Raw genomic sequence first — 55722 nt, 5'->3', positions numbered from 1 at the left:
TGGTGACGGTACTATGGTGCATTAATAAAAGCATAACAAGTAGAATAAAAGGTAGATATGTGCCATATAGGGCCTCACTGTACCAAAGGCAATGATCTAGTATGACCATTATCTGATGTGATCCAACAACCATCCATCCCTCCATTTCCTGCCGCTTATCCTGTGATTTTTATCCGCTGATTTTTAAATGTCACCCCATTCCTACTGCACCCTCTTCTTCTCACCCCCGTCCGTAAGGGTGCACTCCGTCACCCTGTGGAGGAAACTCATTTCCGCCGCTTCAATCTGCCATCTCATTCTTTCGGTCACTACCCAGAGCTGCTTGTGACCGTGGGCGAGGGCTGGAGGTTGCAGATCAGCTGGTAAATCAAGAACTGTGCCTCCTGGCTCAGCTCCTTCTTCACCGCGACGGACCAGGATGGTGACCGCATGACTGCCGCCGCCACCCGAGTCCACCTGTCCCGCTCTCACTCCATTTTACCCACCATGCAACACAACCCGAAGATACTTGAACTCCTCCACTCCTGTATGTAACAAGTACCACAATTATACTGTGTGTGGTAATGTTATATTGTAAACTCATCATCATCATCTTTTAGCAAAAATGGCTATAATGAATTATTATTGTCCACAGAATCCTATTAAGACACTGTAATACTGTATACAACTCTTGTTTGTTTACATTGAGTAACAAAATGGCATTTCAAGCTTTGCATAAATTGTTTTTTCTTAATGTAACAGGATGATGAAGTTACCATATGAGTGGATCCCACAAAAGCCTGCAAGTAAAAGTGTCTTTTTCAGGGCTTCAAGGCAGCACAGAGTGAGTACTTCATACAGATGCCATGCATTATGGGTAGCATCACTCTAATGTGCCTTAGTGACAGTCTTACAGTCACAAAAGACCTTTTTCCACATTGCCTGTGGTGTCTCTCTGTTCTCAAGGTTTTGTTTAAAAAGCAGCGTAACACTAAATGTAACTTCCATCATCCTTGTTGCTCATTCGCACATATGCCAGATGTCTTCGTCTTGGGACTTTACAGTTTTAGCTATGCCAGTCTTTGTGGAGGAAATATCAGACAACATCTTGGGATCTTTTTCCTTAAAAACAGATCAGAGGAGAAAAAGTCATCCAGATGAAATCTGTCGAATGCGCAAACAAGTGATGTGGAGTGATATGAAAGAGAGGGAAGCTGAAGGAGAGGACAAAGCTCATTGCTTGCTACAGTATTTTTTCACTTTTCAGCCACTCACTCGTTTTCACACCCTCATGTGTTTGTCATATTTACAGCAGACCTGTGATGGTACCACCATTCAGGACATGTATGTTTCCTGGTTCACATCTCATGCTTCCCTGCATCGCTCTCACAAGCATTTCCTTCCTGAGCTCGTTCCTAATTCAGTTCAGCATGTCACCCTCTTAAATCCACCCTAATCTCATTTTCAAGCATTTGTGCAAAAGGTCATGAAAAAACAGTCTGACATTTATTTATGTGCATCAAATATAGAATAGAACTAAAAAAAGATTCCTGGCCACATTTACCCAGTAACTTGGCAATAAGGTTGTTGTAATCTGACGTGATGTCATTCGGGCTGAAATAGTCGTATTCTGAGGGGAAAAAAAAAAAAAAAAAGAAATCTCATTCCATTCAATCAACCTAAGCTTGTTTTACTTCTCTCCTCCCACAACCTATGTGAAACAGTCCTGTTTGAACATGCAAATCTAATTAAAAGTATCAGCTCAGTGTAAATCAGCTCAGCATTTCCTTTATGGAGACAAAGGCACACAAACTTGATCACTTTACCAGGCGGGTTGTCATTTCTGCAGTGCTGCAGCCCCGACATTCACATCATCGCCGGCTGCATGTTTGCGTTTGGTTTTAGCGCCTGCTAAGATACTATTGACGGCCAGTCAAGTAATGTCACCAGACCCTTTTTGGTCTGGCCACACTGGTACTCAGACAGTGAAAGCGGGTGCTCAGAGTCCCCCATCCGGCTACAAGTGCCGCCCCCCCGCCGCCGCGGCTCTGCAGGGGAAGGGAGATCAGCCTGACTGACGTGACGAGTGTGGATAGATACACTTTCAGCCTGGCAACACAGCCAGGATCTGGCAACCCTTCTCTCTGTTTACCTAAAGGCTGAGGCAGCTGAGCACAGGCCTCACCTGCTGGCCTCATGGGCCACCATGAATGCAGCCGTAATCCCCCTAAGTCCATGCAAACGCAGGGCCGCTTCTGCTGCTAAAAGCTGCGAGGCCCTCCCGCTCGCCGAGACCCAGGCTCCACTAAGAAACAGTTTGGGCGACGATCGCTTTTTCCATGGCAACCTTGTCTATCTCCTTTCTCCAAATGAAAGTCTTCACCCCTCCCTTTCCCTTTTCCTGCGCACACATGCATCTCTTTCATTTCTTTACCAACTCTTTCAGTGCTCTTCACCACTCAGTTGTTGTTTGTAAAACTGAATCCCAAAGAGTAAGTGTTGGCATTCTTTACGGCTGCATTCATATTGCACGCCTTTATTCTGAATTGATGCCCATTTTTCTTTTTTTTTTTTTGGATGGCTATTCATATATACACTAGGATGTGACCCATATCCCGCACCATGTCCCATGAGATGATAGAGAATGATGCTGAAATCGGACTCTTCATTGGGCCTAAAGATTTGGTGTTTGCAGGGAACACATGAGGCCTGAACTTCTCCAAGCCTGAACATTTTTCAAACCAAAATACAAAACCCCTCACGATTCCTCGCGATTTTTAAAATATGCACTAGATAGGCTTTTAACCAGTTGAATCCATAGCCAGCATCGAAAGATATTTCTCTAAATAATCTCCAAGTTTTTTTTTTTTTATATATTATTTGTGTAGTTGATAACTGACGTACAATACATTTTAACGCACAGATCCTTGAAAAGGCCATGGAAATAGTACATTTTATTTCATGCACATAAAATTTTGCCCATGGAAAACTAAGTGGAGGTCATGAAATTCTATGTTGCGTGCACAATTTACCTTTTTTTGTGACGTGACGTGAGGGGAAGAGAATCCGCAGGCTTGTGCGGCACCGAGAGCGACTCCGCTTTTGTTTTTTGTGCGCCAGGGCGAGCCCACGTGTGAGCGGAGACACTCTGCCTCTGCAGGGATTAGCAGGAAAAATATAGATCGGGCATCAGGAAGCTATTAAAGGAGGCCGCTCTCCCTCCACAATGGCTTGATTCATTTATGACGTCCCACGCCGGGAGATGGTGAGGTCACTTTATGGATTCTTTCGGGGTGGACGTCAGAATAAATGGTGAGAACTTGCAGTGCTGCTCTGCCCTGCCACCCCTGTGGTAACAGTGGCTGAGTCACTCACACACACACACACACACACACACACACACATATACAGGACCACCACAGGATTCACACGGTCAAGCCTCCCTCCGTTGCTAAAACTTAAGCACTGAGTAGCACCATAATTTATAGCTCACACAGCATAAGAACAGGGTTCTGTGTGTGTGTGTTGGGGGTGTGATAGAGAAGGTCACTGACCTCTGTGACTTGGCCAAAATCCCCATGGGCCTAATTCAGCATTGGAATGGACCCCACAGTGCAATGGGAAGATGCCTCCAACATAATGAACACAAAGGGCAATTGTGACGGCCTTTCTGTGCGGGGCAGAAAGCAGCGGGCCCCGGGGACAGTACAGCCTTTTGTTGACGGCGAACGGAGAAGGAAGCCTGTTGCTTCAACAAGCCTCTGATAAGATTTAACAGTGGCGACTTAACAGGGGCAGTTAGTCTTCCCAGGGCGCTGCGCGTTTGATTTACATCCAATGTATTTATCTGAACTTGTTGACTGGAGTGGCACCGAGAGCCTTGCACACATCACCTCTTTTGTTGAACGTGCCTCGATGGACACTGAAGATTTTTATTTCCTGCAGGATACTCAAGCGAGTATTTTATTCTCTTTTTGACAATATTATAATTCAATATTAGATTTGCATGATAAGAAAAGAGTCTTGGACTTCTTCCCAAGGTGATGACAGCTGTCAAAACCAAGATCAGCTTGTTTATGTATTAAACTCAGTTCAGTCTTCCTAAATGCATTATTTACAGATAATATGCATCCTAGAGCAAAGACACCATAAGCCAATCCTGTTATTATGGGATGTTTTACCATTGTAGCTCCATGGATTGTGTATATGTTTCAGGGACGTGGCATTTTGTTGCAGATAGAATGGATCTTTGCCGATTACGGACTGGCACGCCGCCTTCTGAGCTTGGGGGATTGGACTTTTGAAAAAGCCAATTAGAGAAAACTTTACACACCACAAAAGAGCACTCTTCAACGCGAGGTCAGCTCGGTCAGTCTCCACCTGAGGCTCGGTAACTTTAAAACTGTTGTTGCTCGGTCAGCGTGAGCCAGGATGCCACCGTTTGAAAGCCGCGAGCGTTGCCAGAGTCTCTTTCTCCGTCTCTGTCCCACAGCCTCCATCAACCCTCCATCACTGAGGAGACAGAGGGCGGGAAAACAAAGCCGGCCTCCCCGACAAGCCGGCAAACAAACGCCAACACCGCTGCAACTGCCAAAAAACGCCCAACCCCACAATTTATTGCCCTTTTCTAAGACTTATTCAATGTTTTTATCATATACCCACCTGCCACACCCCCTAGCCGCCCCCCCCCCCCGCTCCCACCCCTCCAGAAAAAGACAGCCAGAATGGGTATGTGTGATGAGGCGGGGGATTAAAAAAAAAAAAAAAAGAAAAAAAAAAAAGAAACAACAAGACCAGCCTTTTCTTGTTCTTGGGGGAAGACTAGAAATGAAGCTTTGTGCGCGTCCGCTGCTGTGGCACATTTGACAGGTCTTTACCGGCGGCCCGGCTGCCTTTGTGTCACCAGCATAATGGGGTTTGAAGGAAAACACAAACTGAGCCACTGTGCCGTTGTGGTGCTGGCTATTAGTCAACGTGACGGTCTTTGCAGATGCTAATGGCCGTATAGTGTGTCCCGGCCGGCCTCCCTCCTCCCAGAACGTGGCGATCTGATAGCACAAAGGCGTTCTGCTGGAGCTTGACTTTCCCCCCATTCTTTTCACGGCTGCTACAAAGTCATTAGGGCTTTTTTTTTCCCCCCCCACTTGTTTTCCCTGCTTCTCTTTAAAAACAGGGGGATATATTAGCCGGTTTGAAAACAGCGAGCTGACGTGAGGCCGCTGTCTCCAAGTGCGGAGCCTCAGGTGACGGCTGCATGGAGGGTCCCCCCATGCACCCCCATCCATCCCTCCGCTGCGCTGCCCTGCGAGCCCCCTGGCAATGTGGAGATGTGGTAACAGCCAGGCTCTTGTGTAACAAGAGAGGCTGCCCAGGAGTGGAGGACCTCTAGACCCTGACTTATTAATCAGCCTGGCCCTCGGCCGCCTGCCTCTCCCCTGCCGCCGCCCTGGGGCGCAGCGATTCCTCAGCCCGGTTGGGGGGAGATAACAGGCTGCAGAGAGCTAAATGCTCAGGCTGTTAGCTCAGACCTGGAGCAGAGGCCTGGGCACACCACCGCAGAGGTCACTACACCCAGCAGCAACAGTGTACATGCATACACTCAGCACGGCTCCCCTGGGATATGAGATATGAATTAAAGATTATTCCCTTTCATGGCCAGTTTTCTTTCACTGTGTTCCTTGCATGCTATCAAGGTTGAGGTAAACTTGCAACTCCAGCCCTCAACATCAGCATTTATTTTGAAAGTTGAAAAAAAAAAAAAAAAAAAAAGTTTTTTTTTTTTTTTTTTTAATATATAGGGGTTTTAATATATAGGGTTTTTTGTAATTGTAATATTGTTTTCTTGTGATTTTTTGGTAACTTCCAATTAGTTTTTTTTTTTTTTTTTATTTTATTTTTTGATATTCTGGTTATTTTCTTGTATTTTTTAGTTTAATTTTTCAATAGTATTCTCAGATTTTTTTTTTTACTTTAATTTTTTAAATTAAAAAAAAAAAAACCACTAAATTTGCAACAATTTTACAGCAATCTTCATGCATTTTTTTTTTTTTTTTTAAACTTTTGGTTAATTTTGTGGTAATTTCATTTAAATACGTACTGCTTTTGAGAGAAATTGAGTGAATTTATTCAGGTTTCAAAAGTTGAATCAACCTGCTCCAACCGCAGCTCAAATAAAAGCAGACAAGGACTGAAATGAACGAACAGACAGATAGATGTAATGTTTTTGGAGCTGGAAATTGCCATTGACAGCAGAAGGTTTCCATCTCTGGGGGATCTGTGTTGAAAGACGGGGATAATATCAACTAGACAGGATGACACTGCGTGGAAAAGGTCTTAATTTTTATTTTCCTCTCAAACACAATCATTTAATAAATAAAGCACATCTGATGGGGTACACCATGCAAACAGTACATTCTACAACATAAGAGAAATACGTTTATTTTATTTTTTTTGAACCAACCCACTGATATCCTGTGACACAAGTGTCCCACTCCTCATAGGACAGCTTCAAGATTTCTCATTAACTTTCCCTGTACACAAAGCACGGTATATTATATTTATTGATTAGGGCTGAAGCAGTCGCTCTGCCCTCAATCAGTCAATTAACAGATACTTTTTCAAGAGTGAGTGGACAGCGGGACAGGTGATGAGAAGCGAGGGAGTTATAGAGGTGGAAAGAGAGAGTTCATAGTGGCTTAAGCGGAGGATAAAAATGAGAACAGCACAATATAAGGAGAGGTGCGGAGACAGCAGCGCCAGGACGGAGACGGGTAGCGGAGACGAGTGAGTTGCCAAAAGCAAAGACAGAAATTTTCAGTTTGAAATCTCCCCCGACAATTTTCCTGGGCATACAACTCCTTTTCAATAACACAGTGAGATTACCTTTTTCCAGAGTTTATTATTATGTTTTTTTTTTGTGTGTGTGTTTCTGATCTCATCCCTGAAAGAGGCGTATGAGCTTGATGTCGATTCAGAGGAGAGAGGAAGGAGAGGGCAGGTACCAGAGACGGCCCGTGTCGTGTCACCACAAGAGAACAAAGTGCGAGAGCAGCTGAGCTTGATGCCGTGTGGAGACGCATCGAGGTGAGCCGTCCACCCTGTGCCGACTGGACCAATAAAAACTAAAACCTTGGCCCAAAGTCCATTAAGAACTGAAGTGTAGCAACTGAGGGAGAATGTAACCGCTTGTCAAAAAGTAATATAAAGGCCCTATGAAGGGACCGAAAATGCAAATTCAACCTGCTGATATAATAAATTGCTGAATATGAATATGGCAAATGTGACTTCATAAGGGGTGTAACATTTTAACCTGATGATGTAATAATAATGCTGACTAACAATGTCGTATCTTGTAAGGATGCTATAAAACAACTTATTATGAAGCGTTATTAAATCAGTTAAAAATCTGTTGCTCCCCTTATTGCAAGGCCATTTTAATGTTCTGATATTTTCATCACATACAGAGGGGCATTTTGTTGTTTTCTGACAAATTACTACATTATTCCTCAGCTGTTACATTTTCAGTTGCTATGCAATGCTACATGGAGGTTGCCGATGAAACATGAACGTGAAGACCCCTGGCGTGATGGATGTGCACACACAGACAAGTGTGGAGAGAGTGGGGCGGGGTTAGAGGTATGACGTTCTATATGTGCATTTGGCAGACACATATCTATCAAATAAAATCCACTACAGCAATAAATCAGATTTATATCTATACATTACTTTGTTTCCAACACCTATGGTACAGAGATGCTTACCCATCAGAGATACAACAGTGCTAAAGTTGTGGAAATTGAAGTTAAGTGTCTTTTAAGAGTTGCGTAAAGTCCGTCCGCTGGCGCTAAACACTCTTTCACTGAGGATTACATGTAGAGTTGGGATACAGCTAGCTTGGTAGGCCAACCAAAGTGCTTTGGATCCTAAGAGCAGCCGGAAAAGGTCTGGTGAAGGTTGGGTTTAAGGAAATGTCATTAATTAAAGAGTACCAGGAAAGGGAACATGGCATATTTTAGGGGCACAGCGCCAGGCAAACATATGAAATTCAAGGCTATTTTACCTATCAAGAACCACGCCGACAGTGTTCCTCTGTATATACACACACACACGCGCAATGTACATCAGTGAACACACACCCTGCACGCACACATACACACGGCTACCGCTGGAGTAAAGACATTGGGGAGAAAAACATGTACAACATCCTCATTTATTCAAAAACGAGGGAGAGGGAGAGTCGAGGAGGCAGGGAGTGGTCAGGTGTCTGACTGGGGAAGCTTGTCTCTTTTGCTTCCTTCTTCTGCCAGTGTTTGGGCTGCGGTGCACAGAGGAGACGTCCCCCTCTAGTCCCTGGGCAGCTTGCAAGGAAAGGAAAAAAAAAAAAAAAAACCCAAAAAAACATAAAAAATAAAAATAGAAAAATAAAGAGAAAGCCTGAAAACTGTTGCTCAGTTTTATCCTTCTCTTCAGGTCCTTCTTTCCGTCAGCGTAGAGGGGGCACTAAGCGAAGCGGTGGACGTTAAAATCAGATGAGTGGCGGGGCAGGGCGGGGCGGGGCGGGGCCTGGGGACGATGACAGCCATTTACAGAGGGGGGGCTTAAGTAGTTGTCTTTGCTCAGTGCATTACTTTGCTGGGATCCACTTATTGGCTGTCAATGCTTCTACAAAAAAACATGGAAGAGAGATGACAGATCAGATATCAATAAACAGGCACCAAAACACATTTCCCACTACCAATACTGATTAAGCATCTGTTTCTCAAAGTGATCAGTGTCACTCAACGATTATTCAATTTAGAACTGAAAGCATCTGTAAGACAAGGTTGAGATAAAAAAAGACACTTTGCAAAAACATGAGGAAATTATATTCACAAACACTAGGCGAACAAACGGTGGAAACTACAGCTTGATGCGGCAGAAGAAAATGTTGCTCATTAATGCAAAATGTGAACTTTTTCAGTAGGCCTGAGGAATTATCAATTCATATGCAAATATAGCAATCAAACTGCAGCGGAGGATAAATGATGTGCTGCTTCTCTACAGGTCTGCCCGAGACTTCCAGGGTCACAGAACAAAAAATGACAGTCTCGATCTATGCTATAAATGCAGACCTTCAAATAATTGAATCATTATATATAATAATAATAATTAAATAATTTAATTTCTGCCTGGATTTCAGTTTCGTGGACTTCTCTGCTATGCTAACCCATTCCCACGACTGGCATTTGCATTGCTGCATGCCCAATAACAATGTAAACACCCTACACTTCTCAAGTTGTATACAATGTATGATCATTCTCCACTTAAAGGTTTAGTGTAGAGTTACTGAGATTTTGCTTTAATGCTGGTTGGGGTGATTTTGGCACAGTTGAGTAATGAGATTTATTGAGAAATAAATACCTGGTTCTCCTATTTCTCCTTGTGAAGAGCTTCTATGAAGGCTTCAAGTTTCTCCTGGATCTCACGCACTTTCTCTGCGGAAACACAGAAGATGTCGGTGAGTCCGACAGCTGAACAACACAAATCTTCACACAAAACAATCACAAATATTTCGGAGGGTTTCGATCAAATGAATCAACGAATGCCGCCAAAACCTGAAGGTGCGGTTGTCCTGTTTCTTGGCATGTGCGATCAAATTATTCTATCTTGTTCTTTTTATCCCCTGTTTTTAAATCTTGTTCTTTGCTTTCTGTAAAAGCCTTTATTGATAGATGTAACAATATTTGGTGGAGCAGGAGTCTTCTGCTGTTGCCTGTCGAGCATTAGCAGCAGGTTTTCAGGACCGCGGTGCTTCTCCAGGTAAAAATGTCCATTTTTTCCACCACAACACCAGATGGTCTCTCTGGTAGTGACAGCCAAGCCCCTAGGAAGACCTGCCTCACGCCTCTGACGGCGATGGCTTGTGTACCCATTTTCCAGTCACCACACACCACATCAAAGCCCCCCACGCACCCCTTTTCATGGTATGTCCCTCCCGGGCACATTGCTAATGGACAGAGGGAGATACCATAACAACAACATTCCACATGAAAGGGGGAATCTACTGGAAAAACAGCTAGTCACTTCTTTCCCCCCACTGGGGTCCCATTGTCCAGAGAGCGTCTGAGAGGAGCGATCCCTCCACACAACATGTACTGTCACACGAGACCCATCTGAAGCAGTCGTAATCACTGATTAAACAGTGGCTGAGGGGAGTCTACGGGCCAACGCGGAGAAAAGGAGGCCGTGGCTCACAATGCCAGCTGCACCACCAGGCCTGGCTGGCTCCGCCGGTCCCCCGTCTCCATCGCTAATCTGTCTGGATCTCCACCAAGCACAAACTCAAACAGCGGCTCTAAAGAACAAACTAGCACTGCTCTGTCTTGATCAGTCGGCCACACGAGATGCGCAGGCAGCCCGGCGTTGATGGTTTTCCTATTCTGGAGCCTTATGAAAACACAGCTGAGCAAGGCCGCGGAGGAGCGATAAAAAATCATTGTGCAACAGTGTCCCGAGTGTCCATTTCGGGTCGGCACCAAGGTGAGAGCTGTGTGCGTGGTTCACGGTGAAACTAAATATTGGAGAGGGGGGGGCTCGCGTGCAGCGCCTTTGATGTGAGCACGGCTGCGGAGGTATCCTTTTCTTGGCGGGTGAAAGGTGCACGGCACGTCAGTCTTTTAAAGGGGGCGTGGGCACAAACACACGCACGGGTCCTGAAATATTAGGAGGGCAGAGCAAAGCCGACAGACAACCAGAAGATCCGGGCCCTGAAACTGAAACACACATGCACACGCTTCCCGCTAAGCCTTGGAAAACAGCACGAGCCGTCCCGCCGCAGCCCTCGCCCCCCCCCCCCCCTCCTTCACCTTCCTACACACTTAACACTAGCAGGTGGCAGAAAAAGAAATTCCCCTGCCTTTGATACTCTGTTAACACGTCGAGGCACAATGGCGAGGGGGTGGGGGCGGGGATTACAACACCTAATGGAGATATTAAGGGGGTCTGGAGAGGGGCACGCTGACAGGACGCTGCAGCAGGTGTGGGGCTGAAACCTAACCCTGCAGTACGCGGCTCCAGCTCCCACCGCGCCGCAGGGCACGGCTCAAAGGCAGCTGACAGAGCTCGGCTGTGTGGGCTGGGCGCTCCGACCGCAGGACAACATAACTCAATCCAAGCCAATCAGGGAGGCATTACCAACATCTGTCCGACCTGAAGAGAGAGGGAGTGGCAGGAACGGGGGGGTGGTGGTTGGAGGAGACTGACTGTCACATCATCAAAAACACGGGAAAACCCCTGGCTCAAGCTTCAAAGCTTAACTAGATTTAGATGTGGCTGGTGATAAGTCAGGCTACTGTGAACGGAGCTCCGCGGCATCAAAATGTCGACCGCTTAATACATTAAGCAGCCTGATAACTGTTGGGCAGAGACATGAGGTTCATCCTCAGTTCACTGAGAGGTTGCTGAGCAGCTAAAGACGGGGTCTGGTGGCTGTTCAGACCAGCTGGGAAAATTTCGGAGAAAGAGCTGGGAAAGTCCGACTGCTGCTGAGCTGCCCTTGAGGAAGACAATTAATTCCCCGCTGCTCTGTTTCTCACTGGTCAACAGTAGAAGATCATGGCTGCACAGGTCAACTTCCATGTGTCAAACTATGAGCTGCTGCAAAATGACATGCATGCTCAGACAAATTCCCAGATATAAAGGTTTAATTTTCTCCTGTGCCTGCACGGCCTGCACAAATCCAAACTGAGCACATGACACTTACTTTGGAGGTAAGCCTGCACAGATCGGAACAGCAGAGCTCATGCACCATTCCTTTGCAGAGAGACCCTTAATGACATTAAAATGAGCCTTCACCGGCTTTCAGCCGACCAGGAGGCCACGGGCAAATCTGAATGGTGGCTTTCAGAAAAGCCAATATTCTCGGGATGGAAACTCTGAGAAACAGATATTTATTTCCCTCAGCACCATCTGTTTGTCTGCAAAAGACAACAGCGAGGGGAAGAAAGGCCACAACAAGGCTGTCTTTTCAGGGTCCCGCGGAAATGCAACAAAAAAACACAGTGGACAGAGTCACCATTGCCTGTTCCTCGCTGAGCAGTGGGAGTAGCGATCTAAAACTCCATTTACGGCCGTGTTTACCTAAGAGATGAGCCCCGAAACACAGCCATTCAAACCGCCCACCCCTTTATCTGGTCATGAATATTCCCATAATCCTCTGGCCTCTATCCCAGAGGCCCATTCTTTAAGGTGCTGGGTGCTGTGTGGGGTGCAGAGGGTAGGAGGGGGACTTTTGCCCATTGAGGAAGAAAGAGGGGGGCCTCCCCCCCCCCTCCCAATCCCCTCTTTCAGGGTCTCTTCTCGGCTGATCTCCACATGAAATGATATCTCATTCACTCTCACTCTGTAGAGTCGCTAAGCCTGCTCTGGCCGGAGCGCTGGCTGAAGAAGGGCCGAGCCACAGAGCCTTTAATTGATCTGTAATTAGAATGTGAAGCTGGAAGGCCCTGCTGGAGAAAGCAGCCGACACAGAAGAGAAGGAGAACAGAGGAGAGAAAAGATGAGAAGGAGAGGACAGGGAGGCCTACAACTTACAGCCAGTTAGAAAAAAAAGATATTAATCCTCTTCATATGGTAGATGGACACTCTTCTTGACTGGATTTGAAAAGGTGGCAACCGCAAAGAGCGGGTGCCGTTATGAGAAAGTGACAGTGGAAAGATTTCAAGCAGATGACATTTGGTGCCAAGGTCACGGCTCCCGCACGCCGCTCTGACATTTTCTACTTAAAACAGGAGACAAAAGTAGGGAGGGAAGCAGGGGGTTCCTGTCCCGACCTGTCAGCATTCATAAAGAAACATTTTATATCTCATCACTGCCAAGGTCACGTGTAGGTGGGGACACCGAATGTTTAAATGCTCTGCTGCGTCCTTCCTTTGAAAGCCGATCTCTTAATGTAACAAACAGAGGAGCGCTTTTCTCCACCACGCTGCTTGATTTGTCACTAAATCTGTATTGTCATGCCGTAAAAACCGGGCCACGAGAGGCGGGACGCGGGGAGAGCGGGGATGTCGACGGCCCAACGCCGTGTCAGTGACAGAGCCATGAATCAGCCCTCACGCTCGGGGCTCTTATCTAGAAAACAGATGCCTGGGAGAGCGGCCCAACCTGGGGAGAGGCATGGGTCTGAACAGGTCACGAGCTCGGGTCAGCCAGAGGGCAGACTAAACAAAAACAGCCGAATCGACGCAGCAATCCTTTGAAAATTCCAGGTGAGGAGTTTGTGGTGTGGCTTTTATTGACAAGCATTGCCACCGCCTTTGAACAGCCAGACATCAAACTTTTAATGCCTGGGGGTTGTAAAAAAATCAGACTAGTGGTCACAGAAATTACAGAGATTTAATTTACAAAGTGGATTTCGCTCACCTCCATTTAGGCTAAATGACCAAATTCAAAGTAGACACACTAATGTTACATTCTCATACAAAAATGGCTTCTCACTCGCAGGAAACAACGGTCACCATCACCGGCCCTCTGATAGTTTCCCTCTTTTCCGTAAAAATGTACCGTTTTGAGACAACATGTCTACACTGAAATCTACTGTAAATTAAGGAAGCTGTCATGTGTGACTTGTGGAGTAAATCACAGCAAGTCAGGGGTCTAAAGTTTTCCGGGGCTCACCTTTTGCACTCCGGTGGAAGAACGGGGCTGAGGCTAAGTGGCGATCAATCTTGAGTGGCCACATGGGCCGGGGGATGTGGGGCTGACAAGAGTGGTTTAAGCCGAGATCCTGTCATAATCCCTCTGAGAAACTCCCCACGACTGCATCAGCCACAGGTGTGTGCACTCAAGTTAGCCGACACTGAAATCCAAGGTCGGCGCACACAACAAAACACACACACACTGACACACGCAGGCTTTACAAGCACGCACGCTGAGATTCAGTGGCATGCAAGCTTGCACACACATGAGGAAAGAGCAGACAGCCCCGTGGAGGGTTAGGCCTAAATCTAGAAGTCCAAGCTCGAATCCATTTTTAATCGCCTCATGTCAGTGCCTTCGTGACATGGCGCTGAACCCAAATGACCTGAGCAAACTACCAGGGGAAGAGGAAGACTCAGCACAAGACAGTCCAGCCCCGCTTTCTTCTCCCCCCCCCCCCCCCCCCCCCCCCCAACTCCCCTCAGGTGAATACGTGTCTCCAGCTGCTCTGGACCCCACACACCCACACATTCACACACTCTCCAGCACTGAGGAGACAGCAAACCCACTCTGAATTATTTTGAGCTGCTGAGAAAAAAAAAAAGCAAAAAAAAGCAAAAAAAAAAAAGCCCTGGTCATACCCACAGGGTAAGAGGTCACTAGAATGCAGGTGTTTTGCCTGAAATGAGGAGGTGACCAACATGACAGTTCAGAGCTGTGCTGCATACCAGTAAAATCATGATCTCGATTCATTTCTCAAAGTGATCTAAATCAAGAAGGCACTAATTTTACAGAACTTGCATTTGGACCGGTGACAATGAGCCCCATAAACACAACTTGTGAAAGCAGAATAGACTAGATGTAAATGGAAGCTTGTCTCGCATTACGATTTCACAACAGTGAAAGTTCGATGGAGTGTTTTCTGAGTGAAAACAACGGCTGAGATGTAGGCTAGCTCATTCCGGGAAGGGTTAAATCAAACAAATCAAGATGAGCAATCAAATCCCTGCCAGCCATCGAGATGTACAGACAAATTTGCCCAAGAAAACCCAGCTTATCAAACCACTGTCTTACGAAAACATGATTCATCTTCAAGCTTGTGACATTTTTTTTTCTTAGGAAGCCAGGCGCTGCACAAAAGAACATGTTATCCAAAAAGGGTTTTACAATGGTGGCACAACCACAGAGCAGGACCACAAATTTGTAAAACTACTTGAAGCAAAACCACAAAACAAGGATGCTATTCAGTCTGAGACAACTGGAGCATGACTGCCTGCAAGCTGCACAACGCCAGCCTCCATACAGGGAACCGTGTTGACTCTATCCCTGTACCTGTCACGTTCCCAAAGACACCGGGAGATTACAGGCATGACTGCCTTCAACTCATAGGTTCATGCCTATCATCACAAAGTTTTAGAAAAAAAAAAAAAAAAAAAAAAATCTATGGCCCCAATAAAAGCTATGCAACTCCCTCCTGTTGTTTGTGTACTCAAAGAACCCATGGAGCCCAATTTGATCCACATTATTCACTCCATCAGCAGCAGCTTTACAATGAAAAGCAATGATGATGTACTAAAGTTAGAAGAGGGCTTATTTTCTGTCCACAAAATGTTTGTGGTTACACAAATTACTGACAGGGTCATTAATATGTTCAGAACCACTGGCTCTTTTACCTACATAAAAACAGACTAATGTAATAATAGGCCTATTGATATTCGATTAGAATCTATAAAGAAATTCTATGTATAAAATGAGAATCTGTAAACGAAGGACAAGAGTTTGGTTTCAGAAGTGTCCACTTCCATTGCTATTGTAGTTGCTGTCTGAAGTCCAGGTGGTTTTATGAAATGCCACTCATTGGCAGACATGTTGTCTGAACACTTGTTTCCGTCTGTGTTGCAAAACCCCCAAAATTGTCGGTCACCCTCAGAAGTTAAATCTTGGTCAGACGATAGCCGATGGGTTACATATGGGGTACATATAAGTGAATCGCTATTAAAAACACTGCATGTTAAGAAAAATAATGTCATGTAGACTAATATAAAATATGCATCTAACAACACTGAGTCGTTATCTACATTGTAAGGAAAAAAAAAAACATGATTCCCTTTGCCTTTTTAAACCCAGAACTGCACGGCCCTAATCTTCAGTCCGATTTTTCTTGTGTTTCATGTCGCATTTGCAATTGCCAACTTGCATAAAATCCACAATCTCATCCTTGCAAAAACTCGCCCCATTAGCAGGAGTATGCTGTTCTGCCACCACAATGTCAGAGTGAGGGAAGTAGTGTGCCAGCCAAATTATGTTATACAGGAAACACTTTATAGTTTCTGTTCCCCTTGTTAAAAAGGACTATTAATAGCGACAAAGTTTTCTTCTTTGACTGTTGTATTTTAAACAGCTGTTGAGTGTTATTCCATTCTATTTATGGTGATTTTTACCCCAGGTATTATTTTACCATTTAAACTGGCATACTGGTGCCAAAATCAAAAGTAGGGTTATCTCATCTCAAAGGCCCAAGACATGAGAATTGACTAAAACTTGCCCTATTTTTACCATTGCAGAGAGGAAAGTGTATGGTTTTCCTATTACTTCATCCCAACCAGCACCTTATCTAAGCTGTGTGTGTGTGTGTGTGTGTGTGTGTGTGTGTGTGTGTGTGTGTGTGTGTGTGAGTGAGTGACAGGAGGTTCTGTGGGAATGGGTCCCTTGGGGCCAAACCGTGCTGGAAACAGACAGAAGCCTTGCTGATGTTCTCCCATCACACGCCTCTTTCTCCTTGCTATTTTCCCACACTTGCTGTCTGTCTCTTTGGCAGAAGGAGGATGAAGGATGGCTCCTCATTCTCCCTGTCACCTCTCTCTCTCTTCCTCACCTCTGACTGGTGGAACTGGAAAACACAGAGCTCACTTTGCCTGTTTCCTGACTTCGCTGGCTTCTTTCCCACGCTTCCACCTAGGATGTCTGGGTCGGATATTAGCAAGCTGCCGTCAGCTGATCTACAGCCAAATCTGTGTTGCCAAAAAAAATCATTGTAAACACTGTCACACACTGAAGCTCGGGTTTTTCGCTTTTTTTTCTGCTTTCCATTACTGCCAGCTTTTTCGCCATACATTGCATATATCCTTATTTCGGCAAACACCATCAACTTGACATTGGACATTACGCTTGGCCCATATAGTGAGAAGAGCCCTTATGTCCTCATTTAGCCTTGGCACACACTAGCAAGCCTGCATTTGGCATGACAGTGGAAAGCCGGATAATATGGACTGGAACACAAGTAAGCAAGCAGTAGACAATGCAGCGAAAACAATGAACACCTCATCTGCCCATGAAACCATATCCCTCTTCCATACTGTATTTTCCCTTTTGACTTACACTCAACTTAAAGTAAAAAAAAAAATACATTTGTCTTCTCAACTCTTACTTCTCATTTCTTTGTCGTGCACTTCTCTTACATGATCAGTTTACGGTCAACTTCTCTTGACTTTTCACACTGTAAAAAATTACAATGTATATGTATATGTGTGCGCCAGTGTTCAACTGTGTGTATGTGCACGGAGAGGGTGTTCGAGTGAGCACGGCGTACTCTAGTTCCCAGACTCTGAGAGGAAGGAGGGAAAGGAGTGGGCAAGGGAGGGAAGGAGGGAGGGAGAGATGGACGACGAGAGGATGGAAAGAGAAGGGGGTCATGACTGTGGTGAAAGGGAGCGGCTGGGTGGCCGGCTGGGGCTTTAACGGGCTGAGGAGGAGCGGGAGGAAGAGGGAGCGATGAGAGACTTCTCTGTTCCAGCTGCTGAAAGGAAGGAAAAAGGCAAAGAAAGTGGAAAGCAAGCATAAGGCGGTGAGAGTAAGAGCAGTATATGCGAAGGAGAGAGGGATGGAATAGAGATGCAGAGAGAGACATACAGATGGAGTGAAAGAGAGAGGGGGGAGACCCACATGCTTTTAACATCAGTCATGCTTCCCATGATCTGTCTTGCATATGAGGAGAGTGGGAGATTCACTGGGAGCTGGAGACAGAAATAAAAATGGAGAGAAGGAAGAGAGATGGTAAGAAAGAGGAGCGAGAGAGAGAGAGAGAGAGAGAGAGAAAAGATACAGCAGCAACTGAAGCAACGCAGGCCATAATTAAGTCAGACCTTTTGAATAGTGATAGACAAAACTACTTCTGAATCAACATAACTGATAACAGTGAGGATAACAGAGAGGAAATGATACAGTGATAAAGTATTAACCCTTTTCTTTATTAATTTAAGGGTAGACAGTCCAAAGAAACCTGTCACCGCATAGTGAAAAAAACACAGCTCTAATAAATCTATTTAAGACATTTTAATACTCGTCAAGGCCCTGCACACACTTCATTTTAAGACTTTTTCAGACATTTTAGGGTGTGCTGCAACAGGGAGGGACAAAGCAGCACGAGTGTGTTTATGCTGGGAGTGTCTCTCTTTCAGTCAACATTAAGAGAGCGAAGACCTGGCTGCAGATGAAAGGCATGAGGGCGGCTTCATCCACGCCCGCGTTATGACAACTGTGAATCTAGTGTTGGTGCGCTCGACGCTCCGAGGGAGAAAATGGATCATTTGGCAGCGACTCGGGCCCTGAGGTTTCCTCCTCCATGGGAAAAACCAAACTCAAGAGTGTAACGGCGTAAAAGCCTCTCTCGGTTTACAGAGCCATGCCGCTGACTAGCGCCCCGACCAAATTCAAATACAGACGAGCAAGCCTGTGGTTAGAGAGGGAGACGGAGACAATGTAGGAGAAAGAGCAGGAGAAGAGGGGGGAGAGAGGAGAAGAGAGAAAGACAAGGGAGAGAGAGAGAGTGAAAGGGAATAACTGTGGGCAAAAGAAAAAATAAGGGAGAGAGAAATGGAGAGAGTAAATGCAACAGTCAAATTTAGATAGAGAAACAGGAAAACTATAGAGATACATAATTCTTGGGGAAAAAAAACACAAAAACAAAAACAAACAGGAGAAAGTGTAGGAGAAATGCCAAAATGAAACACTTCCTAAAATAAAATGGAATGGAATGCATCTGTCCCTCTTTTGGAATCAGTAAAGTGTTTATTAATCTAATTTGATGTACAAAGACCACAGATTACAGAATATATTCCAGACTATGTACATTACATTGACTGGAGGTGTAGCTGTGCCTGGCAGCTGCTAAAGCCTTGCTCATGCTGCAGTGCAGACAGTCAAAATGACTTAACGGTGTCTGCAATGACTGAACGCTGGCTGCGTTTGCGAGGCTTAAGCCAGGTGTACAACCTGAAATCTGAAACAACTCAGACAACAGCACAGTGAGGCAGAAAGACCTCTGCTGGAGATTAGCCCAACAAAGCGCAGCCAGCAAGAACCACTGGCTGATTTTGGCTTGTTTTTTCTTTTTTCAGCGGTTTAGACGGCTCCATTTCACTGCAAACGCCAAACTCCTTCAGCTCTCCGGCACACAGTTGTCATTAAAGTGCGGGAAGCGTGAACACCAAGGTGCGGAGGTTGCGTGCATCAAGCCGCGCGGCGATGAGCCAGACACGCGGCGAGTGGGAGAGCAAACGGAGCTCTCAGACGGATGTGTCTGCGCGGCCTCTCTGCACAGAGCAAACACTGCGAAACCTCCCCGACCGAGGCACATGTGCGCGCTGCACCTTAAAGACGGTACGTCATCCCCTACAGCGGAGGAGAACAGAAGAGCACTTCTCGCTGAGCCCCCACTAATCACTCCGGAGGAAGCTGCTCAAAAGGAGGAGGACGGGAGGAGAGAGGGGGGGGAGGAGGAGGAGATGAAAGGCGGCAGAGGGGAGCGTTCGGCTGAGAAGGCATTCCGGTGAGCAGGCCCAGACAACTAGAGCTATTGTGTTCTGCTTCCACACCGGGAAAAGAAAGAGGAGAAAGTGTCTCGTGCACACACATAAACACACACACACACACACACAAAACAAATCTGTATTACTGTCCTAGAGGCCTAAATTAGCCCTAAATAAACCTCAACTTTCAATGCAGAGCCCTGATAAATAAATCTTTTTGCCTAGTTAAATCTATATCCTCCCCGTGAAAGTGTTCTACATTTGCTGTTCCAAACACCTGGCGACAGTAAAGTCCTGGAAAAAGCCCTATGGTGCACAGAAAGTGATGTGTTTTTTCCCCCTGCAGCAGCAAAAGGCAGTTTTGTTTGGAATTAAGAGAAGATGAACTTAGAAAAACTCAAACTTCCTCAGCAGAAAATCTGAGGGAAAAGACATAAATTGAAGGTTTCAAGTGATCTCGGGGATGCACAGTGCAAAAAAAAAAAAAAAAAAAAACTATAGAAAGTGACGAGTTGAATGAGAATGTCTCATTAGTAATTACACTGCTTCACCTTTACCACTCACCCTAACTTAAACCTAACTCCATCCTGAGCGCTACACTAGGTTACTGAAGAAAAGAATACCGGCCAAAATAACCTCACTTCTCAAAAATGTCCTCACTTCAGTGGTGTAAAACTCAAACTGGTTCTCAGAAAGACCGAAATACAAAACAACACACACGCACACACACACACACATCTTGCATAACCTCTTTCCCGTGACTAAGGTTTTAAGCTCACCGGAAGAGGGTTAACACTCAAGAAAGGAACTGAAGTTATAATGTGACGCTGAGAACCTCTGTGGTTGTGTGTGTGTGTGTGTGTGTGTGTGTGTGTGCTTGCACTCGCTCAAGCCTGTGTACTGTACAGACAGGAGCTCTCCATCAACCTGACAAGCAGGATAAACAGCCATGAAGAGGGCGAATGACAGCCAGGAACTGCGGCTTCCCTTTCAGCGCCGGCCAATTCATGTCACATTGGAAGAGCCGGGGATTTCATGTTTTCACAGCCGTAATTGAAGAAGAAGAAGAAAAAAAAAAAGAAACGGGGGGGAAAAAAAAAAAGGGAACCATTAGCGGTGCTGCAATTTACCATGCTGTTAACTGCATATTGCGGTGAGGTGCGAGGCTGTTGGTGTGTCACTCTGAGGGAAGGAGCAGCGATGGGGACAGAGAGAGAAAAACAAAAGCACGGAGAAAGCTGGAAGGAGTGATTAAATGGTGGACAAAGAAACAAGTGAAGGAGCACACACATTCTTCCTGATGCCAGCCCACATATCAAGGCTTCAACTCTAAAACGGCACCATGGCATAAAACCACACAGGCTCCACAAAACTGTATTTTGACATATTTTGCTGTGATGATGCACAATCACGTCTGTGAATATTCAACACTTCAGATCAGAGCTCTGGTTCAGTACACAAACTAGTATACAGTAGTACAGTTGCTTAAATTAAAATCTGCTTTTTCCAGTGCTGGCACTCCATGCAACACACACACACTCACAGGCTGGTGTGTGTGAGGTGAGGTGAAGCAGGCCAGGCCACGTCCCACTGGTCTCCTGAGAGGCCTGTGCTTGAAAATTAGCCCTGGGCTTTGCTGCAGAGGCGGCACTGTGCCATACAGCTGCTCTGGCACACACACACACACACACACACAAATACCACGATGTACTTTGTGCCACTCATTAACACTCCTTTCACATGCTTGCTCACTCACTCACTCTCTCTCTCTCTCACACACACACACCTGACCTGCATGTGTAACCTGAGCAACACTGGGCCTGTCTGCGAGTAGGGGCAAATAGCTCTTAACACCAGACTGCCCCCGGGAGCACATTTCTGCCTTTGTTAAGAGAAGTGCGTTTATCCCCTCTCTCTTCCCCCTCTCCTCCCTCCCTTCTCACCGTATCTCTTCCTCTTATCCGTCTTGCCTTCCCTCCTCACTCAGAGGCAGGCTGCCAGGTAACAGAGGGAGAGGGAAGGCAACGGAGACTGAGGGAGGCTAAAAAACAAAACAAGGCGAGGCGAGCCGGACAAAAAGACTGACAGAAGTGGGGAAACAGTGACAAGAGAGACCCAGAGAGAGGGAGCGGGTGAAGGAGAAAGAGAGAGAAAGAGAGGCGGATCAGGTAGCCTGTGGTATTAGCTGGCTGACCTGTGGGGTCAAGCCAGAGTTTGGGCCTGAGGCGCTCTGACCTGTTGTCTTTAAAGGGCCTGGAGAATGAGTGGGGAAACAACAGCTCTGAGGAATAGGGATTTTATGATGCGCCGAGTCAAGTTTCTATACACACACACACACACACACACACACACACACACACACACACAGGTGAAATCTCTCGTCTTGCATGGCTCAGAAGCAGCACCTTATAGACCATACTGGTTTTTGTCTGGCTTCCATCAAGTGTTTCAACTCCTCGATGGCACAAACAACAAAACAAACTAAAAAAATTCAAAGTCCGCAAGTTCCACAGCCAAAATATCCCTTCCTCAAATCTCCTGCCTTACACAATGATTGGGCACATCCTCCTGTCAACAACTCATCATAAACTCCAAAGTATTCATCCACACCAGAAACCCAGAGGAAGAAACTGTGTTGGGTCGGGTGTGTTTAGGCTGCCTTCTGTGCCGTATCTCAATTCTTTTTTCATCAACTCGAACATAATTCGTGTCTCTCATGTTTCTTCCATTTCAGTGTCTGGCACTTCATTTTCAATTACGAAAGATCAGGGGAAATTCCACTGGTGATGGGATTCAGTCAGTACTCAATGGGAATTCCCTTACTAATCTTTTGTGGAGTTAAAACATCCTTAGGAGTGTGAGCTCAAAATGTAAAATGTATATGCAAATACGGCTCATTGTGCACAGATACGACCACTAATGAGAGGAATGAAAATAGCCTGTGGAGTCTGTGTCATAGTGCAGTCACAGCACAGACCAATGAATAGTGCAAAAATGCACAGAGATGTTAAGGAGAGTTTAGAGCATGGGCCAAAAAAAAAAAAAAAAAAAGGTTTGGCTCACTTGGTGGTTTGAGGCATGTCGTGGAGTCAGCTGGTCAGCCAGGTAGTCTGTGCAGAGTGATGGACCCACACACTCACGCCCTCACACACACACACACACACACACACACACACAATCCCAGCTGCATTAGACAGAAAGCCCTGTGCTGAGTGTCAGACAGCTAATGACCCAGATCCCCCACTCACCCGCTAACTCAAGCTGACGGACTGACACAGCCAACATGGTGAACATGAATTCATGGGTTGGAGACAAAAAAAAAAAAAAAAAAAAAAAAAATCTGCCGACTTGATGTAGCTGTGATATTAGGGTTGATATGAGCATACTGTTTTGTTTGTTTGTTTGTTTTTTCAAAATAGTGCATATTTGCAAACGAAATTACAGGAAATGTGGACACAGTTTTTAGTAACTAATTTATTTTCAAGCAGCTAAAAAAAAAAAAAAAATCTTACATGATCATCCTACAGTCACAGGAATACTTACTGTCTGGATGTTGTGGTTGTGACATTAGAAGTCCCTCAGTAGTATTTCTTGGTACTGATGCAGAAAAGGTTTATTGTGGAAACTGTGGCGGCACCAGCGACATGCCAGAAAATATTGGCAATTTCGTCCACTGTACCAGCCGCTGACAGGGAAACAACCGTCTTTCACTGCTCTTGTCCTACATTAAATATGTGGCAGATATAATGGGGAGGATGACTGCAAAAGTTTGATATTTATCAGCCAACAAAGCTTCCAGTTTCCGGTGTTGAACCCATTTCTGCCATTAGCACCCCCTGAGTGTGAGTGTGTGTGTGTGTGTTTATGTGCATGTGCAGGTGTGTGTCTACCCTTTAGATGTCTTGACAGATTCCAACCACATTCCCACATCCCACATCCACCACTGAGCACAGTCTTTGGTGGTGGCAAATGGGAACGTCATGCCTCTTTGGAAAGGCTTGGGATCGACTTGTCTTATGGGATGTGCAAGGCCAGGCAGGTCTGGGCATTCCTGACAGTGTTTGAAATTGAGAGAAGAATAGAGGAGAGGTGTGTGTGTTTGTGTGTGTGTGTGTGTGTGTGTGTGTTCTCCCCTCCCCTAGGCTGGTGTCATAGAACACCCGACTCCATGGTGGAAGAGGTAAACTTGGGCCCTGTTAACTCCACCTGACAGATGATGGCTGGAAGTTTGTGTGTGTGTGTGTGTGTGTGTGTGTGTGGTCAAGTATGAGAGGAACTGGAAATTAATGTTTTCCTCAGTCTCTGAGCCCATAACGGTGTGATACTGTGATAGAATGTGTGTGAGTGTTTACTCTGGCAACGAAACAAGCAAAAAGTCACTGAAGGGTGTGTGTGTGTGTTCTATGGGCGACAAATGAGTCCCAACCGACCAAACCAAACACAGACATGCACACACACACACACAGATACAGCAACCACACAATGCCTCACCTCATTCACCTATAGCTCCTCATAACAGTGGTGCCCTATCAGCACGGCAGGAAGCCTATATCAAGAAGACAAACAACAGCGACTGTGCACACGTGTGTCTGTTTAAATAGAAAGAGAGGACATTTGCACATCGAGTGTGTGAGGCCCTAGCAACGCCCATCAATTAGTCTATTTAAAAGCCAAGAGTATCTGGCAGCAGGAAGTAGACAGCAGGGTGAAATCTCTGTGGGCCAGAGGGCAAAACTTCACCAATTTAATCTTGTCACAACACAGGAACGCGCTGACAGATGGCCAGTGTCAGAGTGGGCAGAGGGTATCAGAGGGTTATGGAAAGCCAAATTCGAGATTTGTCAAGATGCGCCCTTTTTTTTTCTAAATTTTTTTTTAAAGTGGTGTGGAAGTGAAATTAAGGCCATTTTAACAATCAAAATCAAAACAATATTAAAACAGACTATTCTTGGGCAGCATACGAAAAAGGACACAAAGAAATTTAGGGTGTTCTCACACCTGCCTCGCTGAGTCCAACTGAACTGATCTCTGGTGCATTCACCCCCCTGGTGTTGTTTGCTTGGCCGAGTGTGAAACCAGCAATCGCTCTCGTGTGTGAACCTAAAAGGACCAAAAGGACGCAGAGCCTGCTGAGGAGGTGTCTTGGCACGGTAACAAAATTTGGAGCAGTTTGTTTGCGATAAGAACTTGAACACGCCTAGATTCGACCCGACTGCAGGAGGCACCAGGCAGAGGCAGCTCCTGTAGCTCAGGTGAGCGTTACAGAGTCAGAATTAAAAACAGAAAGAGCAAGGCGGCACTTTTAGCGACTAGAAGTTAGGAACCAAACGAATCAAGAGTTGACACAGAGCAACAAGGCAATACATTGCCCTCTTGGTATTCAGCCCAAATAAGATCTGCAATAATAAATAAATGCAAGAGCTGTTGATGGCACTCCGAGCTCATGTTGGATACAGGATCGGTCAAATATGTTTGTACAATCATATTTCCTTCCTCCCACTTTCAACCTAAAGATATCGGTCTGACTCTGACCGATGAGCGGCCTGACAGCTCCAAAATGGATTCTGGATTTTGTTTATACATTTTGGATTGTTTTATTCATTGCCATGTGAAACCTAAGTGAACCAAATGAACAATACAAACAAACAAACTACAGGTGTGACAAAGCCCTTAATGTCTATTGCAGCCAGGCAGAAAATTTCTTCGCTGACATCTGGGGGCTATAAATTTCATCTCGCTGCAGTGATGTAACTGTGCGTCATTTGGCTTTTCCTACATTACTGTTAGGTGTGGTCTGAAGTGTAGCGAGTCTTACATTACACCAACAACCCACGGAGGTCACTGCAATATGCTTTTCTGCCATAAAATATTTGGGGTTCCACCGCCCTTTAATGCTATTCCAGACTTTTTACAGATCCACAAAAGCATGGCTGTATGTATGTGTGCATGTGTTAGTGTGTACGACAGCGTGCGTGCATGTGTGTAGTAATTCTTGATGGCGTGTGTGAGCCTTCAGTGAGCAGACAGATAACAGTTAGCAAATATGAAGGGACCCTCCCCCTGCAACAGGCTTTCACAGCTTAGTAACAGTGCTGATAAAGCCCCTACATACATGTCCACACACACACACACACACACACACACACACACACACACACACACACGCCATTGTGTGAACAGGCATTCAGTGGGTCAAATTCTGGAGCAGCAGGGAGAAATCTGGTCAGGGACAGTTAATGACAAACATTCGTCCGTTGCCTAACAACCACTGCTGTTACTTGGGGCCCTTGACCCCCAAGGGCTCAGTGCTCAATGGCCAACAGCTGCATTGGGCAGGTTGCAAGTGTACAGCTGTGTGGATGTACCAATAAAGAGCCAACGTGCCCAAATCAACTTCAAGTGGACATACAAAAGATTTCAAAGCCAGTGAAAGTGTGAGGGCCAGCAGTTACAGGCAGAGCCAAATAAACACCAGTGGAGATGTAGGCGTCAGGTCTGGACTTGCTGCAGGCAGCGCCGTCCTAGACAAGACTAACGGTCAACTAGGGGGCAGTCAGTGGTGTGTGTGTGTGTGTGTGTGTTTGTCACTGCCAAAAGCAAAGGAGCCCTCTCCCCATGCTCTCTGGTAACCACCAGCAGTGGGCTCAAACTGAGACCAGAGCCATGCCTGTTGTCTGACTCATGGCAGCCCTGCCCCACACATGGACCGATGACGTAAACAAAAACACATCAGACCACACACTCCAACACTGTGTGTCTGGGTCAGGCTCATGGCCTTTGTCGCTCTCTTTCTCTCTCCATTTTCTCCAATGCTTGTTGACAATCTAATGAAACAGAAATGTCCTTACATAACAGTCACACAAAGGGTTTCAGTCCAAAGTATATTACAATTATGTTGAAGCAACTTGGCAGCCCAAATCCCTTAACATTTCCAAATGGTATCTCCTAAATATCAATTTTTTAGGAGATGGAGGAGGAGATGGATTTCTCAAACTTTTCACAGATACATAAGCCGAGCTAAACGCTGCTGCAGGAGTTCAGATGTCTTTATATTTTTAATGGTTTACAAACTGAAGAGTCATTTCTTCTTTATGGGGAGAGGTATGGTGAAAACCAGAGATGCAGTCAAAGTATTCATGCTGATGGACAGAGAGCAAGAAACCATCTCTGTGCTCACCTCTGCTGAGTGTGAGTGTGTGTGTGTGTGAGAGAGAGAGAGAGAGAGAGAGAGAGAGCGAGGGAGACAGAAGGAAAGCGAGACAGGCTAAAATAGAGAGAATGACAGAGAGAGCAACAGAGTGAGAAAGAGAACTAGAACGAGTCTGGGCTTGTCTTGCAGGCGTGTGGGCGCTCTGCAAATTGTGCTGTTTAATCAGCAGGGTTGTGTTAACAGGGAGCAGGGCTGGCGGCTGGACCTGACAGGCAGACCGCCAGCACACTGCTGCTACTGGTCAGACACACACACACACACGTTTGCGCACGCAGACACACACACACTCCAAACCTCCTCCAATCCTATGCGGCTATTAAAGCCTCCAGTCGTACTGTATGAATGAGTATTTGTGTGTGGAGCACAAATAGAGCCACAACTAACGATTACTTTCATTATTGATCAATTTGTTGATTATTTTCTTGATTAATTGATAAGTTGTTTGCTCCATAAAATGTCAGAAAATGGTGCAAAACGTTGGTCACAATTTCCCACAGCCCAAGAAGACTTCCCCAAATGTCTTGTTTTGTCCCAATCAACAGTCCACAACACAGAGACATTCAGTTTAGTGTCACAGCAAAAATTTAAAAAATGCTGAAAATTTCTCTTAAAAATGACTCAAAATGATCAATCATCAACATAGCCGGAGATTAATTTAATAGTTGACAACTAATTGATTATTTGACTAATTGTTGCAGGTCTTAGCACAAAAAAAGCAACAAAAACAACAAAAAAGTTGAAAGTTGAAAAAACAAACAACCCCAAAAAACAAAACAAAACAAAAACTGAAATCCTTCCAAATCCCTTCCACTCTCTGTATTAGGAAGAGACGGCAGTTCTTCAATATATTCAAGCATGTTTATGTATGTTACTGTGTAAGAAGTGCTGGCAATGCCACTGATCATATATCTAAAAAAAAAATAAAAAAATCACTGAGTGTCTGTGAAAAAGACAGCAGTGGATTTTAAAACGAGGTCTCTCTAAAATTATAAAGGGAGACAGAACGTTACAAAATCAAAGCTGGCAGTGGTTAACCGGTGGATATCTAAGTCATTTCAACCTCTAACATACCAACCAGGAGCTGTAGGACTACTGCTGGACCAGAGTGAACAGGGAGGCTTTCCCTGAGCACCGCTGCCACCTACTGACAGCTTAAATGTGTGGAAGTAAAGAGTATCTGACACTGAGGTGTAGTAGCATGAGTGAATCTTGCGAAAATGAAATCACAGGTTTGATCCCTGCAACAACTAACTGGTCCTGCTTAAATTATTTTCAGATGAAGCGAGTCAGATGGATGACTGAAATTGTTATGTGTGCAATTAAGTCTATCATATGCAAGGTTCCGGTCTATTTTTTTATTCTGTTCCTGCTGTCTCATTTCCCTGTTGTCCAGCATTTATCCCGCAAAAGTCAGCTCAAACAAACCAGTGTGCTTTAGTGTCAAATCATCTCAGAAACCATAATTATCATTTGTCTCTGATTTGTTAGCTCATCTGTGGGAGGAAACAGTAATTCCTTGGATGTTTGCTCATATATGAAAAAATCTTACACAATTTTCATGACCTGATAATGATCAGTATAGTTTTATCAGTGTAGGTTATGAGTAATTTGGCTTGAACAAAGATGACAGATCAGGACATGGTAGCTAACTAACTAGCTGTTTTTTTAAGGCTCTCCCCTCTCCCTTAATGATTCTAGTTGTAAATTTATCAGAGAAACTGGTCACAAAATGGCCAGCTTCATATTTAATGTGCACCGCAGTGTTCACTTTCTGTTAGCAAAATTATCATTTGGGTTGGACAGCGGCGGCGGAATTCAGCAGATCCAGTCCCATTTAAGAGAGAGACGTGCAGACAAACATCCAAATTTAACATTCCAGATTAAATCACAGACTGTGACAGGGATGAATGTGAAAATTGCAGGAATTTTCCTCACCAAGAAAAGTTTGTGGTGAACCTTCTGACTTCTGAGACTGAGTAAAAAGCTACTGATGCTCTTTAGACTAAAAAACAAAAACACATAGAACAGTTCATGGTGAACGTCTGTGTGTGCTACTCACTGAGGTCCTCGGCCAGCTGGACTCGGCGGCCGGTGATTAGCTGGGTCTTCTTCTCTGTGTCCTCTCCAAAGTCCTCCAGGACCTCCTTCACATTCTTCTCAAGCCGACGCACTGATGGGACACACACACACACACACACACACACACACACACACACACACACACACACACACACACACACACACACCAGCAGAGCACTCTATCAATATCCAATCCAAAAACAATGCATTAGATGTTTCTCTCAACGTTCTGACTGACCCATGCAACTGGCAAATTTTATCAATTAGTGGTAATTGAAGGCCAATTACAGGGAAAAAAAAAAAATCTGGGTTGGCTGGTTTCACAGAAAAATTCATCAGTGAGCGTTACAAAACAGCATTACTGTCAAGCCACCAGATGTAGCCCCCCTCCCTACCCTCAGTGTTGGTGAGCTGCTGGCGGAGAGTGTTGGCAGTGATGCCCAGCATCCTCTGAATCCTCCAGAACAGTACCACATCATTGCACTCCAACTGGGGGAAACACAGACACAGAGCTCAGCGTTTCACAGAATGACCTTTCATACTGCAGAGAGAGAAGCTGAACTGAAAGCCGAATAGCCCCCCTCCTCCCTCCCCACCTCAGAGTCGACAAAGTGCCTCTGGTAGTAGTAGAATCCTCTCTTGCACAGGTTACAGTGGGCCAGGGCCTTCTGCAGGAAGTGACGGCGATACAGCTGATGCCACGTGTCCTTGATCTGACCGGAGGGGAAGTCAACAAGCCAGCAGTTAATGGCTGATTAACAACATTCATTCAAGAAAACAAAAAACCTCTTGTAGGCCACCGAGGCCTGTCCAGAAAGATCCAGATTTGTCGCCGCCAAGGAAGACGGGAATGATGACTATTGTGATTATGATTATTTTTCCTAGTTCCCCAAATTAACATCAGCACAGCAGATTGTGCACTGTGGTCAGAAAGTGAAAATGAAAAGTGGAAACCTAAAATTCTATAACTTGATCCTAAGTCACGTGTGTCAGTAATGGTGTGGAGATGTGTAATTCCACTGGACACACTACTCTCAGGTGAGGAAAGATAATTAATGCATAACCCACAAAAGGCTGTGACAGAGGTAGTGTTAGTCACAGAGCACAAAATATTGAATAAAGCTACACTCTGACCTACAACTAGAGGAGGAAACCTCAACTCACAATATCAGTCATGTGACTCATGGGTGTGGAGCAGGGATGCACATTTTGGAGTTTTATTCTTTGGAGTTCTTTTTTTTTAATTGATTTTCAGGTGGATAAATTGCTGTACTAAATTTGCAGTCACAAATCGCGTGAACTTTACTAAATCCATACGTATGTCCAATCAACCATACTTTTATTCCCTCCTATAATTGGTATAAGCCTCCCTTAAATGCATATGCATAAGAGTAATAAAGGCGAATTGCTGTAGCACAAGGTACACTTAAGATGGCAGGCAGAATGCACATGCAAAGACATGCAAAAGGCTTAATTTTTAGACTGATTTTTGATCTGCATATGCTTTCTCAACTGAGCATCTTAGACAGGACTAAATTTTAAAATACCAAAGATAAGACCGGAGATGTAATTTATTCCAGTAAAGTGTGTAGATTTTTTCTTTTTCAGTTTACCAAAGATCAACCTAATTTTGTTTGGCAAGCAATCAGCAATGGAGTTTCCACTATTGCTGATCCCCAATACATTGAACTTTGAGTGGAAGTGACATAATGCAGGTGTTTTGGTCTCACCAGCACAGGGTCGACTTCAACCCCCCGCCCCTCCAGGTTCTTCCGGACCGTGGTGACCTCATCATTAGCCAGATAGGCTGTGTGGTCCTCGTGGAGTTTCAGCAGGCGCTCCAACTCATTTTTGGTTTCATTACGGATGTGCTGCAAGGCCAAAGAGAGGGGAGTGAGCACGGTATTTAGAGGTGGAAATACTGAATGTGGGGAGAGGTATGTAGAACATTGTGTACTGTTATAACAAGGTCTATACTTTAAATTAAGGTCTTGGACCTTATGTCTATGGGATACTGCGCTAGTAGAGTTAAGGAGGAACTTGCTTTGTGGGACTGAATATGCAACTGGGTTTGAGTTTTTGGTCTGAGGGATGGCCACAGAGGGGAAATTATCACTAACCATATTTATGAGCATGTCAATTCTTACCTATAGACTTTAATTCTGTCTATTATCTGAACCAATTAAAAGGGTAGTGAACCATAATTTGGAGGTCTTGCTCTACAGTGAAAATCTAGCTGTCTAGTAAAATAGTGAAAATTGTTAGTGAATTTTGCAATACACTGTAATCATAGCACAAAAATTTATGTTTCTTGTCCCATCTTCTTAGTTGAATAGATTCTAGAGTAAAACTTCGCTCTAATACCTCTTCTAAGCAAATCACAATCTATAGTCATTAAATTTAGGTTATGCTGCAACTTTAGAGTGAACCATGTGACAACAGCAGTGCTATAACTAGCCATATTAGTGATAGCCTTTATTAGACTTGAACACGGACCTGTTCTGGTGTACGGTTCTTCCAGTTCATCCACCTCTGCTTCCAGTCTGGTCCCACCATGTCGCCGATTACTGACTCAGCTACATGAGGAATGAGGAACAGAGAGAGACAAAGTGAGGAGGGGAAAAAAGAGAATAAATTAAATACATATGCCATTTGAGGTCACTTTATCCAGGATACCTTTACACTTTCATGATTGCACATTACTAATAATTATGGCTCCTGCAGGAACCTCACACCCTGGTAATCTTTTTTTTTTTTTTTTCAACTACAAAGCTGTGCTGTGCAGTGCCATGAAATTCACAGTTCCACATTCATTTCCACTGTCCCAGCCATCTTAGTTCCATGTTCAAATGGTGAAATATTTTAGCCCAGTTTGGTATCTGGTGCTTGTCTGTTTGGAACAGGGCTGTGCTTAAGCTGCGTTAAAACAAAACAGATTTACCAGTAGCCTGTTACAACTATGAACTTGGGTGAACAGAGCAGCTGACAGACAGCTGATACTAGCGTCCTAACAACACTGTCTTAGCAATGCCATAGCAACGAGCAAAGCCTCGCTAATCCCATATACAGTGGTAACGTATTCAGGCCAAACTACGCTTTATTGAGTTCAGTACAGGTCTGACAATGGAAATGAGACAGTGCCATAATCTACCCACTGAGCTACACAAAGCACTGTCAAGATAGGGCCTCATATAGTTAAAAGGTAGAGCAAAGTCCACTGGTATGAACCCATCATCACTGACGTACTGTCTTTGAGGCGTGACTGCAGGGTTTCCTCCATGAACTGGATGGCTGCATCCCACTGGGGCTTGTCTGTGATGGAGCGGTCTTCTAGGGCATTGTGCTGGATCACCCTCTGATACACACACACACACACACACACACACACACACACACGCACATATGTTAAAAACAAAGAACATTATCTGCAAAAGGCCATCCCTGCGTTCCAAATCGCATACTTATACTTTTTACTTTTAGTATGTACTGCAGCTGCCCTTACAAAGTATGTAGTTTAGTATGTATTGGGACATACTAATTCTTTTTTTCCCTACTAAATAGTATGGTAGTATGGGTATTGTGTCAACGCAGGGCATGACACAATAATGGAATCCATCTTATACCACCCAGTGCAATGTGTAAAGTCCTGATATCATAATCTTAATCTTAATCATTAAATCACAGTGCACACACACAGGGACTAACTTCAATCTGAGCCATTCAACTTGATTTTGCATACTGAGAACTGCGTCAATCCACAATGCTTTCATGCACTGTAACAACACAAAATAAACAAGCAAGTCCAATCAGGGCTCAAATGTGAAATAAAAAGCCACTGCAACACCAATGGGAGATTATCTCAGAGGGATTAAGAGAAACTCAGTTAATACAGCTGGAATTCTGTTGGGGAAACCTGATTATTGTACCATGTAAACCCTGACTATGATTTCTGAAAGACTTTTTCCATGTGTGCACGTGTAAGAAAAGAGAGTGGAAGGGGAAATTACACACACAACATACAATGCGAGGGAGTATAACAACTTCACTATCTGTTGTCGATGATCACTGAAGACTGCTTAGTAAACTGATCTCAATGCTAGCACTGATGAAAATATAATGAAACCAAAAAAAAGAAGAAAAAAAAAGAAAAAACACACTGGCTGCAACCTGCTTCACTTCGTTCAACTACCTTTGAACTAAAACTTGCTGCTGTCGACCCGAGAAAACAGGACAATAAAATATTTAGCGGCTTTTCTGAAAAGGGTAAAAAGAAGCAAGCTTTAGGTACTAAATGTAAACCAAGCTTAATATATCCATTGTCTAGCACCACAGTGGATAGCTCCGGTTATTCATAATGTCAGCATCATATTGGGTTATTCCTCACGTACAGCGAGCAGTTGTCTGATTTCAGAAATGCCATATAAATGGAAACCAATTTAGCTCTACCTTGTGGAGCTAGCCACTGTAGTCTTGCTTCTATGAAGCTAGCACGCTTACACGCTGCAGTGGGAGAATATAGCTAAAAATATTTGGATATTTGTTACACTTCAAAATAAGTGGATTCTCATGCTCATAGTCTACTCAGAAATGACCTGTGGTCAACTTTTGGACCATGATCCGCCAGTTGAAAACCCCTTCTCCAAATTGTCAGTGTATACTAGGTGTCCATTTTAATAGGTCCACCTGTACAGTCTAATGCAGTTCAGTGCAACAGCTCTGCCATTAATTCTACCTTTTAACAAAGTTTATAACGTTCAGTTTGTGTTCACATGGTGGAGAACGTGTCAGTTTAATTCTGTGTTTATTACTGAGGTTGTAGTTCGCAGAGGTCTTGTACTGGACTACATTATACTGAGAGGTGTTACTATTTTTTTGTCCCCCCTATTTATATACCATGAGGGGGACAGAATATTAGAAACCGCTCTCAATAAAATGTAGTCCAATACAACAGCACCAATAACTATGACCCCAATTCCAAACATAAATTATAATCGAGCACTTCTGTTACTGTGACAAAAAGAAAACCTGAGCATTATATGCACCATAAAAGTAAACTTTATGGCAGGACATTTGTATTGGATTGGATTAGACTGTACATGTGGACCTAATAAAGTGGCCACAGAGTGTCAGCAAGGCCAGCCCCTGCACTTGATGATTAAGTGGCTCTGATCGGCGAAGTGTTAAATCAGTTTGTGCATCCTCACTGTCCACGCAGAGCGGCTCTACTGTGTGTTTACCAGGCTGTCCATGGCCATCTCATTCCACTTGTGCCTCTTGATGCTCTCGTCCTTCACGGCCTCCTTCAGCTTGTCGAAAATGTCATCCTGGTCTTTGCCTTTGTATTCAGCCATGAAGCGGGCAAACTCTTCCTGCAGTGTCTCCCAGGCAACCTGAAGGGTGGGGGTGGCAGCGTATATTAGGGGGCTCATATCAGCACAGTTCCATGGCCTGCTGGATTTAAGTGCTCAGTATAGGCTGAGCTATCACTGGTCTTAAAATGGCATAAATGCTCAGCAGCTGGTGCTATGCATGGTATATATATGTATTGGCAATAGAAAGAAGCACATTTATTGAACTATTTTACATTTTGGAAAAAAAAGCAACTTAGGAAATTTAATTCACTGAATAACCAACGTATGCAGTTTGCTTTACCTCCAGTGCTTTGTGTGGAAGCTGCTTGTCGGTCCACTGTTTGAGCTTGATGTCCACAGTGGTGTTGAAAGTGCCTGAGTTCATGGTTTGGGCAGCTGGCAGGTAGATGTTCTCAATCACATGCGTGGAAACACGTTCCCACAGTTTCTTCTGAAGGATTGCTTCCCTGGGAGGGGTCAAACATCAGGCCACACCAATTTAAAATCAATTTGCAATCAAAAAGGAGTGGAGAAGAGATCTTTGAATAGCACAGAAGGGGAATGACCTCTCAACAGCATTTTCTGTAAATACTTTATTTTTTTGGATTGGATTTGAGAAGGGGGAAATGCTCTCAGGAAAGCTACTTTCAAGTGATCTGGTGAGGCAGGAAAACAATGAGTAGCGGGGGATCGCTCTTGGCTATCGAGCTGCTTTCACTTGTGTTCACTCAGTGCTATTGAGATTGCACTTGACTGTAGATTCCAATACAGCCGGAGTATGAGCCTGTTATCAAGTAACAGCCTTCCCACTCTCACTCTATTTGACCACGACAGAATGACAATGGGACAAAACCCTCCCCAAATCCCCCTGAGACCAGAGCAGTGTTAAGCCTCTCTCATTTATCATAAATACATGCTCATATTTCATGCGGTTCCCCTTTTGTTCAAGCTAGCGTTCCCTGCTGTCGATAGGAGCTATCTCCAATAGCGCTGGCTGGCTGGCTAACAGGGCCACCCCTGTCCCTGCACATGGGCCATTCATCAGAGCATCGATCTGGGAGAACTGATGGCACGCACACTGGGGATGGCCACAACACCAGGCACACATCTCATTAAGTGAGGTTTTCCTTATGGGAGGTGGGGTATAACTATATATTCACACACAAATACATGCACAGCACACATTAAAAGGCTTGTGGCTTGTGTTTCAATTAGTGTCCACCTCATGGCTAGTTGACTGCTGAAACCTTTCAAATCCATGGTCTAACTGCCTTCACATACAGGACTACACAGTTATTAGATGAAGTCTGAGTCTAATAAGGTGGCATCTCAGAAAAGACCAATGTTTCAAAAGGCATACGAATAAATAAAATAAATGCCAATATGAAAATGATCAGATAACGTTTATGTTTAAGGGATTTGGCTGACACCTAGTTTGATTAGAGCAATTACTTTGAAACATGATCTAGTTTTCCTTGCATTTGCAGAATACCTCGTTTGGACTGAGAATGTGAACTAACTGTGATCCAACTACAGGAAGCACTGTACATTAGCTGGGTCAGCTGACGTTTTCAACCAGCACACAGGCCCTGACGGGGTCTCCTCTCTCTCTTCTATTTTTCCCTGTTCCAATTGTGGGTGTTTGGGGAGTTTTTTTCTCGACTGCTATGAGGATTAAGTCAGGAAGTGTCGTCCTGTTTCGTCTGTTGTAAACTTGTGGGCCTGTAAAGCCCTTCCTAAACTGTGATTTTGGGTTCTATTCTAAATATACTCCAAATAAAGGAGTGTTCCCTTGTTGCTTTAACTGATAAAGTATGGTTTGCTTTAAATGTTGCCACATGAAATAGAAATAAACTAACATGTAAATGAAATCATGTAAAATCTTCTCCCACGATTTGGATGGAAGTGGAAAGTACATTTAGACAACAACAACAACAAGATATAGTAGATACATCATGAACTTACCAGTGTTTTGGGGTTACTTGGCTCAAACTAATGACTTCATCCAAGATTTCATTTTTTGCCTTTTCATAGAGTTCATTCTGCAAAAAGGCAAAATAAAAGCGCATTAGTGTTGCTATTAGACCTCAAAACAGACTCTGTCCTTTTATAATCTTTTGTTTTTATGGTCATTTTGAATCCTTTGTATTTCCACCAGTGTGCCACCTCTGTTTTCTCTTCACACTCTGGTCTGTATACACTTCCTGCTAATGAGGACTGGGACGGCAGACTATGTTTTAGTGGGATCCTTATGTGTGTTTCTCACCCTGTCCAGCTCTCTCAGACGAGGGTAGTTGTTCTTCCACTCTGTCTCCAAGTTGAAGCGGGATGCTGGGGTGCAGGGCAGGACAGTAACAAACACACATTACACAAATCTTTTCAACATGAACATGAAAAATTTTCAGATTCTAATATGTGTGAATATGAAACAAGTCGTTGGATGAACTCCTGCTTCCATCATAAAACCAAACTCAACATTTAGAAGTATTAGTGAATCGTGAATACACCTTTTAAAGACGGAGGAACCGCTACACCCAGTCCCTTGAGCTCCCCATTGAGCTCAACAGGACCACCATATATATAGTGTATGACATTAAAATACACAAGAACGCTGCATGCAATTGCACGAGAGCCTGTTTTTATTGACAATAAAATGATTTCTTTGCATCCAGGGGCGATATGGAGATGTTTTTATCATGCAGGCATGCATGATCATGATCCTCCGTTTTATGGTAAGGTGCCCTTACCAGAGTTTTTTTCAAAGCTGTTTATTGGAGGCCTTTACAGATTCTAAATATACTTGCTTTGACACATAGTGCTTGATTAAATTTTCAGCTTTGATGCTTCGCTCCATCAAACAGTAATTCTTGCCTCATGAGTTGCTGACCATACAGACAGGGTGTGCTTCGTTTTAACCTGGTTTGATATAAAGGCAGCTTTCAGACTGCTAATGGTGTCTATCCTTTAGTTAAAGTGGATGAGGATTTTGCACTCCCTTAACTGGTCCCTTAGAAGCAGAGGGGATGGTGCAGATCACATACAATCAGCAGCCAGCTTTTACATTTCACACAAGTGCACGAAGACACACACACACAAATACACACATGGCCTGCTGTCCCTCCCCATAGCTCTGCATCCACAGTGGAGATTAGGCTAATTGCTGGGTTATGGGGCCTTGGTGGCGCCGGGCTATGAAGATGGGGACCGCTTGTGGGTTTTTTTTTTTTTTTTGACTGGCTGTGGATCAATACACCACACAATAGGCCAATGGGAGCGGAAGTCACAGGGCCATAAATCTCCTGCGCTGTTAGCGAGAGGCCCGTGGCTGTCTAAGCTAATTGTTGATAGGAGGCAGGACTGAGCAAGGGGAGAAGTGTGGCAGGTGGGCTGACTTAGGCCAAAGACAGAAAAGAAAGGAGAGTCAAGAGTGAAAGTGATAGTTTGCACTCTTTGCTGGTCCATTAACTCCCCTCTTTTGCAAGAATGAGAGCTTAACTGGGAGGGTACCGCTCCAAAATGAAGGAAGTACATATAGACCAGAACACATAATTTTGAGGAGTGACAGAAACTCAAAAACTGTTTTGAAGGATGCACAAAACACAACTGCCACTGCATGATAATACAATGGCAATACTACGGCAGAAAACACTTCCACTATTTTGGAAACCAAAGGGCTGACAAGAGCATTGAAAGTGAGACCACTACAAGCGTGTGTTGTTGTGCATCCTTCAAAACAATTTTTTCAGCTTCGTGTTGCTGATCAAAATTGTGTTGTTTTCCAGTCTATTTCTACTTCATTCAATTTTAGAGTAATACGCTCCCGATTAAGCTCTCATTCATGGGAAGGAGTTAATGGAGCAGTTTTGGTGAATGTTTTATACTTTGATGGACCAGCAAGTACTACTATACTCACAGTGTTTGAAAATAAATGAGCAAATTAAAAATAAATCCTCCGTGGGCATTTAATGACTAATTACGTCCTGCAGATGCACTATTGTACCTTTGAAGACGTCAGCCTGCTGCTCAACAGACTCCCGAACCATCTTCCAAAAGCAGTCAGACACGGCCAGGCTCAAGTTCTTGGTAGTCACCTGGTGGGCCTTCAACATGCCATCCCTGAAAGCATACATACATAACTGGCTGATTTAAATTAAGATGCAAAATCCTATGATCCTCACTTTATTTCTGTACACCATGATTGTACTTTCCCAGTAACTGTGTTACTCACATTCAACATGGCAAAGGGAGGGACAGACAAATGAGTTTTGTGTAAAGTTTCATGATGTTAGAGAAACCTGCCTCAGTAATCGTGAGTTCTGGAAGAAGTCCTCCTCGTAGTCTTTTATGGAGTCTATGCTTTCACCACTACTGCCTGGAGAGAAGTCAACAACAGAACAAGATTTTAAAAGCTGACGTTTGAAGATTCGATAAACTAAATTTAATGTAGAATTTCAAAAAGCAATAACATCTGAGAGCGCATGCATTGATGTATTTACTGGTGCAACATTGATTGAAAATATAAAAGGCTAAAAGTCTCTGACAAAGAATCGAATGGACACAACAATAACAAGAGGCATATGTCTATATGGCTATAATAATTATGACATATCAAACAATCAGTTGACATGGGATAATTGTAATTATAATCAAGACATGGATGATAATATGTATATCTTACAATATTTCCTATGTGTTTACGATATTCATGTCCAAATTTGTGCAACAGAGTGCTTCAAAAACTAATCAGATCATTGATTCTATTGGGGAAACCTGTGAGGTTAGTATGAAGTTTCTTTCAATTATTCTTAAGTTATTGTGTTCACAAGAATGTGCCGATACACAGACAGAAGGAGACACAGACGCCACCATGACGGCGTAATCCCCTGTGCACCATAAACTATAAAAAGCAGGAACAGCAAAGATCTCCATCCAACTTCCTCGATACCACAAGAGCTAGCATAACAACCAGTAAAGCACAACACTTTGGGAGAGTTATCAGCCCAGCTGGGATGTGGCTTTGTTCAGATTTCTTGGCTGAAACTACCATGCATATAATGCAGGGTTAAATACAGGAGAGTGGATTACTTAGCGGTGTAAGTTACCTTTTCCTGTCACCACAGCAAAGTAACCCAGGGCCTTCATGGGGAACAGCTTGCCTTCGACTATCTGTTGGATCTGAAAGAGATGACAGGGTGAAAATGGCTTAATTGCTCAGGCCACTCCACTGTTGTGAAAAAACAAACTCCCTGAAGGTTGGCTCACTATAGTATGACTAGTTTAAAATAAAGAACTGAGCTCCCTCTTGTGGAAGAATCACATATTGCCGTCTCTCACAAGTACTTCAGATTTCAGTACTTGGATGCCTGTGTTTGTTATGAAAGTCCAGCTTTAGGCAAGTTTGACTTCTATAAGTTTAAACATGGTTGTCCTGATTAGTCAGTATACAAAGTATACAAAGGCTGTATTCAGACTCACCAAACACCGAACAAGTGCTATATAGCCGAGTGTTGAGCTGTATTTTATTTGTACTTCAAAATCTTGGCCCTTTCTCCAACCCCTACCTTCATGTCAGGTATATGAAATAGCAAGGCATTAATCACCACCTTTGTACACTTTGACAAAACCAGGCGTGTGTGTATCTGTGGGTGAAACAGAGGGATAAGTGGTCAGCTAAACAGTCTTACTCTGCTGGGGCTGGCCAGGTTCTTCTCAGCCAGGTCCACCTTGGTCAGGACAAAGATGGTCCTCTTCCCCTGGGGATCCATCTGGCTTACCAAGTCCGTCACAATGCTTCGCTCTGCATCCACACTACCATCTGGACAGAGAAGAGGAAGGACATCAAAGATGAGATGATGAGTTAAAGATGTGAAGGATTGAGTATGCAAGCAATGACAAGGGAGAAATACAAACAGAGGAGGGGAGTGAAAACATAAGGAATCAAATTTTGTGATCATCTGTTTGCCTTGAACATTAAAATATGTAATAATTATTATAAGAATGTGACAGTCTCATGGATCCTGTTGGGATATGCTGTAACCTCCATCACCCTTCACCAGAGAGGCCAGAGTGCACAATCAGACCCAGAGCAGGACCAAAGAAACTGCCTTAACATGCAGTTAAGGCAGAAACGTGCTTCAGGATTGGCCACCCAGCCAAAGGACGGGCTCCCTACTCACAACGCCCTGCTGCCTGTTTGGAAGCCTGCTGCATTTGGGGATGGCATTAAAAAAAACCTCACCCTGAATACAGAGGATGATTGCGTTGGGGTTCTGCATGTAGGCCTTGCTGATGCTGAAGATGGTTTCCTTAGTGTCTGCTGCCATGCCCGTGGTCACAGTCTGAGAAAGATACATTTACAGAAAGTTGTAAGACTTTTTTGTGTTTTTCTGTCCCTTTATTTGTAAAGACAAGCGTAGGTTTGTTAGGTTACTTTCAAAAATGCTGTAATTAGTCTGTTTGAATCAAACCCTGGTGTGGTTTGTTTAAGCAAGTGTGAATACTACAATATCCCTGAGACTGCTGACAGCTGATCTCAGGCTGGTTCTAAGCGAACCCTCGTGTGGTTTGACTACAATGAGAACACAATTCGACTCTGGTTTGATCAAAATGAAATGAAACAAACACAATATTTTATTATTACAAGTTGTGGTAGGAAGCACTGGCTCACCCTCTCTGGTTTTACTAATATCTGTTCGTAGCAGTTGACTCTTCTTTGGAAAGAGTGGATCAACATGTTGTTGACAACCCAGAGCTTTAACAAGCGTTCATACAGAGCAGTTTCTTCCAAATGTGTTCGGTGGTAACACGGATGCAGGATTACTGCCAATATCACCAAATGTGACAGTGACACCAGCTTTTTTTATCCATGCTCAGTTCTGTGAATTCTATCTGCACTTGTAAAATATTTGTTTACATTTTTCACTGGTATATTTCTGACCAATGAAAAAAAGGCTTTTAAGAGCATGTTTCCAGACCTGCTTCATCACACTCACCCCACAGCAAATGTTTTCTATTTCCTGGTGCACTTAAAATTGTGCAGTGTCAAACCAAATTAGACCAAATACACAACAAGCCAAAAACATCAATTTCACTATGATTCGGACCAGGAAAACTGATTTACTGTATAAGTGAGAAAGCACCTTTAGTCTATAAGTGGCACAGGAACAAATTTACAATTATGCAGGTATAAGTACCTATGATTTCGAGCACATTAGACTTTATACCTGCAATGGAGAGTTTTATAGTTTTATATTAACAAGTACATTAATACAAAACTGTGGTCGTCTCTACTCACACTGATGACGCCTGGTAAGTCAACAAGCACCATCCTCTGGATGCCAGGGCCTTTGACGCTCAGAGATATTGTCTGAAACAAAAAACATGAACCAGTCATCATTCTACCACACAGAGCAGGACAGCAGACAGACACTCTGTTTCTTATTAACAAAAAAAAAAAAAAAAAACATCACTGCGTCCTACCTCCGGGCTGACTGTCTGACCCTCCTTCACACTCTTCCTCATCCTCAGCTCTATCTCATGCCTCAGGGCAGCCAGCTGCAGGTGGAAGGAAGGAAAAGAGGATAAAACTTTATCAACAGGCAGCTGTGTTTGCTTTTACAGCGGAGGGAATTCATGTATGAAGAGTATATTCGTGACTTACATCCTCTTCCTTACTGAGATCAAACTCTCGGCCACTGTCTTTGAACATGGCCACGTGATGAGGTCCCTCGCTTAGTGTTACCTGGGGCGAGAAGACACGGATATTGTGACACGGATACTGTGACAAACTTCCCTCAGAGATCCAACACATTTGCATCCCGGCTATAGGGAGCTGACTGAGTATAAACGTGTGCACACATCACTCAGTCTGGACCTGCCTACCTTGACAGGAGAACGTGTCATCATCTCTCCAGAGCCTCGGGGAAAGATCCTGGCTTGGGCGATCATTTCCAGCACACTGGTCTTCCCAGCACTCTGATCCCCGACCACAACCACCTTATCAGCACAGAGGGAAATCGGTAAGATGGTGGACAGAGCAGGATGGACAGACAACATAAAGGAAGTTGCAGGAGAAATGATAGGATGAACAGAAATGGGGTACAAGTACGAAAGACAATGCCAGAGCTGGTGAAAAAATTAAGGCCCAACCAATGCACATGCCTCAGAATTTTGTTTTGAGACAGTTTACTAATTAATTATGTTAGATAACTATGCTTCCAGAGAAATAAATGAGTAGATGCTCTGCAAAAGAAATTAAATTCTTCCCCAAGTTACAGGTATGAGTCCTGGAAACCATGTTTCAGTGGAGAAATAAGAGAATCAAAACACAATGAACACTCCTACCAGCAGCATTTGCCTGCTGGGACTGCTCTAAAAAGAACTGAAAACCACAGAAGAACAAAACCATTCTTTGATAGGAGTCCATTTCCCACAAATCAAGGACCGTATTTGCCTCCTTACCCTAGGTAGATGATCCTGGGTGTTGTAGTTGGAGTCATAGTCAGACAGGATGTCCAGCACCTCAGAGTACATGTCAATAAGGGATTTCTATATGGAGAAATACAAAAGGAAAACGCAGGTTTGACGAAACATTGACCATCAATGTTATAGGCAATAAGCCAACACTCTTGTCTTAAGCAGCTTATAATAAATACGACAAAAGAAGCATTCATTCCTAAATTGCAAATGTTATCAGCAAACAATAATTGCAGGAGAAGGTAGCCAAGAGCCATGCCTCACGGGAAACATGTAACATTTAAAGGTTATGACCTTAACTATAAAACGAACCAAACTTTTCAATGACACACATTATAAAGTTGGTGTGTGCACATTTATGCATCAGAGACCCACCTTGATTTTCCTTTGGTGAATCCCTTTATCATCTTTCTGCAGCACCACTTTCCTCAACTCCTTATTCTCCTTCTCCAGTCTCTCCAGCATGCGTTGATATTTCAGCTGTGGGACACAAAGCAGTAAGCAATCAAGAACCTGTATAAAGCTTTATACCTAAAGGAGTGAGGGAAAAGTATTACAATAAATACCTTGTAAGTATTTATTAAGCTTAAAGCTCAAACATGACCTTGAATGACCATGCTTGAGATGTATATTAAATTAATTAACTGATTTTTAAAGACTAACTTTTTGCTTCCTTGATCCTATTTTTAGGGTGGATTATAAAGTAATACATTTACCATGCATATTGTAAATTTAACACTCAATTTGTATCAACTGCAGTGGCCGTGTGTGGACAGCTGGAACATTACTGTGTGAATGATACGTCAAATTAAAATGTGAGCAAAATGGAAAATTGGTACCTGTAGTTATTGTGACATGGGAATGTTCAAGGGCATTTTTTTCCTGATCACCTGACAATTTCTGGTCCTGATGTAGACAAGTCATAGGCTATCCAAGCATGATCATGCATTTTAACTTTCTCTTTAAAAGGGAATTCTTGCTCTTGTGGTTTTACCTACACAAATAAAAACATAGATGAAGCCTCTGCTGTTGGTTCCTAAGGAGTTTTGTCCATGTCCATGCTCATGCTTCCACTGCACTGTAGCTCTACCCTGTCTTGTCGTTGGTGTTTGCATCAAAATCCCTTGAACCTTTAGTCACCTCAGCCTGTATCTAAGCTATTGTCTGTTCCATCAATGAGAAATGAAGTGTGAGTTTGGGCTGAGCTGGAAGGGAGTTGATTTCAGGTTTGTCGCTTGGTCTACGACAGCAAAGAGGCAGTATAACTCACTGAATTATGGTCTGGTGACCTGACTACAAACAATTAGACTGAGTCAATAAGAAAGAAAGACCCACAAATGACTAACTGCGTGTATAAAAACTGAATTTCTAAATAACAACCAAGGTGATAAGCTCACCAATTCACTGACACCACCATTAAATTAGCATTTATTCCACTGGTCCTTCATCATGACTCGACATGAAGACATTCGACCGTCGTGGCTCCCAATGATTTTTGGGAAAGAAACAAATCTACTGTACCTGGGTACGGAGCAGCTCCTCTTGAAGCTGGTCTATCTTTTCTTTGTCTGACGACTGGAGACAGAACAGAAACAAAGAAAAAGAACGAGCGCAAATTGGGTTAATCTTCCTTCTCTGGTCTGGATATTAGACCTTCTTGTCACCCTCACCGAACAACATCACAAACATGGAATCCCCACCAGCATCAGGAAGGTACATAACGTGCATATTACATTACACCGAGCCTCAGAGTAGAGAAAAGTCAAGTTAATGCATAAAATGAAGGGAAATAAAAAAAAAAACTGATTCCAAGCAGACGGCGTTCACTCTGGTCTTTTTCAGCCTCAATCATCAGGCTATGGATCACACACAAGCACAAATCACAAAGTGAGCCCTGGAAAAGATGGCTGAATTTGATCAAGAAATCATTGTCAAAGTCATTTGCAGATTTCATTTTATATGATGAGCCCAAACCGATTTAATTACACCTTTTAAATGGCTGTTATTTCTCAGGATGGGGGAAGAGAGAGTGTTGAGAGCAGGGGACAGAGCATACATGAGCAAATGGGACGGAGACAAGAACTATTAAACACGGATACACACACAAACACACACAATACAACACTTCACCTGACGCTATACACTACAGTATACAGCAGAGATGGAAAGTGTGCAGTAACTTAAATTCTAGCGATATCTGCAAATAGTGCGTGACAATGTTTTGAATTTCAATTGTTACGGGAATCATGTGGGTAATACGAAACCTCTCTAGCAGGGTTTAGGTCTTAGCCCTTGTTGCCAATAACCTAGTCATCTCAGTTCCTTTCAAATTTCAGTTGGGGGGCCGTTCAAAGTCATGGTGCTTTGAAAAGTGCAGTTCACGCCATGCAGTGGGAGCCCACTCCACTTCATGCAGTGAGTCCAAACATTAGTGGAGTGCTGCTGACGATCCAGACAGGGAGGCTGAGAGTGAGTCATTGCGCAACTGGAACCGGGCTAAGGTGACTCTCCATGCATGCCATTCCAACAGCCGCTCAGCAAAGCAGCCTTAGCGTAGCCTGACTACAGAGTGATAAATGATGGGTGCTGCTGGACAGTCACAGGGATGGACTGGACGTGTTTTAAGGTTTTGAATTAAATTAAAAGTCATTTTGATGTTTATCATTAGCTAGCACTACAAAGCCTCAGATATACTGGTACTGAAGCAAGTTTCATGTGGCAGGGAGATTATTTAAAACATACCCTGACACAAAGTATATCAAGCTACCTTGATTACTCATAAGAGGTAAACAAAAAACAATTTAAACACAATCTGAATCTAAATCTGCTCGTATAACAAGACAGATCCTGGAAAAGTGACAATGTTATTTTGATTCAAACTGCTGATAGATTCACTTAATTTTTGTCCAAGTAGCTGGTAAACCTTACAGTAGGGAAGGTTTTCTGTGTGGTCCTATAATACATGTTGTTATCATCCTCTACTGCTGTCTGGTAGGGGATGATGACTGGGTGGGAGGGGTCTAAGGTGGGGACCTTCACCTTGCGTTTCTGCTCATGGGGTCTGGGGCTGGGGTTCGGAGGTGGACTGGGGGCGGGCTCTGGCGGTGGGGGACGCGCGCTATTGGCCGCAGCAGCCCGCCGGACTTCTTCCTCGTGCCGCTGAATCTGCTGCTGAATGAGAATGAGCTCGCCAAGCAGACCCTGCTGAGGGACGGCACAGTGAGAGAAAGGCAAAGGCAGCAACAACAACAACAACAACCAGCTGGAGTGGACTGCTCTGCCAACCAGGTAAGGGCAGCACCTGAACACAGGTGCTGCACGAAAATAGAGGAAACCACGCCTTCGCCCACAGTCACTAGCACTGGTACTCTATGAGCTGGAGTGTCACGCTTGAGTCGAGGCTGAAGATAAACAGAATCAATGTCTTAGCCTTTGGTAATCTTGCCACAATCATCAGCGCTACCCAACAAAGTCAGTCTCCCTCGGCCACATGAGAAGAGTTATGAAGCTGTATGCCAGACGCCAGTCTGAAAGCAGAAGAGGTGACTGATACCACAATCAGCACCTCTTAGCTAGTGGCATACTGTGGCAATAACGTTCTTTTTGCCCGCCATCATGCGACACTATAGCTTAGTGAGTGTAGCCTCGCCACAATTCAAGCAATACTACCTAACCTATTAGCATGCTCCAAGAGGTAAAAAACACATTAACAGAGAGGACTAATGGTGAACATGGGCACACACATTCACCTTCTACTGTAAAAGCAAATTAATAACTAAGTCAAGTGTAATGTAATGTCTAATGTCCAGTGTCAGCTGTTCATATATTGTGTAAACTACACATTCAGGACCAAGGCCACTGTATCTCTTCAACACACTGATTTCTGATCATAATCTGTCGGGTGACGATGATGAAGAAGATGACATGAGCAAAGCAGGTGCTGGGATATTGCTGGGTGGAGCGCAAAGCCTACAGCAGGTGGAAAAGAGGTCAACTTAGATGTAGTCCACTGGTCCCCAACTTGATTCGGCCTGTCTGAAGGCCATGGTGGTATAGGCAGAGGAGATTTTAATAATGATTTGAATAGGGGTAAGATTTATGAAGAGCCAATTAAATTCGTAATACAAAATGAACAGGGGTGCACTTGTTTTTTTTTTACCATTTTTTTTGTTTGCATCCTTGCACTTTTAACTCCAACTTAAACTTTTACACTCAACGTGTGTTCATGTTGGGGACCATGACACTGAAATAAAAGCAGGGAGGAGGAGAGGACAGCCATCATCAATCTTTTTACGGGGTTCTCCTTACAACATTTTGAAACCTTTTGATTTTTTTTTTTCTGTTTTTAAAACTCAACTCTGTATAATGCGGAAACATAAAAACAGACATTTCCATAGAACAGCAGAACACTGGTAACATGTTGCTTTGTGAAAAAGGGACGAGACACGAAATGGACATAAAGGAGAGAGAACAACAGCAACAAACAAATGTGTATACAAAGTGCTCTGCCAGAAGCTGATATGTGCAATATGATGCTAAAGGACGGAAAGCTCTTCCTGAATGCTGCTAGAGGCTTCTGGAGGAGGGAAAAACATGAACATTGAAAGACATGAGAGCGAGTAAAGCCAATGGTCAAGCAATAGTACAAATCAGAAAAAATAAATATGATCTCTCAGGTTATGTTCTGTCAGAATGAGTGCTGTGCATACATTTTACCACCTGTTAGTGGCACTAATTGCTAGGCTAAATTTTAATGTATGTGTAATAGCTTGTTTAAGAGTAAGTCTCACTGTAGCACTTTGAAAGAGCATAACACACTATCCTGACTGCAATATGGGCATAATATATCAGTAACTTTTGATTAAAAAACTAACAGCCAGAGTGAAGCTCATGTTCCACATTCAGAAAAGTTGAATGAGTCAAAACTTAAGCAAAAAAAAAAAAAAAAAAATCCCATATCACATATTATATAGCATTTTTGTAGGCGCTGTAATATTGTTAGCAGGGATCTTTGGCAGTGTTGGTGCCTTGCCCATTATTCACTTGCAGATTCATAGAGTGAACTTTGATTCATTCCACTGCAAATCTTGACACTGAAGTCAAGTGAAAGCGAGGCAAGCTGCAGCAAGGAGCTGAGTGAGACCAAGCCACAGCGAGTACACGGCACACAGGCAGCGGGTCACACTTGCCTTCTTGTACTGTTTGTCGCTGCTGTCCTGTGTGGAGGCTGTAGGAGCGTCTGTGGCTTTTAGCGGAGGCTCACCTGAGGTTTCTACCAGAGGAAACACAACAAAAACAGAGTGAGGTTATTTAATGTAACAAGGCAGCAAGGACCACTGAGTGTTGTGTACAGCGGATTACCATATTATTTGCAAGACAGGTATTCTCATGGCCAACAAAGCCTTCAGTTATAGCATACTGAGGATTAGTGGAAGCAAGAAATATGTGATTAAAATTCAAATGTTTGGAAAATCTCTGCTCTCTTGTCATGGCATGATATGAGCAGGTTTCATAAAGCTAGAAAGCCAAAAGTAAAACTTACTAATTCTATCAAGAACTCAATTTAAGACTGATTCAAGACTCAAAATAATAACATTTTTTCTCTGAAGATCACTGAAGCCATAAATGAGCACTATAAAAAAGGGACATGAAGCCCAGTTGTGTCCACAAAAGCAGATATGATGACAAATATCAACACTATTAATTGTTTTCTGTATTTATCTGAGTGGACATGCAGAGCAAATAACTAATTATGTACAGTAGTGATCGTACTACCACTATACAAAACAAAGTCTGCTCACCCACATAAGAGTGGCAGGTGTATATAGGAGCATGTTTAATAATGGCATGTGGTGTACACAGGCAGCTGTAACCTCCATGTACAGCATAGAGGTTACAGCAGCCAACATGTACATTACATGAATATAGTGACCTTGAAACTGTTTGGGAAAAAATACCCCTCAAAGCCACTGGAGGGTATGAAGTTGACAAGTCAATAATGAAGAGCAAGAACCACCTGTTTTTCATGACTCACTTGACGGAAAGACTTGAAATCTTTCCATGTAGCAAATGTAACTTTTACATGTCACCTAATGACAGCTAGGTGGATAACCTTGATATTTTGATAGACATTTTGTTTGACACATTGATTAATCATCATGAATGACAAACTTATTTTTATCAATAGTGGGTCATGAAATGAACCTGCTATTATTGCCATTATTCATTTTCCAAACATTTGACTGGCTTTTACTACAGGCAGATAAAAAGAAAGTCCCCAGAGTCAAAGAATCAAATATGAATGAGAGCATAATTAAAGAAAGCAGAAAAAAGAGGCCAGGGGGGAGAGAGGGTGGAAGTCAAAGGAGGCAACAACCACAGAGGTGTGACAGAAAAGAGCCAAAGAGAGTCGAGTCAAAGAGAGTCAAAAGGGGTGAGGAGGGCATAATAAACAGGAAGGAACACACTGGATCTGGTTTGAAGAGCCCTCTAGACCAGGATGCAAAAATGAAAAACAGATCTCAGTGAACATCACAGCACATTTCTGCACTTGTGCTGTGATGACATTTAAACAAAACAGATCTTTTTGACTTTCAGACTTTCAATTGAGCTCAGTAGAGAGAAGAGAAAACTAAGGGACTACTCTCTGCAACTACTCTTTGCTTAAGTGCTTCAAGAAGCATTCAAATACCCTCGATGAGTCTTATTCACCACCCGAGTGACAGGCATGCCATCAAACTGAATACAGAACCAATGTTCTCGGCTGACTTTGGCATCGCTGACAGCAGCGCTGGTCTAAACGCAGCCCGCTGAAACTGGAAGCCAAACTGGTTTGGGGGAGCAAGGCTTCCCTGGAAGATGCGGCACCATCGTCTTTAGTGTGGAACCACGGCAATCACTCATCCTATCCGCAAGCAGGAACGCCACCACAAACAAACCGATACGAGGGTGGGATAGAGGGGTGTGGGGGTTAAAACAGTGCCAGGAAGGAAAGAGGGGTTGGGCAGGCAGCGCTACTTAGTGCGGGGTTTACACACCTAACAACAGATGCAGACCAGAAGCTCCTTTGACTTCACTACCCAAACTCACACCTGTGAAGAATGTGGGAGGGGAGGAGGGGAAGGGGGAGGAGAAAGGAAGAACAACACAACTTAAAAATCATAAAAGACAGAAGCAGAGGGATGGTGGTGAGAGCAAGGTCGCGGCTGAATGATGTGTGTCAAATAAAGCCACGGCTGACACGGGGGCTGTGCTGCCATGCTGTGCTCGGCAGGTCCAGAGTAAAGCAGCCACCTTATCAGAAACGGTTAAAAGAGCTAAGCAGGCCCCAGACTGGACTCCACCTGACAGAAACAATTCACCCCAAATTATAAAAGTCATGCCATCACTACAACTCACCAGCCAATAGAGAGTTTGCTATAGTAAGTGTGCCACCCCTCAGCGTCCTCAAGTGGCTGTTGACTTGTAAACAGAATCAGCCCATTTCTTACGAATACGTTACCTGCCCCACTAACAGTAATAACGCTACTTAAAAGGACAATTATAGGCCTTTTAGACTCACAGAGCAACCCTTTGGCAATAAAAGACCCTCATTACATTGCAGATGCTGTATAGAGAAATGTGATGGTCATTTAATGTCTTTTTTAATTTTAATCAGAATGACAGGCTGTTCATTCAGGGGTGAGGTGTTTCTTCAACTTTCTGCATGATGTTACGAAAGAACTACGGATGAACTAGAATTAGTTGCAGTTATGTTCTGTTTATTTGCACAAATGATAAAAATACTGGGGAACTAAAAAAAAGATCAAATAAAAAATATGGAGGTAAAACAGAAACTCAAGTGGCATATATAAATCTCAAATCCCAAACAAAAAACGATTAGGGATATATAATCCTATGCGTTTATTATCTTCAGTGTCTTATAAAGAGATAAAACATAACTTATAGGACTTTTTACCCAGCCATTGGTTTCCATTCATTCCACTATGATATGTAAACAAGCTTCAAACTTTCTTCACATCAGTATTCCATCACTGTAATGAAGTCGACCACATTAGTTTTCCTAAAAGCAGCAGCACTGTTGTGTTCTGATGTCTTGAAATTAGGTTTATAAGGTGGCTGTTTCAACCCAAAATTCAAATTTGAAAATAAAGGGATTTTGACTAGAAGTTGTAAAAGCTTTATGTTGTTAAAACATTGTTGAAAGCTTTGTTGACATGTAAAATGTAGGTTAATTGTAGTAAATGGGCCAGTAATTCAAAATCACTCGTATGGTCATTTAAACCAATTTCCATATTGTTAACGCAACAACTCTGGACTTGTGGCTGAAAGCAGAGTTACTATGTCACTACACTGCAAAAACACCTCGCCGACTCACAATGCTGCCAACATCTTTACATAAGCAAGTGAAACATACTTATTGTCTGCCCATGTAAAACTCTGTGTCAAACGCACAGTTTTTTTTTTTTTTTTATCTTTTCTTTTCTTTTCGTTGTTTGGAAAAGGGGCAACAGCAATTGCATTTACAAAATTAGGTGGCAGGTGATTGGATGAAAGTCATATAATCAGTCGAACGAACCATATGAGAAGTATGAGAAAACAGAAGTTGAACAGGATTACATTTCCGTTCAATTAATGAAAAAGGGAAGCATGTTTTTTTTTCTTTGAGAATTTAACCACAACTATAGGTAGAGAGCATGATACAAAGAATTGGCAAGTGAAAATATGAAGCGGGCCACTTCCTCATGTTCTGTTCGCAACACTCTGAGTCTTATCTCATTCAGCAAAGGTCAATTTGACGCATGTGCAAAAACAGACACCATATTTTTAGCCTACAATAGGACAACATGACCATAGTGTCATATGCACTATGGAAAAGTGGAGCCTGTTGCAACTGTGAGTGACAGATCTGCGTGGGCTAATAAACTGAATGTTTGCTGCCTCTGAGCTTGACACTGGATTGAACTATTTGCTGAACTGCTTGATACAAAATGTAAATGTTATTCTTGTCAGCGTTAAAATGCCCTTACAAACACACAGTTGGTGATTTAAGTTGAGCCCACTCACCAGAGGACAGGATGCTTTTGAGGAAGGTAAAGTTCTCTCCTATCTTGTCCAGGTCAGGAAGGAGTTTAGCGATTTCTTCGATTTCTGGTAGGGCTTTGGCCAGTTTCTCTGTGGTCACAAGAGATGATAAGTCACGGTTAAAAGGCAGTAAAGTTAGGCAGTGTTATCTTATAATGCACCAATGCCTGATTCAAATAGTATCAATGTATTTGTGCATTAAAAGGATAAAATAATTCTTTCTTGGAGACCTATCTCAAAAATAGAAACATGTGAGAGAATAGTACAGAAACTGAAGCAAAGAAACATGATGTTCTGCATTTTTCAAACATCATCTCTGCACAGTAACCTTAATGTAATGCTGAATAATGAGTTTTCAGTGAAAAATGGGCATAACTACATCCCTGAGCCTACAGCTGAACAATGTAAATTACATTAAAAAAACAGACACATGACTTGAATGTACCAGAGAGCCTATTTGGAAAGCTGACAAAAATCTAAGGCATTAACAGACAGCTCTGGCTCCTTTCAGGGTACACTGATGGTTCATTAACCTAAAAAAGGGAGCTATAGCTGAGGAATTTACAGGAACAATAAACTCAACAAGCTAAATTAATAAACTTTATAAGACTAAACATTATTAACATGATTAATACAGCTAAATTTCTTGAAAATCAGCTGCACATGCACATGGTAATCAGTGATAAAGTTGAGGCAATCTTCAAGTTCAAGTTTATATTTTTGAATAAGACAAATATAACCTGCACAATTAAGGGTAAAATGATAATCAAGATTATTAATCACAATAGTTTCAATAATTTGTGGAAGAAAATAATTTTATAATGCTTTTTGCATCATATATCAATATCTTGACTATTATCAGCAGAATCAGGCCTTGTAAATGAACTGCAATTGCTAAATACTACAACTGTGGGAATTATAATTGTACAGTTTTACACAACTAATTGTAAAATCCTGTTTCAAATGTACATTTTAATGTTTGTAAATGTTTGTCCCATTTCAAGTGAGAAATGACCAGGCAGCAGAACATATTCAACATGTGAACTGTATCTCCTTGAAAGTCATAACACTACGGGAAAACACTTACCGAAATCGATTTGTTCACTCAGTTCCCAGACAAAATCAGGGATGACCCAGTTGTATTCACTAAAATCGGGCAGCATGTCTTTCCACTCGTCGTAGGTCTGGAGGTAAAATGAAAAGCTTTCGTCATATAGACACCGAGAACTATGCATAACACTGGAGATGGATTGATAATAGCGCGGTGGGTATGAATGAATGGCAGTGTCTGTTTGCTGTTTTCATTAAGCAGCAAAGCACCGCTGCAGTAAGGGACGTGCCACTATTGCTGGAGAAAATGTGACATTAAAATAACACTTGTAAACTTTACAGGACTAGAAGACGATGGTTGTACTACAAAAGTCTAAGGTGTGAATGCATAGAACTGGATGAATATTAAGCAAGATGTTTCTGAAAAAATCTCAGAATCTCAGAATGGATAGATAAAATACTTAAGGGTGGTCAGCTGAGTCTGAATATCCTTGAATGATCCTTGGCAATTTTACATAGTGCACCTTTAAGAAAACAGGCTAAATAACACATACTGTTCATAGTGGATCTACACACCCAAATGCTAAACTGTAACAGTGACTTGTGAGCATTTTGTGCAATTCTGAACATGTTCAAGGACTGCTTGTTAAGTGATAGCAGAGGCTGTACAAACAGATGCAGAGTAAACACACCGGCCTTGGGTCAACAACACACACAAATGTATAGAGTATGTCAGTGCAGGCCAATTTCAACTTGCAATTTCTGGCATGTCATCTGGTTTTTGGGATACCAGATTGGATCTTATATTTTCAAAAGCTGAACTGCGAACTTTCTTTACTGTATCACACAAACGGACGCCCATCTGCCTCCACTTTACATTCACGTTTTGCTGATACTGATTAAGATTACTTCACTTCGTAGAAATCAACTTAGAAGCAACCGGTGGTAAGGAGTGTGAGAGGGTGAGGGACACAGTGTCAAGACAATATTCCTGCGATGACAAAATGTGCATGTAAAGGTGAAGTATCAGTGAAACAAAAAAGGGAAAAAAGAACAAATTAGATTAGTAACTTATGAGCGAGCAGAGGAGGATTTCCAGAATTTCCCTGGTTGGGATCAATAAAGTATATCTATCTATCTATCTATATGGGAGGTGACAGTGCAATGGCAAAGAGGTGAGGCAGAGACCCTCCTGTGTAATTCAGATCTGAGTGGGATGGTCATTCTGGTGTCGTGCATCCAGAGAGGAGAAAGTGCTGACCTGAGGCAGAGGAGTCTACACAGCCACTACCTCAGAAGTACCTTTTTAGCGGTGTAGCCTCCTCCCACCGCCGAGCCCAGCAGAATGTATCGAAGCCTCAGCAGCCTGGCCGCCAGGCGCGCCACCCAGAAGTTGCGCTGCTGCTGGTAGCCGTGGCCCCCCGACCCCGAGGGAGGCTTGGGTGGCCTCATGGGCAGTCGGGACATGGAGGTGAAATGACGGGCCGCCGTGCGATGAGGAGGACGCTGGGGGTTGGCGTTCGCTGAGTAGCGGTGGTGGATGGCACGGGACAGGGGGTGCAGCTTCTGCAGCGGGACCCGGAACCTCACTCCCATGTTAGTGGAGACCAGGTTCCTGCAGGCCAGGCTGGAAAAAGGACACAAGCGTTAAACCAGTGGATTAGAAATGACACAGGCACAACCTTCCTAAGCATCTGGATCATGGAATACAATCTCATTAGGCAGCAACAAAAGGACCCAATGCACAGAGGGCAATAAGAAATAACACACATTTCCAGTTGTCAGTTGACATTTTTAGCCTGGCTGTAAGTGAGGTTAAATTAGGCTGTGACACAAATACACAGCAGGCCAAAACAACACATTTGGGCTGCATGGTTTGTGGCCCAAACTGAATGGGATTAGCATGAGGTGGGCATGTCTGCACAGGGGGAGAGCTGTGGCTGCCCATGGAAAACGTTTTCATTCAGACATCTGGAGGTCAGAGGTCAAGGGACCCCTCTGAAAACAGCGATGCCAGTTTTGCCCTCGCCAAGATATAGCCTAACTTTGGAGCGATATTTAGCCCGCTTGCCGAGAACCTAGCATGACAAGCTCGGTACCAACAGATTCCTGAGGCGGAATAGTTTATACCAATAATTAACTCGAAAAGAGAAGGTGTAAGTTGGCTGTGCGTAATGATATTGTGGGAAATGCAGCTTTTCCTGAGTAGATGCACTGTCCTCCGCTAGCTAGCGGTGCTCTCAGCCCGTCGCTGGTCGGCTAGCTCATGTTCCCGGGGTAAAAGCAGGACTCACCAGGCCGCCTTGCTCCCGACACGCCACATAGTGTCGTCACCAACAGCGGGCAAGCACGAATCTCTTACAAATCCACCCTGTGGCAGCGATTTAATTCATTATTCCACACGAAACACATTTGCTCGCCTGCAACGGCAGCTAACTGGCTCGTTAGCTAACAAGGACACAGCAGGCTTTCCGAGTGACAGCTCCGTTTCCGGTGGACGGGTGCAACCTCCAAATCGGCACGGAAAAAAACAAGTATCAGTGCGTCACTTCCGATGTAGCGGTTATGAGCTGTTTTTAGGGTGTGAAAATAAGACATAAAAACTTATTTAAAAAATCAGAAGTGAATGGTTACACTGATTGTCCAAATCAATACTAATAATAACCAATAATAATGATAATAATAATAATAATACATAAAACAAAATCAACAGGTTTGTCACTTTTATTGTGCATATATTAACCCTTTGAAACCAAGGACTGGACACTTTCTAAACTGAAAATTAATTTTTAGTTCCTTTAATTTTTCATGTTTTGAAAATTAAATCTAAGCTTAAATCTAGCTTATTTCTTTCTTTCAAACTAATTCTTAAGGTAATGCATACTGTGTAATTTTCTTGTAATTTAATTTTGAATGTACTGTATACTCCTTGTATTTTTTATTTTTATTTTTTGCTGCTTTTTCAGTATTTTTTTTTATTATTATTTATTTTTACAACATTGCTCTAAATTT

The 55722-nt window shown here is 43.5% G+C and overlaps 1 protein-coding gene across 5 annotated transcripts; it reads right to left on the bottom strand.

Annotated features, from left to right (window-relative positions):
• Positions 1-6301: 6301 nt before the first annotated feature.
• Positions 6302-55220, bottom strand: opa1 (OPA1 mitochondrial dynamin like GTPase). Of its 5 annotated transcripts, none has more exons than XM_030049494.1 (31): positions 55005-55220; positions 54013-54337; positions 52748-52844; positions 51643-51750; positions 49614-49667; positions 47766-47848; positions 45616-45777; positions 44098-44151; positions 42952-43056; positions 42562-42648; positions 41983-42096; positions 41762-41842; positions 41581-41655; positions 41396-41467; positions 40340-40439; positions 39786-39916; positions 39204-39276; positions 38401-38473; positions 38102-38217; positions 36368-36432; positions 36067-36143; positions 34403-34568; positions 33988-34140; positions 31997-32105; positions 31247-31326; positions 30481-30621; positions 29347-29463; positions 29146-29239; positions 28731-28841; positions 9379-9452; positions 6302-8640 (listed from the first exon to the last, which is right to left on the bottom strand). In XM_030049494.1, exons 1-30 carry the CDS (start codon positions 55031-55033, stop codon positions 9388-9390), a joined length of 3117 nt encoding a protein of 1038 aa, XP_029905354.1. In that variant the 5' UTR covers positions 55034-55220; the 3' UTR covers positions 6302-8640; positions 9379-9387. The 5 variants fall into 5 exon arrangements, with proteins under 5 accessions (XP_029905354.1, XP_029905355.1, XP_029905358.1 ...); XM_030049495.1 differs by having other exon boundaries at positions 6302-8637; XM_030049498.1 differs by lacking the exon at positions 45616-45777.
• Positions 55221-55722: the final 502 nt, after the last annotated feature.

This window comes from Myripristis murdjan, chromosome 4, assembly GCF_902150065.1.
Source record: "Myripristis murdjan chromosome 4, fMyrMur1.1, whole genome shotgun sequence".
In the NCBI taxonomy this organism is placed as follows: Eukaryota; Metazoa; Chordata; class Actinopteri; order Holocentriformes; family Holocentridae; genus Myripristis; species Myripristis murdjan.
This window is presented reverse-complemented; position numbering and strand designations above follow the sequence as displayed.

What these genes read in the sequence shown, in the direction of transcription:
- opa1 (XM_030049494.1), bottom strand. Translation starts at nt 55,033, where the DNA reads ATGTGGCGTGTCGGGAGCAAGGCGGCCTG. An exon ending in ACTTACCAGGCGTCATCAGT is followed by an intron (nt 40,440 to 41,395) that starts GTGAGTAGAGAC and finishes TATCTTTCTCAG; the next exon opens with ACTGTGACCACGGGCATGGC. An exon ending in CCAGCTGGCCGAGGACCTCA is followed by an intron (nt 9,453 to 28,730) that starts GTGAGTAGCACA and finishes GTGTTTCCGCAG; the next exon opens with AGAAAGTGCGTGAGATCCAG.